Raw genomic sequence first — 64,539 nt, 5'->3', positions numbered from 1 at the left:
TGAAACTCAAGATGTTGAATGTGTGACAGTTCAGAAACAAGAAAAGAATTCTTTAAATAGTCCAACTCAAAAAAATCAGTTTTGTCATTGTTCTTAGCATTAAGTAGGAGCATTCAACCTATACCACACAGGGAAAAAAAAGCTCACCGTCTGCCAGACACATCTCAACCAGTGAATTATTGCTTGTCCTTGTAAAACATTGATGATTATTTTATTATTCTATGAGAAGGTTTGTGAGATACTTGCTAAATCTAAAAGCAATTCAGCAATTTAGAAGTGGGTAAGATAGAGCTACCTACCCACCTTCAATATGTTGAAGGATTATTTGGGCCATTCTGACTTGCATTAGCAAAAGAAGTTACATGAATAGTAAATCTGAAGATTGGGTACAAATTATAAATAAGAGAAAGAAGATAAGAGAAGGGAAGATGAAAAGCATAATTAAGTGCATTCTTTTTTTTTAAAAAAAATTAGGTATTTATTAGAGAGAGAGAGCATGCGTGCACAAGTGGGGGAGGGGACAGAGAGAGAAAGGGACAGAAGATCTGAAGCAAGCTCTGCACAGACAACAGAGAGCTTGGTGTGAGGCTCAAACTCACAAACCATGAGATCAAGACCTGAGCTGAAGGCAGACACTTAACCAACTGAGTCACCTAGGTGCCACATAGTCTTAATTTTTATCTACAATTAACATTATTTGCTTTCATGTAAATGCTCTGGTAAAAACACAGTATCTTCTGAATTAATTTCTATATTTTAGTTACTAAATAAATTTTGGCAAACTATACTACAAGTATAATGATCACAAATAAATATGTAGAGAAATAGCAGTTATATTGCCAAGCATCCTTCTGCAGAAGCATATTGTAGGGGAGCCTGGGTGGCTCAGTTGGTTAAGCGCCGGACTCTTGATCATGGCTCAGATCATGATCTAACGGTTCCTGAGTTCGAGCCCATGTCCAGTTCTGTGCTAACAGTGAAGAGCCTGCCTGGGATTCTCTCTCCTTCTCTCTATGCCCCTCACCTGCTCATGCTCTCTCTCTTTCTCTCTCAAAATAAATAAATAAACTTTTTAAATAAAAGAAGCATATTGTTTACAAATAAAAATGCCATATACATTATTATAAAGATTTACTATTTAAAATTTATCAGTTGACTATGCCCAGCCTTCCAGGAAGCATCTTGCAAGCTGTGCTGGTGGAAACAGACAACAATCAAATATTTAACAGTAAAGTATCTTCTTTACAATAGAAAACATTGACAATAATAAAACAGCATTGTCATCTGAAGACCCCTCTCTATGTAGCAGACATTAGCTGTCCCTTTAATCAAAACACAGTTTGATAAGAGGGAGGCTTTCTGGAGACTACTCCAAGAACAAAAGTACCCTCATGATAGAATGGTTCCCAAAATAAGCTGTCAGGTTTGGCTGCTCTCTGCGGGTGTATCGAATTTCCTGAATGATCTTGCTGTCATTTCACCATGGCAGATGCAAAATGTCAGCAACCAAACAAACTTCCTGCCAGTGGAGTTATTTCTCTGCTGCTGCGGAACTGCTTGTATTTGCCTCTTGATTTAGCTAATGCCATTAAAAGCAAAAAAAATCAAAAACACCGTAAATATCATATGGATTATCTAAGTCCTATCGCTTATGAAAAAAGAAATGGGGGCACCTTGGTGGCTCAGTGGGTTAAGCGTCTGACTTCAGCTCAGGTCATGATCTCACAGTTTGTGGGCTCCAGCCCCATGTTGGGTTCTGTGCTGACAGCTCAGAGCCTGGAGCCTGCTTTGAATTCTGTGTCTCCTTCTGTCTCTGCCCCTCCCCTGCTTGCTGTCTGTCTCTTTCTGTCTCTCAAAAAGAAATAAATGTAAAAAAAAAATTTTTTTTTTTAATGAAGCTAACAATCAGACTCCATTAGTTGATGTTTGGAGATGTAGAGGAGATCAAAATCACAAATGAGACGATAACTCAGGTTATCCTAGGGTGAGAACCTCTCCTTAAATTACTTCCCTGGCTAATTTAAGATTTCAGAAATGAAAATTTTAAAGTTGCCTCATAGCTAAACTCTATCGCCTCAAGATTTTTTTTATGTCTTGCAGAACATAGCTTTGGACATATATTCAAAGGTATCATTGTGATTTCTTTTTATTAGCAGGAGTATCAAATTTTGCTGGCAGGGAAGTCTTTAGAGTCTATTAACCATTTGTTATTTTCAAATATTGAACCACCAGATTACATTAACTTTAATATGATATCCAGTCCAGGAGCGAAGCCAAGTATTTAGTGGTAAACTTGTCACCTTACTGATTGATTTTAAGATCCAAATGTTCAATTGCTCCCAGTAGATACTGATATGCTAGGAGAATAAATACCTTATTGTAATTCTGGAAGATACTTACTGAAAATATAAAGTTAAAAAAAAAAACTCTTCTGAGAGAAAAACTTCACGGTGTTTTGTGCTTTTTTAGCATAGAAAACGCATTAACAGAAAGTATTAATCAACTTGTGTGTTTCAATCGTAGCCCCTGACCGTAACACTGACAGTATACCAGTGAGTATTCACTGGATAAAAATCTGCTCCGTACAGCATGAATAATAAGCCTGGATTTAAGATCATTTTATCTAGCAAACGTTGTGACATTAACTTCACTTCAGACCCCATTAAACAGCAATAGTGTATATAAGGTACTTCACTAAAATTCACTTTTTGAAAATTTGAGTTTATACAACAGAAAAATTAAAGGTTGACTTATTTGCAATTATTGAATGTTTATTCATTTCATTACAAATCTCAACTTTGCTAGGGGAGGTCCGTGTGTCCCTTTAATTATACACAAAGTTTTGTGCACATAAGGATTTGTGCTTTGGGTCGGAAAGAGGACACATAGCTATCATGAGATTTTCAAAAGACTCTATGTTTCAATAAAGTTGAAAGATTCTATTTCTTTTTCTTTAATGTAATGCTCAGGCTTCATTATCAAAATGATTTGTTTTGCAAGAGAGAATATATCCACAAAAGAGGAAAATGCTGCCATAAAATGAGAAATACGTATGTGTCTTAATTATGAAAATGAATGGAATCAGAACTTTAGAAATATCATTAAAGTGTATTCCACGATTTCTATTTTTAAACAATTAAAGGTGCATCAAAATTAGCAATATAAGCAGAGCCATGATTTATTGAGATCTTACACTGTGCCAGACTTAGTTCTTTTTATTATTACTTCATTTTAAGTCTTAAAACTCTGTGGTTGACAATCATTATGATTATTGCCCTTTCACATATGAAGAAACCAAGACTTGCACGAATCTTTTACCCAAGATCTCACAACTAGGAAATAAAGATCCTGCAGCAAACATGTACCTTTCTGGAACTAAAGTCCATACTTTTCACCAAAAATCTATAGTGCATTTCCTCTAGCCCACCACACACTCAAAATAATGTGCACATCGTAGGTCATGAAGTAGATCGAGTACTCAAATTCATCCACTGAATGTTTATAAGAAGGTCTAACTGTCTCAGGATATACTTCAGGAAACTGACAAGATTCTCCTCCCCTCCCATCCGACTGCCTCACATCTTTTCCAGAACAAATATTAGTTAGTCTCCCCTCATACTTAACCTTTTTTTACGTTTACTTTCTGTAGAATGCAAAAAACTTGGTCACTTAATTCAAAGGTTGGTTTCTCCTAAGACTCATGTCATCAGAAAGGATTGTCATTTATGTAAACATCTAGCCAGGCTTATTTTAGTTGTGTGTGTGGTAAGTGAAAATGAAAAAACTTTGCAAGGCTCTTCTGTGCCAGGCATATCTTTAGATGTATCCTAAGGCAATGGAGTGGAGATTCAAATCCTTCCTGCTGCCTATGAGTGGCAGAGTTACAGTTCTGTCACAGCATCTGTGTTTGGACAACTGAGTCATGCTGCTTCTCTTAAAATGTTCTGGAATTTATACACACGTAGCAATAAAAACTGCAAGTGTAATGTAGAGAACAAGATAGTTCACACTTTTTATCTCCATGGATTTCAAAACAACATGGTGACATTATTACTGGTGAGGAAACTGAGGTGTCAATAGATTTAATGAGTTGCTCACAGAGGTGGAAATACTGGGTGAAATGTAAGTGTTCGATTCCAAATTATGTCTTCTGTCTCCATCATCCTGTGTGACATATCTGTTCATTCTGAAAGTCCTCAAAAGAAGAAAGTAGAGGTAAAACCCTGACTTGTCCCTTCTTAGATATTAATGATGCCTCAGGGAAATTCCCAAAAAGCCCATCTTTTACTCTGTAAGTGCTCTATGAATGAGGACCTCAGCCTCTCTTAGTGGATCATTCCCTGTCTTCCTTCTGAGATGTGTATTCTGTTGAGCTTTCCTATGACACCAGTCTTTCCCCTTGTACTTATGGCATATCTGCAAGTAGACTAATCTCTTCATTCTTCCATGGGAAGCATCATAGGTTTTATTTCTTCTGACTTGCCAAGGCTGAGAGCTCTTTTAGCCTTTAACACCGGCTTTTGGACTTCTCTTAATAAAATAAGATGTTAAACCAAAAAAAGATGGTACAAGTTGGTAAGAAGAAGAAGGACTCTGACTTTGGGCAGAAAGGAAGCAACCACTCTGTTTTGTTTATAACACAGTCGGGCACCTGGGTGACTCAGTGGGTTGAGCATCGGACTCTCGATTTGGGCTCAGATCACGATCCCAGAGTCACGGGTTCAAGCCCAGCATCGAGCTGTGCACTGACAGAATACAGCCTGCTTGGGATTCTCTCTCCCTCCCTCTGCCCTTTCCCCCATCATGCTCTCTCTCTCTCTCTCTCTAAAATATTAATTAATTAAAAATAAAATAAAATAAAATAAAATAAAATAAAATAAAATAAAATAAAACAGAATGTATAGTGGTCACTCAGACATGGATTGATTGGGGTTAAAATTATGAATGAGGTTGAGGCACCTGGGTGGCTCAGTAGGTTGAGTGTCTGAGTTCAGCTGAGGTCATGATCTCACAGTTCGTGGGTTCAAGCCCCGTGTGATGCTCTTTGCTGACAGCTCAGAGCCTGGAGCCGGGATTCTGTGTCTCCCTCTCTCTCTTTCTCTGCCTCTCCCCTGCTTGCACTCTGTCTCTGTCTCTGTCTCTCTCTCTCCCCAAAAAAAAAAAAAAAGAATAAACTTAAAAAATCTTTTAAAAATAAATACATAAATAAAAATTGTGAATGAGGTGATATGTTCCCCCTTCATCCCTCTCCCTTCTGAACTCTTCTCTTGGCCCACATCAGTCCACCTGTAGCTCTCACCTTTCAAATTCATGTGTTGTCCCCTTCCTTTGTATGAGAAAAAAATACTTGGCAGATAAAAACTTACACTTGTTTGGTTCACTGCTGAATTTGCCATTTTGTGATTTTCACTTAGTGAATGTGTGAATACAGTCCCTATAAGATGTTATTAAAATTTTCCTCTAACTCTCATAATTAATAGACACTTAACGGAGTAGAAAAAAATAGTTACCCTTCCCCATGACAAAGGAATCCCTTGAAGTGGCATTGTAATGTGGTGAAGGCAGAAGTCAAGGAGTCAAGAGAGGTGGAAACAGTGTGGAAGGGGAGGACAGTCTTTCTCTTTCCCCGCCTAAGTTACAATTTCAAGATCCCTTACCGTGCCTCGTAGACAGAGGGCCAAATGAGACAGCCGTGATAAATTCCTTACATTAATGAAACTCTTTAAGTTTTTAAACACTTTCACACACATTAACATAGAAATGTTGAGGGACAAGTATTGTTATTCTACAGGAGAAAACAGAGATGCCCTCAAAATCTTTGGAGACAGAATGGGTATGCCTTTATACAATCTAGTTGCTCCCACAAACATTTCCCAGAGGAATTATCACCCCAGGATCAAGAAGTAAGATATTTACCTTTTTTATCTTTCACAAAATCTAGACAAGTCTGGACGTATATAAGTACATGTTCAAACCTATATGAATACAAGTACATGCAGATATATTTGGTATAGAATTTCCAATCTTTGTTGTGAAATCAAAGCAGAAGAGAGTCATTAAGAATCCCAGCGACAGCTGAAAAGTAAAATGTTGAGAGGGTATCCAATAAGTCCTGTAACAAAAGTAACGGGCACAAACACAAGATTTGTTGTGAAAAGTAAATAAATCTCAGACCACATTTCCTTTTGGCTATTCTAAAATCTCCGTATTGTTATAATAGTCTATGATAACGTATTTATATAGGAATTTCAAAATAAATATTTGATCTTGATACTGTAAGATACAATATGTTAAAGTCACATTTCTGTGCACCAGAAAGTCCACATTATAAACTTGGGAGATAAAACGTGCCACGGAGGGAAGCTCATTGTGAGACAGTATGATAGAAGGCACGGGTATAGCTGTGGCTGGAATCAAAAGCGTTGGCCAAGCCTCAGGTCGCATCTGAAGATGTATCTGGGAAAAGATCCACTTTCCCGCCTGCGTGGTTGTTGGTAGGAGTCACTTCCTCCAAGGCTGTTGGACCGAGAGCATCAGTTCCTTGCTGGCCTTGGCCAGAGCCTCCTGTTGGTTCCTTGTCACACTGCCTCTCCAGCATGCAGCTGCTTCATCAAAGCAAGCAGCCAAGGGAGGGAGAAACTGCTCACGAGACAGAAGTCACGTTAGCTCATAACCTAATCACAGACGTGACGTCTACTCCCCTTTGCCACACTGTACTGGCAATACAAAGAAGGGAGTCACAAGGCCAGCTCACCCTTAAGGGGAGGGATTTCAGAAAGTTGTGAATACCAGAGGGCTGAGATCAGTGGGAGCCACGCTGCTTACCGTACTAATGCATTTTGGGAATTGTTTAGATAATGACTTAAATATTTATAAGAGGTCAAAAATATACTTTCTGGCAAAAGAATAAGAGATAATGATGTCTAAGAGGCAGCTTTAAATTTTTTTTAAGCTGAACAGAAAAATAAAGATGTTAAAAACACAAGCAAATTAAAACAACATACCATTTTTTTACGTGTCAAGTTGGAAAAGCTTAAATATTGAATTGTTAATACCCATTGTTGGTGAGGATCAGTAGGTACTTTATCATCATTCTGCTTGTGGGTTAACTATTTCTGAGGAAAATGTGGTAATATCAAGTTTGGCATGCTTTTTCATTTATCACCAGTACTTGGACATACTTATTTTACAGAAATAATGAAGACAGAATACAAAGATTTAGGTAGAGGTGGGCCTGGAGGTGGTGGTATTACAATGAAATGCAGACTTCTAGAAAAATGGAGATGATTTATTTTTTTTTTTTATTAAAAATTTTTTTTCAACGTTTATTTATTTTATTTTTGGGACAGAGAGAGACAGAGTATGAACGGGGGAGGGGCAGAGAGAGAGGGAGACACAGAATCGGAAACAGGCTCCAGGCTCTGAGCCATCAGCCCAGAGCCTGACGCGGGGCTCAAACTCACGGACCGCGAGATCGTGACTTGGCTGAAGTCGGACGCTTAACCGACTGCGCCACCCAGGCGCCCCAAAACGGAGATGATTTAAAAGTCCACCAGGAAGGGCTGACTAAATAAAATATGTTATTACAACCACATAAAAAACTATATTACAGCTATTAAAAATAATGGTTCGTATGTACATGTTATAGTCCTAGAACTCTGTCCATGGCATACTTTTAAACAACAGAGACAGTGCAAAAACTCTATATAAAATTATCCGCGAGGAACTGTACCTGTATGTGCTGGTATATTGTTACCCAGGGCTGCAGAGGAAAAAAATCTGAAAGGATATATATCAAAAATATTCACAGTGATTATCTTTGAGTTGTGGGGTTGTGGGTGATATTTATTTTCTTTTTCCTACTCTTCTGTATTTTTCATTTTTTGTATTTTGAGCATATTCACATTTTATAATAATAACAATAAAAGTATTTCCAAAATATTCTTTAATATAATTTCCTCCTATACTCCTATGTGGGAATGTTTTCAGATTTCATCATAATATACATTAACTGAAACATAGCATCATAAGATTTTTTTCAATCTGACTGCATTAGCTGGTTTTATTGATCAATGAATGTATTCCAAGTCTTCTTGGCAAATTATACTCACTTAAAAAAAAAGAAGTCTGGACTTTCATATACACACAAATATCATCAATCAAAAAGGAACTGAATATTAACTGTCAGGTTTCCCCTTAACAAGGCTATTCTGGAAGAACACGTCACTGAGGGAGCAGCACTGAAGACTTTGATTAGTTAAATAAGAAAATAAATCTTTGGTTGTCAAAGCTAATCATTCACTTATTGTTTATTCTTCATACCCTCAACATTTCTGATTATCTACTATGTGCCAGGAATTAAGGTGAGTGCTGGGAATGCAACAGTAAATCAGAAACACACAGTGCCTGTTTTCACAGCCTAATAAAGACAAATCAAAGCATTTCATTGCTGACGATGTTTCAAATATTTTAGTCCAGAATTCCCCAACCCCCAATTCACACACTCGAGAGGCACATTCTTACCCTCCCTTCTTTACCCATATTGTTTGACAGTGACTCTAACATATTTCTCTCTTCCATCCTGTGCCAGGCAGAGTTCTAAGATGGCCCCCACAATCTCCCCACCCCCCGCCCCATTATTATTATCCTGATTGTGTTATGGTGAAAGCGATTTTGCAGAAGTGAAGATTACCAATCACGTGATCTTAAGATAGAGAAATGATAAGGGTGGGCTAACATAGTCACATGAACCCTTTAAAAGGAGAATGTTTTCTCTAGATGGTAACACAAGAGGAAGCCAAAGAGATTCAAACTGTGAGAGGGAGTCCATGTGCAGAAGTCTCTTTCTCCATTGCTGAGACAGAGGGGGCCCACAGGACAGGAACCTGAGAACATTCTCCAGCAGCTGAGAGCAATTCCCAGCCAGAAAGTGGCAACGTCAGTCCTGTAACCTCCAGGAACTGAATTCTGCCAGTAACAAGAATGAGCTTGGAAGAGGACACCCCAAGAGGACACAGTGAGAATTTGGAGAGCTGCCATCTGGATTTCAGCCTTCGGCAGAGAATCCCGCCATGCCATTCTGGACTTCGGGATTTCAGAACCGTGAGATGATGAATGAGTATTTTTAAGCCACTGAGTTTGTGGTAATTTGTTACACAACAATAGAAAACTAATACATACTCTTTTTCTTTTGTATGTCATTTTGGGAGACTAGGTAGCACACTGCAGTATAAATGGAGCTGAATGAAATATATGGGTTTCAAATACCTTCCCTATTGTTCGGGTGGTGAAATTGAGGGCCAGGCTTTCTAGCTATATTGGCCTTTTGCTCTCTTTTTTATTAATTGATTTATTTTTTATTTTGCAACAATCTTAATCAGTCAAAACGATCTTATAGAAAAGTTGGAAGTGTAGAACACAGAATTTTTCCCCCTAATTATTGGGGTGCGTATATTTCTGATATGGTGCTCCATTACCCCCAAAACTTGAGTGCATTTCTTATAAACAAGGGTATTCCCCTCCATACTTAAAAGACGACCATCAAAATCTCAATTCATCTCTTGGGTCCCATTCAATTTTTCTGCAGCATTCAGAAAATATCCTTTATAGCCAAAGGTCCCGTTTGGAGTTCCACATTGTGTTTAGTTATCACCTCTCTTTAGTCTCCTTCAACTTGGAACAATTTCTCATTCTTTTATCATCTTGAAATTTGGAGATTATAGACCAATTATCTTGGAAAATCTTTCTCACTTTAGATTGGTCTGGTTTTTCTTCATGACGGTTGTGCGTTTACACAAGAATCAGAAATGGTATCGTGTTCTTCTGATTGATCGCTAGAAAAAAGCACGTTATTTCAACTTTTATGATTACTAATGATGTTAACTTTGATTCCTTAAGGTAGTATCTGCCAAGTTTCTCCATAATTTTTTTTCCTTTTTTAATTGAGAAATATTTTGTAAGAAGGTCTCAAATTTGAGACTATGTAAATATCATTCTTCACCAAACTTTGAGTTTTTCCATCTATAGTAATTACATCACTATGCGCTTATGGCTTCCTGTTTCATTCAATGTTTTCTAATGTACTATTATCATTATTTTGATATTCAAATTGACAGAAATTTGGTCACATTATTTAAAGTTGGCTTTGCTTCAGTGTAATTTTGACAAGTCCTGTGTATTTGTTGAGCGCATCCTTACTGGTCTCCTCTTGTACTTGTCCTTCCCCAGCCCTGGAATTGGCCATTTTTCCAGGGAGTCCTGGTTTTTGTTAGTAAAGAATGACATTTAAAAAACAAGAGCCACACCATTTTTAGAGTTGTTGCTGCTTCCAATCACATTGTGTTTTAACTTTTCTAAAACACCATGCTCTCTCCTGCCCAAGGCTTTTGTACATGTTATTCCCTCTATCTGGAATACTCATCCTTCCTCTTCATACAGTGAACTCTTCCCATTCATCATCCTTTAGGTCTCAGCTTAAATCTTGTCCTCAAGGACACCTTCCATTAGTGCCCAGATTGGTTAAGGTCTCCTGCTATAGCATCATGTCCCTTTAGAGAAGTTTATAGTGTAGTTACTATTTGATAGCATAGGTTTCCTCCTCACTGGACTAGTAAGCTTTGGAGGACAAAGGCTGTTTTTTTTTAATTCTTTAATGTTTATTTATTTTTGAAGGAGAGAGATAGTGTGAGTGGGGAAGGGGCAGAGAGAGAGGGAGACACAGAATCTGAGGCAGGCTCCGGGCTCTGAGCTGTGAGCACAGAGCCCAACGTGGGGCTCAAAGTCACAAACTGCGAGATCATGACCTGAGCCGAAGTCGGACGTTTAACCCACTGAGCCACCCAGGTGCTCCTGGCTGTTTGGTTTTAATCAACATGGTGTCATTAGTGCCTGGCACAGGGCACAGTACACAGTAGTTATCAACAAATATTTGTGGAAAGAATGGGTGAGGGGCGCCTGGGTGGCGCAGTCGGTTAAGCATCCGACTTCAGCCAGGTCACGATCTCGCGGTCCGTGAGTTCGAGCCCCGCGTCAGGCTCTGGGCTGATGGCTCAGAGCCTGGAGCCTGTTTCCGATTCTGTGTCTCCCTCTCTCTCTCTGCCCCTCCCCCGTTCATGCTCTGTCTCTCTCTGTCCCAAAAAAAATAAATAAACGTTGAAAAAAAAAAAAAAAAAGAATGGGTGAGTGAACAAATGAATGAGCGAGTGAGTGAATGAATGAATGAATGAATGAAGAAACAAATTAATGATAAAGCCATAACTAGGTCCCATTACTTTCCCAATTATTCCACAGTGGATACCTAAAACCTTTAAAGGTAAAGAACTCACTGAAATAGTCCTCAGTAAATCCTCAGACATAAAGGCACAATTTGATTCTTTCTGACAAAACCCTGAAATTTGCACACTGGATCAAATAATTTTCCACATTGTTTCTGAAGTTAGTTCTTGGAATGGATTCAGACAAAAATGGAAAACTCAGAACGCTCTGAAAAGGTCATAGAGTTTGCCACCATTGATTTAATCACTTGGTTTTATTCTCCATTGGATTTATTATATTCTGAGTAACTTTGCTAAGTTGTTAAGAAAACAAAAAGCTGTAGACGAATATTTAATTTGATTGCATAATGCTAAATCTTGCCACCTCCTGGGTCCCTAATTAAATCTTGCTTTTGCACGGCGCCTTGTCCTTGAGTATGGGCTGCTCTGAGAATCTCAGGAAGGGAATTTATGATAGAGGAAATCTAGAAACTTGCTCTGAGACAATGTGGAAGTCTAATAGTACTACCATTGTCTCTACAGGAAGGCCAAACATACAATTGTCCTCTTGGCTTGATGCTTTTATGGTTTTCCTCTGGTTTTAAGTCAGACCTAGACTCAACAAAGACGTACCTAGGGTTTCTGCCTCTCAACAGTAGTAACTCCATCAACTGTGCCTGGGAATTATGTCAGACCTTTGGGCATCCCATGAAACATTTGATTACTGAATTCTGTTGACTCACTAGAAGGAAAGTAGGGTCAGAAGGACAAGGCTAAAATAGCTATAGTTCTTTCAGTCCTGAGAGACACATTAAGAGAGTTTTCAAAAGACTTTTTCTTTTTTTTTTTTTTTTTAATTTTTTTTTTCAACGTTTATTTATTTTTGGGACAGAGAGAGACACAGCATGAACGGGGGAAGGGCAGAGAGAGAGGGAGACACAGAATTGGAAACAGGCTCCAGGCTCTGAGCCATCAGCCCAGAGCCCGACGCGGGGCTCGAACTCACGGACCGCGAGATCGTGACCTGGCTGAAGTCGGACGCTTAACCGACTGCGCCACCCAGGCGCCCCTAAAAGACTTTTTCTGATTTTACATTTTCTGAGATGGGCTTCTGGGATGTTTGGTAATTTCTCTTCCATTCATTTTATATTATGTGGTATTTATTATAAAAACAGAAGCTCAGACCAACTTATACGAAAATGGTCATTCCACTCTTTTTCCTTTTCCCTGACTTGCGCTGTGGTTTTCTCCCATTCTGAGATGTCTGGCAAACGTGAAGATCTCATTGAAAAGAACTACCTGTGGTTCTGTTCAGATCATCTGAGATATGCAGAACACTACCCCATGTGAATTAGGAACCTCCGCCTTTCTAAGATTGCAGTAAAAGAAAGATTGTTGGTCCCATTGAGTCTCCTGTAACTTAATATTTTAATACTTCCCCACCATAGAACCTCACCAGTATTTATCAATTCAAGAAAAATCCCTCTACTTATTAGCTCCCTTCCAGGAGTATATTCTCCTCGTTCACTTAGTCATGTTTCAGATGGTTTGGCACTTACTCATGACCCATTTAATGTGGTTTTAAAAAGGAACTATTATTAGTATATCACATCTCAAAAATAAGTGTGATGGTAGCAATTCATGGATGCAATTTCATTTACTAGAACTCTTTACCTGCACTGAGAAAACCATAATGTGGGCTTTACTAAGCAAACCAAACTATCCGCACCAGGACCCAACTGAGTATTCAAAGAATCAAAGGCAAAGAATCAAAGCAAGCTTACAAAAATCTCCTTTAACGAGAATGCTGTTTGAAAATACATTGTTTGGCTTTGAAGTAAAAAAAAAAAAAAAAAAAGCTGAGCAGCTAGGCTCTAACACTGTCTAAACAGAGATACATTTTAATTGTGGGATCACTTTTGAATTTTCCAAGGGACATGGATTGGCAATTTATGTGCCGTTTCTAGCACAGGGAAAGAGAAGGTCTTCGGGATCCTGTGTACCACGCCTTCGGTAATTGCCCAGAAGAGGTAACTACAGAAGGCCCATTCTTCCCTCTCATACTGTGTTTCATTTGTCAAAATAGGATATCAAATCATTCCTAATATTTAGTAATATTCTCCCAGGTCAGCAGAGCACCACTGTGCAGCAGACCTTAGCAGAGTAGAGCACAGTGCCAAGAACAAACATGCTGGTAATATTCTAGCCTTGTCAAATGACCATCTTTGGCCATGAGGAATGTTTGGTGGGGTTTTGTTAAATCACCCAAAGAATTATTAGCTATCTGCTTTGTCTTTCTAGAGATCCTTTTTGACATCCTACCGAAAGCTATTTAAAGTGAAATTATATCCTCCAAATGGCATCTTTCTGGGAGGACTCTAAAATTCCTACTACCTGGGGTGCCTGGGTGGCTCAGTCGGTTGAGCTTCTGACTTTGGTTCAGGTCACGGTCTCGTGATTCATGCGTTTGAGCCCCCCAACCCCGTCGGGCTCTGTGCTGACAGCTCAGAACCTGGAGCCTGCTTCGGATTCTGTGTGTCCCTCTCTCTCTGCCCCTCTCCCACTCATGTTCTGTCTCTCTCTGTCTCTCAAAAAATAAACAAATGTTAAAAAAATTTTAAATGTCTGCTATCCACCAGGGCAGAGAGGCAAAAGTGATGTTACTAATGGTAGGTTTATATGTTTCTGGCAGAAATGTTTACTTGCCTCAGCTTGTCAATAGTTGAGCAGTTTCTCTGACCTCCCGCTTGGAGTCATATGATAGCCAGGGAACATCACCTCCCTTGGAGGCTGCGGATGCTTACCTTCCAAGTGCTAATATTAAAATGAAGCTCTTAATTCAGATGACAGTGAGTGAGCCAGGGGATTTCTGAGAATCATTTCTTCTCGTCTAGTATCTCAGAGGCACTTATCTTTAAAAAGTATAAATCATTGTGCTATGTCTTTCAACACAAATCCAGGTGTCTTCGTGGCCACAGGTGAAAATGCAAATACATATTTAAAATCAAAATAAAAAATATTCATATATTTTTAAAGTTCCATTGCCCTTTTGAGCACGTTCACAAAATGTTTTTTTAACTGTTATTTAAAATGATTTTTTAAAAAGTGTTTACACTCGGGGCGCCTGGGTGGCGCAGTCGGTTAAGCGTCCGACTTCAGCCAGGTCACGATCTCGCGGTCCGTGAGTTCGAGCCCCGCGTCAGGCTCTGGGCTGACGGCTCGGAGCCTGGAGCCTGTTTCCGATTCTGTGTCTCCCTCTCTCTCTGCCCCTCCCCCGTTCATGCTCTGTCTCTCTCTGTCCCAAAAATAAATAAAAAGGTTGGAAAAAAAAAAATTAAAAAGTGTTTACACAAATAGAACCAGTGAGAGAGTCTCTCAGATGCCTGAAAATATTCTTTTTTTTTTTTTTTTTTTCAACGTTTATTTATTTTTGGGACAGAGAGAGACAGAGCATGAACGGGGGAGGGGCAGAGAGAGAGGGAGACACAGAATCGGAAACAGGCTCCAGGCTCTGAGCCATCAGCCCAGAGCCCGACGCGGGGCTCGAACTCACGGGCCGCGAGATCGTGACCTGGCTGAAGTCGGACGCTTAACCGACTGCGCCACCCAGGCGCCCCAAAATATTCTTAATTTGATTCTAGTCCTTTCTTACATAGAAAATTAAGTCATTCTATAGAATTAGAAACTCAACTTTGTAAGTTCTATGAGAACAGAGACCACTATAACCTCAATACCTAGCAAGTAGTAAGTAATTAGTAATCATTTGCTAGATGCATAAATAGAGTATTGACAAAATCTTATTAGTAAGATACAAATAATTATAGATTAATAGTATAAGTCATTTTTAAAGTTTTTTTAAGTTTATTTTGAGAAAGAGAGAGGGAAAACACAGGCCGGGGAGGAGAAGAGAGAAGGAGAGACAGAATCTCAAGCAGGCTCTGTGTCATCAGCACAGAGCTGATGTGAGGCTTGAACTCATGAACAGTGAGATCATGACCTGAGGTAAGATCTAAGTTGGATGCCTTACTAACTATGCCACCCAGGTGCCTCTAATATAATTCTTTTTATAATTGAACATAATTTTGATTTACCCAGTGGTATTTTTAGTGAATTTATCTTTATCTGAAAGAAAGACGTTCTGGAAAATTATTATGGTTGGTATCAGCAATGTATCTAATTATTCCTTAGCACAAGTCTCCGTATGAATGCTGTAGTGGCCTTTCTTTACTTTTTAAAATATATTTTCATACCTATATCTCATAAAGAGAACTTGCAAATGTCAAGGACAGCAGACTCTGAAAACAGTGTGAACATGCTGAACATGCTGAAAAAGAGTAGTAGTAAACACAGAAGCCAACCAGACTGTTTACCTGGCAATTTTGAAAGCTTGTCACATCTGTGATCATCATTTTGTTATAAGTCATGTGGTCAAAATTTAGAAAATTAGCAATATTCATTTCTGTTTTTCAGAAGCCTGTTATGTCTCCAGGAAACAGAAATCAAACTGTTGTCAAAACTTAGGAAAAAATTTCAAACAGTGCTTAGGCTTCCATGTTTCTTTTTAAACCATTGTAGAACATTGAATCAGTATTTAGCACCAACTCTGTACCAGCACCATGCTAAACCCTTCACAGTGTAGGGCATGATCACTACATTCGTGTAACATATTTCTTGTAGGAGAAAAAATACAATGTTTAAAAAAAAATCCCTGAAAACCAATCGAGTAAATTTCAAGACCTAATTGCCTTTATTCAGTGATTCATGAGTTGGGCAGCATCTCTGTCTAACCAGAAGGAGCTCCGAGGAGCTACACAAAATGGAAGACTTTTCTAGGCAGAGGGAGGTGGAACAAGGAATTATTAATGAAGAATAGATTATTTCATGCAAGGTCGCCTTCCTTTGGGGGACTGAAGGGGTCTATCTGGTGGATTACTTCACTATCGCTGACCAGGAAGTTCCAGACCTACTGGTTAAGATTACATTCCTTGGGGCACCTGGGTGGCGCAGTCGGTTAGGCTTCCGACTTCAGCCAGGTCACGATCTCGCGGTCCGTGAGTTCGAGCCCCGCGTCGGGCTCTGGGCTGATGGCTCAGAGCCTGGAGCCTGTTTCCGATTCTGTGTCTCCCTCTCTCTGCCCCTCCCCCGTTCGTGCTCTGTCTCTCTCTGTCCCAAAAATAAATAAACGTTGAAAAAAAAAATTTTTTTTTTAAAAAGATTACATTCCTTGGGCTAATACCAAAAAGACAATGGATAAAGAATATGTGATATGTGTGTATGTATGTATATATATACATACATATACATATATATACATACATACACACATATACATACATATATACATACACATATATACACACATATATATACATACATACACACATATATATACATACATACACACATACATACATACATACATGCAATGAAATATTACTCAGTCATTAAAAAAAATGAGATCTGGTGACAACATGGATGGACCTAGGAGGTATGTGCTGGATGAAATAAGTCAGACAAAGAAAGGTAAATACAATATCATTTTACTTACATGTGGAATCTGAAAAGCAAAACAAATGAACAAACAAAAAGCAAACAGACTGTTAAACACAGTGAATAAACTGGTTATTGCCAGAGGAGAGATGGATGGGGGAATGGGCAATGTATTAGTGGGGATTAAGAGGTATAGACTTCCAGTTATAAAATAATTAAGTCATGGAGATGAGAGGTACAGCCTAGGGAAGATAGTCAATAATGTAGTAAAACGTTGTATGCTGACAGGTGGTGATTACATTTAACATGGTGAGCGTTGAATAACGTATAGAACTGTCGAATCGGTATGTTGCACACCTGAAACTAATATAACATTTCGTTAATTATACTTCGATAAAGAAAAGATTAAATTCCTGGCGGAAATTAGGTTAGGTGTTAAGTCTTGGTTTGGAGATGTGGGATTAGCACAAGTGACCCCATTTCAGGACTCTTGGCTCTTTTTTAACACTAACAGTTATGAAACAAATAATAAATAACTCAAAATAGAAGGAACTACGTCTTAGTTAGAAAAGAAAGATGCATGGGAAAGATGTCATAAGGTGCTTAAAGCTGACCTTATGTCTTATAGATAAGATCCAGAAAAATGAAGGGAGGTTGTGAGCATGTGCAGTCTGTGGACAACAGGGACCTGTCAACAGAGGGGAATGTACATTGAATGAATAAAACCAGAATACTGGCCCAAGGAGAACGTGGTGCTTTATCAGAGGAGTGTATGACACAGGAGAATCCTTTTTAGGGCAACCTACAAGTTACTGTCAGCAGAAGTATGATAGAAGGCAGGATTTCTATTAGAGGCCAAGTCAAACCTGAACAGCGTTCCCTTTTCAGGGGGATAATTTGAGATATCAATTTATTCTTTCTTCCTGTACCCCTTCCATGATGGATCTTGAGAGATGAGCCTGCCATTTATCTAGGATCTGATGGGGCTGGAGAGCAGATTCCAAAATCACGGCTCCTAAATTCAAAACCATTGATGCAAGTGTAAAGTATGACCAGAAAGATTTGAAAGGAAAAGCAATCTGGTGAAGTACATCCATGCTCCTCTCCTATCCCCAGACCAGAAAACCATCCGAGCTGTGCAGGAAAGGGAACAAATGTGGAAGAGAATCAAGAACCTATAGACTTTTGTCTGTCTTGGTGCCTGACCCTGACCCTCCCTGTCACTCTCCCCACACCCAAAGCTGGGGAAGGGTACAATGGAAATGTCATTTAAATTTTGGTTTCTGATGACAAAAGGTAACCTCTCTTGCATCCTAGGTGAGGTTCAATGAAAGAGCAACATACATGGAGAAGTCCCTGGCACCATAATGATGGAAGAGAATATCTCCCTGGTCCAGTTTGATTTCCCAGAATTAGTCATCAAGTCAGTGTTCTGCCTGAGAACAGAGTTTGCAGATAATAGAGCAGAGATGGGTAAGAGACAGTGTAGGGGACAGAGTGAGAGCCTCTGAGCATCCCTTAATCTTGAATCTCAAGATTGGTGGGGGTAAGAACTAGGCCAAGAGAAAACAGAGCAAAAGAAGCCTAGAGATTGGGCCAACAATAATATAGCGTGACAACCAAAGACCATGGAAACATCAAAAACTTCTAAATGGACAAACCCTGGGCAGAGGCTGATGAACAAATGACCACACTCCAACTGTGAAATCGTATGTTCTGGCGGGTGCTAAAACATGAGGTGTGCCTGAAAATCAAAGCAAATTAGTTACAGCTCAAAGGACATCTGCATAGGATCAAAACACATCAAAACTGAGAAGGATCTGGCTTCCTTCCCAACAATATTGCATGACTTTTGAGCTAGTTTCTTTATCAACCTACCTTAATCCTCCAACTTAGACTCAAATCCAGGGAGAAAAGAAGGGAGAAAAGCCAAAGAGAAAGCTTTATGCAGAACGTGTTTGGATTATAATTAATATAATGTGCTAGCATTGCCAGAGAAATCACCGTATTTTCACTGACTTTACCTAGAATAAATTACGACTATGTTTGTGCATTTGAGCAGATGAAGATGTGAAGCCTCAAAGTCAGAAAATGTATTCCATTGTGATTATAGAAAATTGTGTTATATATTTGAACTCCATTCCATGCCCTTGAAATGCAAGCTTGCTAAATTCATCTTCAGGGTCTTTCAATTGCTGTTGACTTTGCTCTCCCCTTTGGCTTTCCCCACCCACTCATCCTTCAGAGGATCAGGGTTCAGAATTATTTGACCCAAAAAATCAATAGTGCTGCTGTTGAGAAACGATGATGTAATGAAATCCTCTTCATTTCCTAAGTGATAAAATGAACATATTAGTTCTACTTCTATCTGTGAGGCAGAGAAAACAGAAATCGTTTTGTTGGATTCTTCCAAGGATCTGCAATGTTTGAGTGGAACCCCGAAACTTCCAAGGCTCACCAACCTATAATTTTTGCCCTTAAACCACAGAATGCTGACCATTATCCTGAAAATTCTTTTGGTTTTTTTCCTTTCATCTGCCTTGTAACTCAGTGTCTTCATAGGACACCTGTGGCCGAAACCCACTGTGCTTAGATGCGGCCTGACATCATCCTCACTGTTATCATGATATAAACAGAAGCTGCCATTCACTGAATGCTTACTCTTTGTCTTGCTTTTGATATACATTTCTTCATTTAATTTCCACAATAACTCTATGAGACAGGTTTTACTACTCTAAACCAAGGATCAGAATTAATAATTAATATTCCAAAGCTCACCTCACTGGTGAGGGGCAGAGCCAGAAACTATCTGATAAAAACTGTTCTAATGACTCTTCTATACTCCACTATTTCCTGCCTACCATTTTTTCATTAATTATTATAATTAACACATCATGTACCACACTCTCACAGTTGGCTACACTGGATGCTTCATATTGCTCTAGCCCCTGTGATATGACCCCAATTTTGAATCAGACCTATCTGGAAATGCCTTTGGTTTTGCACACTCACCAGATTGGAGATGAGTGTATCCTTGCATGTCAGCACAAACCTCGACTACACACACCCCAGTTTACACATTCCTGTAACAGTTGAACTTACAGAGCCCCATTTTCTGCCTCTGTCTCCCATCGACACTCCACACAAGTTTTTATCTTCCCTTGCCCCTGGAAAACACAATCCTTAGCCTGAATTTGTGGCCCAGGTACCCATTCTTTGTTTTACTTTATCTAATTTTGTGTGAGATGGTGCTATCAACATTCTACTGGCATAACAGCATTCCAGTATCCAAACCTACAGAGACAAGACATTTTTTGTTATACCATTCCTGCTTATTTGGATATATCATACTATATATTTCTTGGTCTGCTGTTTAATAATTATGAACTTAAGTGGTCTACAAATGAATAATTTATCCCAAATTTTATGCATATTGAATTGGCATCTAAATGATAATAATGAGAAAGACATTTCTATCTGTGTATCTTTACATATCTATCTAGAAAAAAAAATGAGCAAAGTCAACATAGATACTTGGTACCCAGTATCGACCGTATTTTCATGACCACGATTAGTTTAATTTGGTGGTCCAAAATTTGGAATGGTTAAGATTGGCTGTGATACATTCTACCTATTACCTTGTTCTTCAGACAATTCCTCCACTACTGACCACTTCCTGCCCTACTCTCTTAAGTCCTGTGTCTTCTCGTGTAAATACTCCTTGGACAATATACCAATATGCTAATATACTTTTACCCAGCCTTTTCATATTACTATACTATTAAATAATCTACATATTTTGTTCAAATTTTGCCAGGTTTCTCTTAATGTCCACTTTCTGAGCTAGAATCCAACCTAGGATCCCATGTTGTATTTAGTTGTCACATCTCTTTTGTTGCCTTCAATCTGGGATGGTTTCTCAGGCTTTCTTTGTCTTTCATGACCTTGACTCTTTTGAAGAGCATTGGCTCATTGTTTTGTAAAATTTCTCTCAATTTGGATTTGTTGGATGTTTCTTCATGATTAAATTCAGTTGTACATTTTTGGCAAAAATACCGAAGACATGATACTGTGACCTTGGTCTAGAGATGAAGCCAAGAGTGTCATTGCAAAATCTTTTAAGACCTCAGGAAGATCAAAGCTAGTGCCTCAGAGTAATAGAAAAGGCACTTTGAGATTAAAAGATGTACAAAAAGGATAGAAACAGTGTAAAAGTACAAAGAAGAAGTTGGATCCCCCCAAATGTCAGAAAATAGGCTGAGAAAGCTACTCACTGGCAAATACATGAGATCTTTCATGAAAAAGGAAGGATGACTCAGCAAGCAGAACCAAAAGCCCTGTTATGGACTCAATTGTGTCCCCCAAAATTCATACATTGAAGTCCTAATCCTCAATGGGACTATACTTGGATATGGGGCCTCTAAGGAGATAATCACAGTTAAATGAGATGATAAAAGTAGAGCCCTGATTAGATAGGCCCAGCATCTTTCTCGGAAGAGGCACATGCATTAAGAGAGGAAAGGCCATGTGAGGACACAGTGAGAAGATGGCCATCTGCAAATCAGGATGAAATATCTCTCATCAGACACCAACAGTGCTGCTGCTTGATATTCAACTTCTGGCCCCTAATTGTGAAAAAATAAATTTCTGTTGTTTAAGCCACCCTGCCCATGGTATAGTTATGGCAGCCTGAGCTGACTAATACAAGACCAGATAGCAGAGCCAAAAGCCGTGGAGAATGATTGCTGGACCCAATCACAGAATTTCCAACATCCTGTCAGTTAGAATTCAGAATCGCCGTGCACCAAAGTCTCCTTTGTGGCTACCATTTTTCTCCTTTTCGGACCACAAATGTTTATAATGGTTATCCTATACCTATTCCACCATTATGCGTTAAGTGTATCAGTAGCAGATAACACGGACCTTTAGTTTCACAGGTCTGTATGTGAAAGAAACTGCACACAGGGTGCTCTTTAAGAAGCTATATCTGAGAAGCCTCATCTACACCTGGATTTGATTTAGATGATGAGACTTTAGACTTTGAGCTGCCACAGTAATGGAATGAGACTTTGAGGAGCGTCCAAGGGGGTGAATGCATTTGGAATGTGGAAGGAATGTGAATTACTGGGGCCTAAAATGCAGGCTGTAATAGGCAGCCTCTCTTACGGCCCCCATTGATCCTTAGTTCCACATATTTTCACCTTGTGTAATCCTCTCCCTTGTGGGCTGGACTTAGGGATGTGCCTCTAACAAATAGAACATAGCAGAAGCAATGGTATGTCATCTGAAACTGGGTTACAAAAAGACTATAGCCTCTGTCTTAAGTTTGCTCTTCATTCACTCTCTAAAGAAACCCACTACCGGGGCGCCTGGGTGGCTCAGTTGGTTAAGCGGCCGACTTCGGCTCAGGTCATGATTTCATGGTCTGTGAGTTCGAGCCCCGCGTCGGGCTCTGTGCTGACAGCTCAGAGCCTGGAGCCTGTTTCGGATTCTGTGTCTCCCTCTCTCTGACTCTCCCCCATTCATGCTCTGTCTCTCTCTGTCTCAAAAATAAACGTTAAAAAAAAATTAAAAAAGAAAGAAAGCAAGCCACTACCATGTTGTGGAGCTACACAATAGAGAGAACCATGTGGGCAAAGAACTGATCTCTCTGGCCAACAGCCAGTGAGGATCTGGCATCTTCCAGGAGCTGCATTAATGAGTTGGGAAGCAGATACTCACCTAGTCAGGCCTTGAGATAATTTAAGCCCCCGTCAATAACTTGATTGCAGCCCTCTGAAAGACCTTGGTCCAGAGACACCCAGGTGGGCTGTGCCCAGATTCCTTTCCCGTGAGACTTTAGGATAATAAATATTTATTGTTTTTAGCCACTAAATGTTGTTCGGATTTGTTGTGCACTGAAAGATAACTAACACATTTGTTATCGCTGCACCTCCCCATCTTAAAATATCTCTAGGGTGCCTTTAAGTTTGTCTTTCATCCAGCATTTGCCTTTATCCTCTGATTTTTAGTCTACTAATCTTAGATTGACTTATGTTAATTATATTTAATTATATACAGTATCATTATTAATTATATACTATTATTTATATATTATAGTATGTATTAGCTAATTTTACATAAATTAAATATGTGTATATATGGTAGAACAAAATTAGTTATTATCGAGTATTTTAAACATATGGAAAAGTAGAGTGAAAAGTACAGTGGACCACCCTGTACTTGTCAGCCACCTTCAATGGTCATGTTCAATATTGACCCAACACAACCATACTGACATAACGATTCATCCTCACCATTGTTTCATCTCTTCCTCTACCCATTCCTCTCCCCCACATTATTTTCAAACCCAGACATATCATTTCTTCTGTAATATTTCCCATGTGTATTGCTCTTTAGAAAAACATTTTAAGTTTATGAGTTAACCACACACATCATATCACGGGGTGTTTTGATGACAAAGACAAAGTCTCCAGAGCAGAGCTTCGCACGGCCACTTTTGGTAATATTCTTCCACTTGAAGATACAGATAAACTATTCTACAGTACTGAATTTGGGGGTTACACACCGGTAAGCTGAAGAGAGAAGGGAACCCAAAAACATGATGGTAGAATGCAGCCAAAGTCAAATATATAACCAGTGAAAATCAGCTGCGGTGGGAATGATCCAGTTTAAGAACAAGCTTGTCTAACATGGAAGGTTGGATTCCATCAAATATGCTACATATTTTACATAACTCTCCTTTAACCTCCCTCCCTCCCAGCCGGCCTGCCGGCCTGCCTCCCTCCCTGCCTGCCTGCCTGCCTCCCTGCTTGCCGGCCTCCCTGCCGTCCTGCCTCACCTCCCTCCCTGCCTCTACATCCAACTGAAACATGAAGTCTGTGAGGTGGGAGCTGTAGCCATCTGGTTCTTCCTATATCCCGATCACAGACCATAGAACGATCTTTGCCATAGATTAGTGTTTTCAATAAAACTTCTGTTCGATGGCTATCGATAAAGGAAATTGTCAACTTTTAACGGCTGTGGACCCCGCTCAGGGGTCTTCCGGCCTTCCGGAAAACCTATTAGGCCTTCCAGAAAACCTATTACACACATAGCCTAGGTCCAGAGGTATTTTTCTAGTGGAGAGATTCAGAGAGTGCAAAGCAGAGTGAAGTAGTGAGAAAGGCCTGACAGCAAGTGAAAGACTGAGAAGAGATTGAGAATTCAACAGCGCAGGAACCAGAAGTCAGAAGTCCTCAGGAAAAAAACTAAGTAACGTCACTCACCAATCTACCCCAACAAAAATCAATGTCACTGTTGGAAAACATGCTACGTTTCCAACCATATGCAAGGAGTCCATGAACTTTTTGCCTAAATATTAAGGCAAAAGTGACTCTAGAAATCCAGAGTACGTGTGATTCCTTCAAGAGGTGAATTTCTTGGTTACACACCCAGGCACAAAGACTCAGATACAGATGTACCTCCTTTTGATGGAATCAGGAACAATTAGTATTACTTATTACTTTTATAACATCTATAAATTCATAATGTGTTTTAGAAAAGAGGAGAGACTCAATCTTGCCACCTGGTTCTCATGTTAGTGAACTCCCAGATATGATAGTGCCCAAAAAGAATTGCCCAGTTGAGCACATCCACAGAATACAAACGCGGCTGTTCCTTCACGGATTGCTCATGGAGGGTTGTTAAAGATACAGTAACAGAACCAGAATATCATTCTCGACTGACATGAAATAAGATAGCTTTTAAATCCCAGTCTGTGTATTACAGTGGTTTTCAGTTCGCAGTGAAGCAATATCTTTTTACCAGTTGTAAAACTCCTGTGGCAAATCAAATCCAATTTACTATGTCTCAAATTTTTAAAAAATAAAAGCAGAAATGTTGGTCCCTCTGTTTTACACAATCAAGACAGCAGAAGATACTGTGAATTTTATGTAGGAATTCCTTGTCCTGGTCACAGAAAGTAGCTTTTTTTAGTAACAGCATCCATGATTCACAACTCTACTTCAACCCATAAAACTGGAAATTTTCATCTCAGTCCCCTAACTCACTGTACTGAAGGAATATTTTATTTTTCGTGGATTTTATTGCCAAACACAGAGGGATGATATTACAGAGCAATTTTCTTTCTATTGCTCATAGAAATGGTGAACCAAAAAAATGTGTACAAGTGAAGAGTCACGTATGATGTCAATCAAAAAACAATCAATTTTACCATATAAAGAGGTTTTTTTAAAATAAAAATATCTTCTTAGTGTAAGAATTGGCCTATTCTTGATTTCTGAAAGAAAGGTGGTTTTGCTGGATATTATTTCTCTCTCATATCCTCTCATTTTTATGGGTTATCCGCTGCAGATTGAAAGATGATAAATTGTCGTCTCCCAGAGACCCATCACGTTCAAATTTATCAGAAACATTTTAATGTTTAATGGTTAATGTTTAATTACTAAGATTTTAAAATACTTGTGTAAGACAAGTATTATTTGGAGTTAAATCTATGTGTTTATACATATTCTCCTATGCACCCGTAAGCACGTATGTATGTAGCAATGTGTGTGTATACTGAGAGTGAGGGAGGGAGGGACAAAAGGAGAAGGAAAGCGAGGGATAAAGACTAGCAAACACCATACCGTCCTCATTCCCTTCTCCGAGCTTCCATTCATCTTTATCTTGCTCTTCTTGACTGTTGTATCCGTCCATCTCTTTTCCTAATCCAGCTTCTCTCTATCATTGAAGATCCTCTGTGAGTCTTTCCTAGCCCACACTGGCCCTCTGCCTTCTCCCTTCGTCCTTCCAGTATACAGCTTAATACACCACGTGACTGGCCGTTTAACTACACACTTTTATTGCTGTCTTCTCCACGTGTCATTTTGTCTCCCCAACTAGATTATAGATGACTCAAGGGCAAGGACTCTGGATGATCAATTTGCATTACAACATTCTGTCTTGTGTGCTGTATCATAGATGCCAAATAAATGTGCATCGATAAAATGAAATAACAAAATTTCCATTTAGCTTGTAAATTTGGTTAAGAAATTACAATCCGTTCTTAAAGTGGGGCCTAAACTTTTTAGACTGTTTCTTTGCGTTCCAGACATCCATGCCCTCTGGTTGAAATATAATATAACTTAGTGGTTAAAGCCACACTGTCTTTGGGGTTTTTTTTTTAGTTTTTATTTTAATTTCTATTAGTTAATATACAGTGTTCACAAATGTCATTGAATTCCAGCTCTCCGACTTACTAATTGTGTGACCTGAACAATTGACATAAGTGTCCTCTGCCTATAAACTATGGACAATGATAGCATCTAACTCACAGAATCCTGGGATATTTAAACAAATTAATTCATAATCAGCATATAATATACCTAGTAAACAGAAAACACTCTACAAATGCTGACTATTTTGCTATGGTTGAATAACAATCATAGGTTATGTTCCTAAGCTGGCAGTTTGCACAAAACGTTGGCTGTTGTTAGTTTTGGTTATTGTTGATGGGGGAAAAAAAACAACAATGTCATTTTAGCCTCAATTTCTAGAAGATGGATCATCTAGTTACGAAGATGTAGGGAGGCGAGGTCTGAATGAAATCATAGGAGGTTTATGCCAAATGCAAGTTGAGAATGATCAAGGTTAGCCTCTGCCACAAGCATAAAATGTAATCTTTCCCCAGTCTTAGACTTTTTTTTAAATTTTGTCATTTTCTGACCTAAGAGAGTTTAAACCACATGAGTATGGCAAAGTTGATTTCAGGAGAAACCTTAATATCATCACTTGGTGTTTGGAGGATTAATATGCCCAACGGCCCAAGAAAGCATGTTGTTAAGCTGACAGACAGGTGGTTTTTTTGGAGAGGGGGATAAAAAATATATATGCGTAATTTATAAATCTGCTATTTGCCATGTCCCATAGACATCTCTCTACTTCTTGAGAACTTCGTTAAGGGGGAACCTGGGTGGCTCAGTCGGTTGAGCATCTGACTTCGGCTCAGGTCACGATCTCACGGTTCGTGAGTTCAAGCCCCGCGTCGGGCTCTGGGCTGATGGCTCAGAGCCTGGAGCCTGCTTCCGATTCTGTGTCTCCCTCTCTCTCTGCCCCTCCCCCGTTCATGCTCTGTCTCTCTCTGTCCCAAAAATAAATAAACATTAAAAAAAAAGAACTTCGTTAAGAAGAAAGGCATTTAGGGTAAGTTGTAAGTGGGTCCCTTGGCCATATTATCATTTAATAACACCCTATCACACTGTGATCCCTGAGATTTATTTCACAAGGCTTTTGTGAAAACCAAGTAAGAGAATTTTCTAAAACCCTTGGCACAGTATTTGGCACATAGGAGAGGAGGCAAGTAATATGAGTTACCTTGTATTATTCTATTACTCTACTTAGAAAATGAAAGCTCAGAAAAACAGTAGTTTCTCTAAAGCCAGTCATGGCAGACTGAAACTCAAACTTAACACATGCATTTCGTACTACCTCTTTCTTATTGTGCTTCCATTTCTCTTATGTCCTGGGTGCCTTCTGAATCCTGGGTAGACTTCAGCTCAATATCCCTCACCCTGCTGCAGCCAGACCTGCCTCTCCTTCCAGGCCTCTCTGCCTGTGACCCTTCCTCATTTATCAGACTGCCTTCCTCCTGGTCCTCTCCAACTGCAGCCTTTCTCAAGCCTCTCTCCTCTCCCTGTGCTTGGTAAGCTCACTGAATACCACCTTTCAGTTGTCACCCCCTTAGAACCAGTTCCCAAGTCTCTCTGTCTATTCTGGGTTCTGTCTTCCATGCAAATTGTAACCCTTCCATTAGAATTGCAGGCTACATATTTAACAGCTCTTTCACTGGCACCTGTAAGTCAAAATGATGGAATCCTTACTTGCACATCCTCTACATCCATTCTCTTTCCCCAACCACATACATCCTCTAAGATTTCCAGTTGTAATAAAGGAGCCACTCTTCTTCCTTGAGACTCAAACCCCCATATATTCCCTTCCCTTTTTCCAGACTCCAGTCCATATATGATTTGTTGTTGTTCTAGCATTGCAGTGACCACTATGGTAGCCACTGGCCACATGTGACTGTTGAGTCCTTGACATGCGGCTAGTTTGAGGATGCCTGGTGGTTCAGTCAGTTAAGTGTCTGACTTGGTTTTGGTTCAGGTCATGATCTCACAGGTTCCTGGGTTCAAGCCCTACAACTGGGCTTAGCACAGAGCCTGCCTGGGATTCTCTGTCTCTCCCTCTCTCTCTCTGCCCCTCTCCTGCTTGTGCTCTCTCTCTCTCTCTCAAATAAATAAACTCAAAAAAAAAAAAAAAGAAAGAAAGAAAGAAATGTGGCTAGCTTGAATTGTGATGACGTATATGTGCTAAGTGCACATCGGATTTCACACTTAGTGTGGTAAACAAGAATGCACAATATCCCATCAACACTTTTTTGTATTGATCACATGTTGCGATGACAATATTTTAGATATTTTGACTTACATAAAATATATTATTAAAATTAATTTCTCTTATTTTTTTGTGTTTTGTTTTAATGTGGCCACCAGAAAATTTAAGTTATATGTATGGATTGCTTTATATTTCTATTGGACAGCATTGTTCTAGATCATTCTAGTCTTCTTTCTCAACATTTCTCGAATGTCTTTCATTCCAGTCTTACTATTACATCTGGCTAAAGCTTCCTGAAACTTTTCTCTACCTGCAGTGTCCCTCCTCCACTGTCCCTCATCCGTGCTGCATTCTGTCTCCAAATCACTTTTCCTAATGAAAGGTTCAAATCAAACCATTTCCTTTTATGACAGTTACTTCTCTCTTCCTATCAATCCAAACTGTTAGAGCATTATAGCCCCCCAGCTCCTTGCTCTTTCACAAGTGAGCTGTGATGCTTTGGGATAGTAGGTAATGCAGGACAAAATGAAGGTCTGTTTACCTGGAAGAATCTTTCCCCCAACACTTTTATTTTGAGGTTGTGGGAGTCAAATAGCATCTCTGTAGGAGCTGGTCACTTTAACCTGATCCAACCTGTTTCAAAGAAAATTACCTTCGCAAATATTTCACAAACTGAAATAATACCCTCTTTCGTGAGTTCCTAAAGCCCCCAACATGTTGACAAAACTAGCACCTTGTGTAAAAACAGGGTAGAAAAAAATAACAGGGTAGTAGGTAGGGTTTCTGATGCTGTTCAAGGATCTCAGCTCCTCCTTTGAAATGTCAAGATTGATCATATTGTGTCTTCAAGGTCCCAAGTGGCGGAACAGGTTCCTCTCTGAGAAGGGCAAGAAATAACCAAACTTTTCTAAAGCAACTAGTTGGAGCAGCTGGAAGGGAAGAGTGACAATACCTCATGCAGATGTCAAGCTGGGCTGCTTGTTTTCTGAGTGTCAAACAATGGGTGGAGGAGACTCCATAGTTTTTGCTCCTGCCAACTAAAATCTAATCCTGTTTTAATAGGGGATGTCATTATTATCGTTAATATCATTCAAGGTAATCTTCTCAGTTTGCTATTCAAGACCAAAGCCTATTATTCCTTTCAACGTGAACCCACACACACCAGCTCATCCATATTAGTGCTCATTCCAGACCATCGTACTAATCCCATGCCTTTTCTTTTTTTTTAATTTTTTTATATGTAATTTATTGTCAAATTGGTTTCCACACAACACCCAGTGCTCATCTCAACAGGTTCCCTCCTCCATGTCCAACACCCACTTTCCCCCTCCCCCCCCATCAACCCTCAGTTTGTTCTCAGTATTTAAGTCTCTTATGGTCTGCCTCCTTCCCTCTCTGTAACTTTTTCCCCACCCCCTTCCCTTCCCCCTGATCTTCTGGTAAGTTTCTCAGGATCCACATAAGAGTGAAAACATATGGTATCTGTCTTTCTCTGTATGACTTATTTCACTTAGCATCACACTCTCCAGTTCCATCCACGTTGCTACAAAGGGCCATATTTCATTCTTTCTCATTGCCACGTAGTATTCCATTGTGTATATAAACCACAACTTCTTTATCCATTCGTCAGTTGATGGACATTTAGGCTCTTTCCATAATTTGGCTATTGTTGAAAGTGCTGCTATCAACATTGGGGTACAAAGGCCCCTATGCATCTGCACTCCTGTACCCTTAGGTAAATTCCTAGCAGTGCTATTGCTGGGTCATCGGGTAGATCTAGGTTTAATTTTTTGAGGAATTTCCACACTGTTTTCCAGAGCAGCTGCACCAGTTTACATTCCCACCAACAGTGCAAGAGGGTTCCCGTTTCTCCACATCCTCTCCAGCCTCTAGCCCAATCCTTTATTTTACAAATGAAGAGACAGAGGTCCTGGAGCTCAGGAAGTGAGTTTCTGAGAGCGGTCAGAACTCAGATCTGTCACTTTGCAGACATGTGCGTCTTACATTACGTCATTCATTCTTCTTTCTTCTGATTTTGCATACTGAAGTTTCACCTATTCTTCAAGATCTAAGACAAATGGCACCTCCTTCATTATGACCAACCAGCCGAGACCCATCCTTCTTTGCCCATACTCAGTCTGTAGCCTCCTGGATATTGTGATCCTTAGCTTCCTCTTAGATTTTACACATATCAAAGCCCATGATGCCGACACAATATATGCCCGGTAAAATGCCTTCCACATAGGAAACTCTCCATGCATTTTTATCAAATAAATGTCTAAACAAAGGAAAATGACATAGCAACTTGGAGTCTTGGCTATTATGCTGATAATGAGAAAATAGATGCATGAAAATGTAAAAAGTAGAAACCATAATGCCATGAATTTTGATCTCCTTGAACAAAAAAAGCTCCACATACATTTTAAAGTTTGTTACTGATTAAAAATAATAATAATAATTGCATCCCTCCAGCGTAAGCCTTTCCTTTCATTAGAATAAGCAGAAGGGAATTAGTGAATTATGGCAGAGACCATGCTATAAGAGGTTTAAAGATTAAGTTTGAAAATCCATGTGTCTCTTTAAAATATGAAGAGTTCCAGCTCAGCTGAGTGCTGAAAGGCTGCCAGCCAAAAAGATCTAGTCAAGTTAAATGGAAAAAGAGTTGGTTAGTTTTTGCCAGTGGATGTTTAAATGTAAGATAATCTGTCACCCCAGTTCTTCTGTCCTGGTTATGTTTATTAAGTAAATGTTTATTATACTAAATTCCATTACAAACTGGGGCTGGGGAGTGACTTTTAAAAAGCAAAAATTTAATATAAGATGGGATTAGCTTAAAAGGGACAAAAACATCAATATATTTCTATTTTTAAATATGTCCTTTACATAGGGCTCAAAAGATGGTTAGAAAGTAAAACTTATCCCTAATGAAAATTAACCCCAGGGAAGATCCCCACACACAAAAAATAAACCCACAAAAATTGCTCAGAGAGGGCCTAGTAGTAATTTTTTTTTTTAATGGGAGAGGGTGGATAGAAAGAAAGGAAAAGGCAGTAACAGGCCTTCCATGTTTTTGACCTTAAGAGTCAGAGAGTAGAAGCTTATCACAGGGATAAGAAGGCACTTGGGCACTTAACTAAATTTGCGTCCATGCTATTTGACAAGTACTTATTGAATCCTTGTTGTATCTAACTCAATGTGCTGGCTAGGAAATATAAGGTAAATAAAGATGATAACAGTAATTCCTATCCTTAAATTAATCAGAGCTTTCAGGCAGTGTGGATACTATTTATAAATCAGATGATCTGAATATCAACGCTTTCTCCATTTATACACTTTAGCACTGGTTCCTTCGGGAAGAAGGGGTCTGGTTTACCCGGATAACTTTTTGTCACCATTTACCTGATTTAATTCAATTTCCTAGAACTTAGGACTCTTCATTTGGCCTAAATCCAAAGATTTTCTTTAAATCCACCTGAAAGACGTTTCCAGAAGTGGAGCATTGGGTGGTTGTGGGACGTGAACACCTCATTCAAGACATTTACATGTATCAGTAACATTTGCTCATACATCGTATTTTACAGAATTCTATGAAATGCTTTAAAATTATATCCATTGAGGGGCGCCTGGGTGGCGCAGTCGGTTAAGCGTCCGACTTCAGCCAGGTCACAATCTCGCGGTCCGTGAGTTCAAGCCCCGCGTCGGGCTCTGGGCGGATGGCTCAGAGCCTGGAGCCTGTTTCCGATTCTGTGTCTCCCTCTCTCTCTGCCCCTCCCCCGTTCATGCTCTCTCTCTCTGTCCCAAAAATAAATAAACGTTGAAAAAAAAAATTTTTAAATTATATCCATTGAAAAACAGAGTGATTTGTTTCCAGAAGGTAAATTAAAACACAGGTCGAATTCAGGAGGCACCTTGGGCAAAATTTTATCAAAATGTTAGCTTCTGCAAAAATTATGAAGTGGTAAGTAGTCAGAATCTGAACCGTTTTCTGCTTCCCACCTACAATGTATACTCCTTAACAGTAAGTGCTCTGTCATTATCTCGGTAAACCTAACGAGGTCCTAGTACAGTGCCTGATACCCACTAGGCACCAGTGATTTATGTGGATAAATGAATGAATAGATTCATGAAAAATGTGATGTTGCAGCATGTGGAAGCCTTTGCTTCTTCAATTTAAATTCCCCAGAAAGGTGAAGGAAGGTAAGAGAATGACCCAGCAATGCAGAACAACCCAAGAAAACAGGCAGGTGTTTCCCAGGGCACAAGAAAAAGATTACATTCTGAGAAAATTCGCCTGTGGGTGGTGATGGTGGTTACAGCTGACCGTAGAAGCTACTCCGCTCAGCTTCCCCATGGTATCCTATAGCATGTTCCAGTTGTAGCTTTCTTCCCAGAGGTGTTTGCCCCGTAGAAACCTCACTACAAAAAACCATGGCCAATAACCTGATATCCTGGAAAACGGTCCAATGTACTGAGTGGAGCTATCCAATTTTAAAGAGTCAGCCAGAGTTACTGCCAAGAATTCCTTTGCAAAAGTTAGAGGACATATCATTCTCATATTCTTCCCGCGTTGGTGAGATATTTAAATAAACACAGTTTCATTCCTGGGTATTCTTTGAAACTTCAGTTACAGATCACTCATAGGAACAGTGTGACCTCCGAGAAAGCTCCGTCTTGGAACTCTATGGGGAGAGTAGTCACAAGATTAATGTTTTCCCTATTTAAAACTGATTTACAACTAAAAATAACTGCAACAGGCTTTACTTATCTTAGAAGGGGAGGCAGGCTAGCAAGGGGCAGGGATTATCCTGCTAGAAAACATCCATGATCAATTCTCCAGTGTTTCAGTATCAAATACGTTATTCAGGGACTACAAAGGAGCATTTGTCACCTGTGCAGTATTTCTTGTTTAGTTTTCATTTTTTTAAATTTTTTAATGTTTATTTATTTTTTTTTTAATGTTTATTTTTGAGACAGAGAGAGATAGAGCATGAATGAGGGGAAGGTCAGAGAGAGAGGGAGACACAGAATCAGAAGCAGGCTCCAGGTTCTGAGCTGTCAGCACAGAGCCCGACCTGGGGCCCGAACTCACAAACTGCGAGATCACGACCTGAGCTGACGTCGGACGCTTAACCGATTGAGCCACCCCCGTGCCCCTTTAATGTTTATTTTTGAGAGACAGAGAGAGAGGGAGAGAGAGAGAGAGAGAGAGAGAGAGAGAGAGAGAGAGAGAATGAGTGGGGGAGGGGCAGAGAGAGACACACACACACACAGAATCTGAAGCAGGTTCCAGGCTCTGAGCTGTCAGGACAGAGCCAGACATAGGGCTTGAACTCACAAACCACGAGATCATGACCTGAGCTGAAGTTGGCCGCTTAACTGTCTAAGCCACTCAGGCGCCCCAGTATTTCTTGTTTTAGCAATAAAATGTGTGCTTAATTGATTCCTTTTTGGAACACAAACAGAACTTCATTATTTTTAAACATTCATATTTTGATATTTAATATTTTGGCAAGATTATAAGCACTCCAAGAGAATCTTTGATTTATCTGCTAACTCGTACAACCTATTACTGTCTTTCCATTTTATGAGGGACTGTGAAGGAATTCAGTTGACTTTACCAAGGTCACCAGCAAAACAATGCTTAGAAACCTGAGAGAGAATCCTTTCTGCTTCCAAAGATTTTGCAAGTTGGCTCCTGTAAAGAAAAAAATTTTTCTGATGAAAGAGTGCCTCTGGGGAATGAAAAAGAGAAGCCTTGTCTCTCAATGCCCAGAGGTTTATGTTAGTTCCAAAGTTAAAGCGTTTACGTTAGGTGCAGAGCTGAAAGTAATCTTCACTTTAAATGGACATATTCCTCATTGCATCCCGAACTTGGAAGAACATATGAATCACAAAAGCACAATTAAAAAAAATTTTCCCTTGGGGCGCCTGGGTGGCGCAGTCGGTTAAGCGTCCGACTTCAGCCAGGTCACGATCTCGCGGCCCGTGAGTTCGAGCCCCGCGTCGGGCTCTGGGCTGATGGCTCAGAGCCTGGAGCCTGCTTCCGATTCTGTGTCTCCCTCTCTCTCTGCCCCTCCCCCGTTCATGCTCTGTCTCTCTCTGTCCCAAAAATAAATAAACGTTGAAAAAAAAAATTTTTTTTTAAATTTTCCCTTAATGGCCTAATTTTTAGTGGCAGAGTTTTGTGTATGAGGCACGTATTTAAATGACGTAGTATCACAGTGAGACATGCATGTAAAAGACCTCTCCTGCACTGTATAATCACGAAGCCAACGTTTGTTGAAAGCTTGCTAGTCAAGGACTATTCTCATCTTCTCGTTTAATACTTATAAAAACAAAACTGCGGGAGGGGAGATGGTCGTGATATCATGCCCATTGTACAGATGAGCAAATGAGGTATAAGAAAGTTAACTCGTTTTCCCAAGATCACAAAATTAATGAGGGTTCGGAGGCGAAATGTCAACAGGCTGAGTATTCCAAACAAAACAAAACTCACTATATTAAGAAAACCTCAAAGCCCTGTCAAAGGATACTTTCTAGCCCATAAAACCTCTTTTCCAGGTGGTTTCCTAAAAATAACAATATTAACAATAAAAACCTCAGCAGAATGTTGATTCAGCTTAGTATTTCTAGAAAACCTTATTTCTATTTCTGGAGTTTTTCCTATTTTTAGAATTTTCACCACTGGTTTGACTAGTACTATTTTGTAGGTAGGGGAGCATTCAGGGAAAACTGGATTCAAATTTTCACTCTGCCTCCCACTGGCCTTGTGACCTGGGGCATATTCTCTGAGTCCTTCAAGTCCCTTTCATATTGGTGTTCAATAAGTGGTTTCCAAATTTCTAGCTATAAATTGTTTTTAAGATTCTTTTTTTTTTTAATGTTCATATATTTTTGAGAGAGAGTGAGAGAGACAGAGGATGAGTGGGAAGGGGCAGAGAGGGAGGCAGACACAGAATCTGAAGCAGGCTCCAGGCTCCCACCTGTCAGCCCAGAGCCCGATGCAGGGCTTGAAGTTATGAACTGCAAGATCATGACCTGACCCGAAGTCAGACACTCAACTGCTGAGCCACCCAGGCGCCCCTGGCTGTAATTTTTTTTTTTTTTAAAGAAGTAAAAGGGTATTTGGAGATTAAGAAGTCCAAACATCCCAGTTTACAAGGAAAGAAAGTGAGGCCCAGAGGAATTAAGTGACTTTGAAAAGCTTCCCAGCTAGCTCCTTGTGGAACCAGTAAGGAACCCGAGCTGCCAGAATACCAGGCGTGTGTGCTTTCACTATTCCGTGCTTTATCCTCTGGATTAACGTATGACTGATGATCTCTGCCACCCAGAGAAGTTTTCCTCAGCCAGCAATTGCATGATTATCTTCACGTAAAACCAGAGCGACAGTGCTGGGCAGAGCAGTGAGGATAGCTAAGTCTTTTCACTGCCTGTGAGTTTTAAGCTCTCGAGAATGTGGATCGAGTCCCTTGTTGACATCGATGTGGCTCCCACCTGCCAGTTGGGATTGGCCTAGCATTTCAGTGAGCTCTGAAAGTTCCCCAAATACCAGTTTGGGGGTTTCCCTGTCTTCTCAGGCTTTGCTGCACACTTCAATGAGTGCTCGTGCTCCATGCTTACCCGTGGTGAGCATCTCCATGGAGCTTCTGTGGGAAACAGTTGCTTATAATTACTGCTGCCAAATGATGCCTTAAACGCATTGAGACCTCGGTGGCATGGCCCAGGGCTCTCTCCTCGGCTCTGATATGTTCAGAGTTTTCTCATTAACGTGGATAAATATATAGACGGCTTGCTCAGCCAACTTATGGATAACATAAATTATCTTTATCTTATGGATAAAGATGGTGAGCACCATGAATATGTTAATGAGGGAATCAAGTTATAAAAAGCCCACAGTGATAGTCCAAATGGAATACAGTGAAATCAAAAAAGAGAAAAATTTAAATCCCTCGACTCAGATGCAAAATTTAGAAATTGTACAAGAATGGGGTGGGACCTTATGTTTGACGTCACCTTGGCATACGTAAATTTTTACCTTGGCATAGGTCAGGATGCTCCAGAGTTTAGGTTGACTGTGAATTTGATATGAGTCAACAGCGATGTGGCTGCCAAAAAGAGCATTTCATCTTGGTCTGTCTTACAACATGTGGCTTTCAGAACAAAATAAATGACACTTTGTTTTCACTCATTTTCGTCAAACCACGTATGGACTGTTATCTTCCTTGCTGTGCAGCAGAGACATGGTCAAACTGAAGAGTATCCAAAATGTTTGATAAGACCAAGAGATGATTCAAAAGACCTGATGGTATGAAAACTAGTTAAAGGAACTGGATTTTTTTTTTTTTCATACTGGGGGAATAATGATACGTCAAGAGCTATGAAGGAGCTGAGATTTTACCATACTTGCAAGCTGATAAGTTAGCCTGATACAGTTTCATGGATGCTGATAGAAGCCTTAAGACTCAGAGACACAGGACACTTCATTATAGCAATCGCAGGACCCAGCTTATCAGCATTTTCTTGTGCCAGTTCCTCCAACTCCAATCCCACAGGGCAACACCAAAAGAACCAGGAAGTGCCTGCAGATGGTGGGTTGCACTATAGGAAAGGAACCCTGATTAGGAAATCCCAATCTTTTACCATAGTCTGCAAGCAAACCCGTCCAATGATTTTCCTGTGGGATGGGAGATACTGTCTCTCATCACCCAGCTTTGAAAAGAACAAAAAGCTATCAGTGCCTCCGCTGGAAAGATGGGCACAAAGAGAAGCGATTCGTCCACTGTTTTCAACAATAACATTTTGTCATGTTAAAAAAAAACATGACACTTCTAGAAATCTGTCACTTCCAAGGAAAAAAACCATGTCCAATTGGTGACAGTTACCAAAAGCCACATTTATGGTGGATAGGGAAATATTTTTATAAAAAACACAACAAGAAACAAGAAGCAAGGCAAGCCAAAAATGCAAAGGACTTCTCAAGAAGTTAGATGTGGTCAGGCAGAAGCCAGGCGGCCATTTGTAGTGACTGTGAAGGACTATTAATATTCATATACCAGAGAAGTGTTGAATTTAATGTTACATTAAGCTTCTTCTGACACTCCATTTATCAGAAAACAGAGGGAAAGAAAGAAGTGAAGTAACTAGGAAAAAATGCATGACAAAAAAGGATAAAGGGTACTTTCAAACTTGAAATACTTCATTGTATATCTTCTAAAGCTCAATCTGGGCCCCAAGAGGATCCAGACATCTCTTTGATAAGCCAGAGATAGGGCTGTATCCAAAGCCTTTATGAACATTATGTTGTAATCTCCCTCGTCTGCTCCTTCGGCTAAGAAAAACAGCTCAAAAGTCTATTTGGAAATAAAGATCTCTGAAGCTTTGCCCTAGATTGATTATCCTTGTTTTGAGAAACAGAATCTTTTCTAAGGAATCCTTTATAATCTACCTGGATGCTTCTGGTTGTCCAGACACTTAAAGTGAAGTCTGGGAATACTTCAAAAGAAAATACATTATCCATAGGGTGTTTGTTTGTTTGTTTGTTTGTTTGTTTGTTGTAAAGAAATGAAATATTTGTTTCCCGCCTCTAGAGAGAAAAAGGGGGGAGAGAAAAGGAGAGTGAGATTATTTAAGAATCACCATCATGACAGTTAGCAAATGGATGTGTTTTTACTTTGTGGATTTATCACCTGCCCGTTCTGTTTGAATTCCTTCTCGCACCACTTATGTAAGGTGATATACAGCTGTAGCCAGCGGGTAGCGATGACGGAGTATGTGATTTGACCTGTTTGCTTCTCTCTTTCTTTACGTGGAAAGTGAGGTGTTGAAATAGACAGCAGCCGTGTTTCTTTCCAGCTTTTCAGACTCCAAAGAATCCAGGAAGAGCCATTTTCTTAAAAGCTGGCATAAATTTGGAGCTCTTAGGGATGGTAATAGGGCTTGGGAAAAAAATGAGGGCGGAAATCACCTTTGAAAGATGGTTTAAAGAGAATCTCTCCTACCCTAAAGCATAGTAACATCAGTCAGGATATGGGGAAAGGCCATGGAATGGAGGGGTAGAGTAGGGTCCTGTGTTGCTTTGTGACAAGACCTGGGTGTGGTTTATGGCAGGAAACTGGAAACAAAATTTCCATTCTTTGCTAAATTAGCCTGGAATGCTATTCTAAAAACTGACCTTGAAAAAGACCACAGACTGGCTGAAGTGTTGGACCCTGGCTCCTTAGGCCAGAGCACATTGTAGGCTGGGGAGGCCTCGCTTCTGAAGAGATAGACTTCTGTCTGGAAATAATTTGTTGAGTCTTTTTTTTTTTTTTTTTAATTTTTTTTTTTTTCAACGTTTATTTATTTTTGGGACAGAGAGAGACAGAGCATGAACGGGGGAGGGGCAGAGAGAGAGGGAGACACAGAATCGGAAACAGGCTCCAGGCTCTGAGCCATCAGCCCAGAGCCTGACGCGGGGCTCGAACTCATGGACCGCGAGATCGTGACCTGGCTGAAGTCGGACGCTCAACCGACTGCGCCACCCAGGCGCCCCTTGTTGAGTCTTTTAACAAACAAGAGATACAGGGACGCCTGGGTGGTTCATTCGGTTGGGCATCTGACTTCAGCTCAGGTCATGATCTTGCGGTTTGTGAGTTCAAGCCCCACGTTGGGTTCTGTGCTGGCAGCCCGGAGTCTGGAGCCTGCTTCGGATCCTGTGTCTCCCTCTCTCTCTGCCCCTCCCCCACTTGCACTCTGTCTCCATCTCTCAAAAATAAATAAACATGAGAAAAAAAAACCAAGAGATACAGAGTTTACCGTGTCCTTCTTTTATACCTCACAGCAAGCATATGACTCTTTCCGGCATGGATTAGTTTGATCCCAGATAACAGCTACACATTTACTGATTTGAGCACTTTGGAGATAAGGGCTCTACTCTACAACTTTGAGATTCCTCAACAATTGAGACTCCCCCTCCCATTCCTGTGCATAATTTGTCTCACAAGACACACACTTCAAATATCACAAATCAGATCTCAGAATTTATTCAGGGTTTGGGGACTAAAATATCTTTGAAAATAATTATGTCTCAATATGTTTTACATGTCAGGTTTGAAAATTGACAGCTTAACTATCCTTTTCTTTTAATGACTTATGGTGGACAAATAAAATTTCACATCTCACCAAATTCACCAATACATTTACAATATGAAAGCTTCAGGTTTTCAATAAAACACTGTGCAATGAAGCCAATAAAAAAGGAACTTAAATGCCTATTTTTTCCTACATACATAAGCATCTGTTCCAACTTCTGCCTCCTAAAACTGTTGCTTATTTTGTTTCAGCTTTAACCCTTAAAAATAGTGAAAGAATGATCTGGATTGGAATGTTCATTACTTTAACAGCAGGAGTCAAGTTAATCTGCTTCACACCCCATGTTAGACTTACTTTACTCGGTGCTTAAGATATTTAAAAAAGGTCTCTTGGAGGGAGCACTTTTGATCTAGAACTTGGGGTCTCCTGGGGGCATTAACCAGGCAGAGCTTAGACTGACAATGAGTTTGCCACATCTTTCTGAATCCAGACGTAGCTCTCCTCTAGAGTGACCTTGGGAAAGTAATGTGTTCATCCTGGGATGCGGATATACAAGGTAGAGGGCAGCTGCACTTGTTATAAATATCTTGTAAGGTAGGCAAAATGCTGCACTGTGACTCCGGAAGCCAGAAAGCTGGGAAAGAGAGGGCTTATGTGACCTTTCGAGAATACACTGTTCACCCCAAGGAGCTGTGAGTAATTAAAACAGAGAGTTAGCACTTCTCACGGAAGGGGTCGATTTACTCTGAATAGCCCGAACCTTGTGATCACTTGCTAGGATACTCTTGCTCTCACCAAAAGAGGGGAGGAGCAGGGGAGACCCAGTGAGGGCACGATGAACAAGGAACAGTAATCTGAGAAGGGGAAACAAAAGTGGAGTGAGCAATGAAGGGAAGAAGGGAAGAAAAGCAGGCTTCTGGAGGCCCCGTGGCACTTACTGGCAATCCCGGGCTCAGAGCCGCAGAGGCCAGGTGGCTATTTCGGTCTGTTCCCATTATAGAAGCCCATCCCGATGCTGCCCTGAGGAAGGGTGCGGAAACTCGAAATGACAGCCACTCTTCATGTCATTTTCTTTCTCACCAATCTGCACTGACTCCCACACTGCATTTTGCTTTTAAGGACGCCCTGCTGTTCCGGTCCACCTTTATCCTTTCTACACAAGTTCCGGCAACCCCCCAACCACCTTCCACCTTCCCCAGCCAGTCTGCCCTCCTGGCTACAAGCTCCACACCAGCTCTCTTCCTTTACTCTATTGTTTTCCCTCCTCTCCTCCTTCGCATATGCCCAAAACATCTCCATCCTGTTAGGTCAAGATATAATCTATTTCATCACAATCACTCCCATTGCGTAAAGCTTTACAGCCAACATTGAAACATGGACCATCACACTTGAGTCCCAGTAGGATATTTCCCTCATTATCTTGACCCACATCCATCTGTCCCATGTTCTGTTTCTTGAAGTATTTTTTCACTGAACCAGTTCTATAGTACCAAACTTTAGGGATGGAAGGCTGTAGTCATCTACATTTTCAACAAGCTCCCCACCCCCCCCCCCCCGGAAAAACTGGAGTTAAGAGTAACCTAAGGAGGCAGAATTTTGACTATGAATATTTACTTTATATTTCTCCATGATGTTTACACATTTTTTTTATCATGATCATGTACAACTTTTATAAGAACAATTCATGTGGGGGGCATATATATTTTTTAAAGTCCCAGATGAATTTGATAGTGTGGGAACCATAGGTCCATAGCAGTCATTTGAATGAGAATTCAGACACATGCCTTCTTTCATTTCTTACGTTTCCACCAAGACTGACAGGTACTCAAGAGCAAGAAATTGCCCTATACTTTTCCTGTTTCTTCAGTGCTAGAAATGCCAGGCTCAAAGCAGGCGCTTAAATAAATACTTGAAGGAGTGTTTTTTTTTTAATATTTATTTATTGTTGACAGAGAGACAGAGAGACAGAGCGTAAGCAGGGGAGAGGCAGAGAGAGAGAGAGAGAGGGAGACACAAAATCCAAAGGAGGCTCCAGGCTCTGAGCTGTCAGCACAGAGCCTGATGCAGGGCTCAAACCCACGAACCACGAGATCACGACCTGGGTTGAAGTCAAATGCTCAACTGACTAAGCCATCCAGGTGTCCTGCTACTTGAATGGGTTTAAATAGACTCCCACTAAACTGGAAAGAATCAGCTAGGGACATAGGTGACATGGGTACATTTGAATTAAAAAAAACAACATTATAATTAGTGAGTTAAAGAAATATGCATTCGTAAAACAGAAAAAATATTCAGGTGACATAGTAGACCCTGGGATGACTACAGATTGGCATCAGCATTCTACTTTAGGTCTAACAGCAAAGGATCTTTGGAGGCATCAGTAAACTACCAGCATGTAGGTATCACAGGGTGGTTCTCTCTTTTGAATCGGACTCATTCTTGAAGTGGTGTGTTCAATTATAAAATCTACAGCTAAAGACGAAATTTAAGTAGTTGGAGAGAGTTAAGAATCAAAAGTTGCTGGTGGGGATGTACAATGATGTAGCCCCTCTGGGAAACAGTCTCAGATTCTTCAAAAAGTCAAACATAGAGTTAGCATTTGACCCAGCAAATCCATTCCTAGGAATATACTCAAGAGACCTGAAAACATGGGCTTGAAAACATATAAAGACTTTATACAGTTGTTCACAGCAGCATTCTCCAGACTGGCCAATGGATAACCACAACAGAGGCTGGACCGACAAAACAAGGTATAGCCAAACAATGGAATATTATTTGGCCATGCAAAGGAACGCTACAACATGAACCTGCCTTGAACACATGCTAAGTGAGAGAAGCCACACACCAAAGGCCACATATTCTATAATTCTGTTTGTATAAAATGTCCAGAATTGGCAAACCCATAGAGATATAAAGTGGATTCAAGATTGCCACGGGCTGGGTGGAAAGGGATGGGAAGTCACTGCTAGTGGGTGTAGAATTCCAGAGTTAGACAGTGGTAATGGTCACACAACTCTGGGAAGGATCTAAAAGCCTCTGAATTGTACGCTTTAAAAGTGTAAATTTTATGGCCTGTGAATTATATTTCAATAAAGCTGTTATTTTTTTTATTTATTTTTTTAATTCAAGAGGGGTGCCTGGCTAGCTCATTTGGAAAAGCTGAGTCTTGATATTAGATTGTGAGTTCAAGCCCCACGTTGGGTGTAGGAATTATTTTTAAAAAATTAATTAACAAATATTTTTAAGTCAAAGACAACATGGGGAGGGGGGAAATCTGCACAGCAGGTCCTCCAAAGAATGTTAAAAAAAAGGGGGGGGAGACAATAAAGCATTTTTTTAAGGGCTGCCTTTTCAGGCATGGTTGGCCTTTTTAACTCTAAAAAAAAATAGGATGGCTAGCTGAGGAGAAAATTAGAAGACATAGATTATAAATACAGCTTCAGGAGTTTCATTTAGGTACAAGGTTTTCCTACAATAGAAGGTGGAATAAGAGGTTTTCTCATCTCTCTTTTTTGGGGTCTTAAATAGTGCTTAGTACAGGTTGTACGCAGGCAGGACGATCTGTGGGAGCCCTTTCTGAAATGCGAGAGGGTTGAACTCGATGACCTTGCAGCTTTTTCTGTCTCTCGGGACACTATCTGTCCTCCGCATTCTGTATCACACGTGGCCACCAGTGCATTCGTCTCGGTGAAATAGGAGAGGAGATGCTACCGTTTCTTGCAAAGTTTTATTTGGCTTCCCTATTCAGTCATAAACACACATTCCTCTTAAGACTGTGAAAGTCTTCTCTTCTAGACAAGTAACTTCTTGCTTACAAACACGACTCGTAGCTGCCCTTGCAACCCAGAATTTCAGTCATGTGGGTGAAAAAAGTAAATTCGCATTATGTATCGACCCCTCCACACAGGTTATTAATACAGATACCTAGAGTGTACTTGGCCTGGTGAAGCGTTTTCAAACCTCCGCAAGTCTTTGATTTCAGTTGTATTTGAGAAATAAAATGAGCTCATCCTCACTCATCTTTTCTAGGATGGAACTGTTTGCGCTGAACTGTTTGCGCTGTTTGCTCCCCAAAGCTGCCTGCTTTGTAGGAGAGAATGGGGACATCCTTCGGTCCACTCAGCACAGTCTTCCTTACTCTCTGCCAGGGACCCGATTCCCACGATGGTAAAGCAAACTGAGAGACACCTTCAGAGCAAAGAAGTCTCTTTGTGGCCCCGTGACCAGATTCATTTCAGAGCCATTATGTTCTTTATTCTCTGGTTGAGGGGGGAGAGTGCTTCATTTTATGGCAAAGTTTATGTCAGTGCTGGTGCTCTTGCTTTCACCACCACACGTATTCAGAAGTATTCATTTGTTGATTAAACAGAGAAATTCACACCTTCCTATTTTTGGCGAGTGTTAGAAACCTTCATCCCCCATATCCTCAAATGTTTTGTAACCCAACGGCATGGTTAATAAAGGAGGGATTGTGGACCTACGACCGGGTGTTGTTGAAACTTGGTGTGTTTAGAATATTGGCTAAAGAGAAATCCTTGCCAAATCATGATGCACTTCACCTCCTCTGGAGCACCCCCTCTGCTAAGCAAGGGCATGGTCAAACTGCCCCTTCTCCAGCCCTTCAAGTCCATCAGCCCAAGTCGAGGTTGGCATGCTCCGATACGGGTCCAGAAGAATCCGGAAGCACCTGACAATGAGGATGCCCAAGAAAATGAACAACAAAATCACAAAAACAAATGTGGTCTTCTGTTCCAGAGACATGCTAGAATCTGATGATGCGTTCTCAAGGGGCACTAGGGGTGAAGGGACGGGCTGTCCTCCATCCATCGTCCAGGGAAGCTAGATCACAGGATCTCCCAGTTTCCTTTTCTTCCATCATCAGTCTACTGAGGTCATGGTGGCTACTGCACCTTGGACAGGCTGATTTATCTGCAAGAAGAAAGAAAGGGAAAGGAGAGGGAATAAACTACCAACGAGCAACTTTATTTCTGCGCTCACAGTCATGTTTTGCAGAGAGAAGAAGGAATCTCTAAACTTTTTCACCCAAGATGCTAAATTCTGTGTAATTACGGGAAAGAATATTTTACTCTTGCATGAAATTACCAGATTGTCCTCAGAGCAGCCACCTGGAGCCAGGAGGGATGGGCGGGGAAGACAACCAGAGTACAGAAGATGAGAAACGCGCAAGGTAATGTTGACCTCGGGGTGTGCTGCCAACTTGACATCCAAAGCCAGGGTCCCCTGCCAAGTCTCTTCCAGACTCCCTCCAATAATATGACTTTCACATCATTCTTATAATGATACCATTGATGGAACACCAGCTATGTGCCAAGACTCTAGCTAGACACAACATAGGTTAGCCACTCTACTACAAGCTCCGTGAAAGCCAAGACCTCTAGAGCCTCAGTGGGAGGAAACTGAGGCTGGAAAAGGTGCTTAATACAGAAACTCCCGGGGAGTATCGAGTTCTGGGCTCCAGCCTCTGGCCTCCATTCTACTACTAAATGAGTGTGGGACCTTATAGTCACTAGGCTGTAAAAACGGAATCAGAAATGCCTGTGTATCTCATGGTGCTATAATGAGGATGAATGTCTGTGAAAACACTTCGGAAAGTATACAAAGAAGAAAGACAAACAAAACCAAGAGTCGCTTCACTTAAGAACTGCCTATGGGAGCCAGGTTGCTTCTTTCCTTTCTGTTGCCTCTGTCAAGGGAGAGAGGAGGCATCTCAGACTCCCAGACTATCAAGCTCCCGCTGCTTGTCTTTTTTCTTCAGAAAACATAGACCAGGTTCAATACTTGACCCTGAGAAGCACCTCGAGAACTGAGCTAGGGAAAAGGGATTGATTGGCTGTATTTTTTTAAAAAAGCTTTACAGTAGCTTCCTACTGTGTAAGACCACTTGAAAAGGAGGAAGACAAGGGAAAAGATAAGTTATCGCTATTTCCATTTTACCGGTGGATAAATTAAGATATATGAATATTACTGTTTGTCTTTAAAGGCAAGTTGGAGGGCACGCCTGGGTGGCTCAGTCGGTTAAGCATCTGGCTTCGGCTCAGGTCACGATCCCACGGTTGATGGGTTTGAGTCCCGCATCGGGCTCTGTGCTGACAGCCCGAGCCTGGAGTCTGCTTCAGATTCCGTGTCTCCCTCTCTCTCTGCCCCTTCCCCCGCTTATGCTCTCTCTGTCTCTCTCTCAAAAGTAAGTAAACATTAAACATTGTTTGAAAATTAAAAAAATAAAGGCAAGTTGGAGGATCCACAATGGCCATAAAAACTTCGGCTATTTTGAACTGAATCTATGTATGAGTCTGTTATAAGAAAAATTACACGGCACAGTCGTCAGCTATAGGAATTAACATGGAATCAAAATAAATGATATTCAATTAGAAGAAGCAACCAAATGAAAATAGAAATGGTGACCTAAAGCTCTAATACAATATTTCTATAGTTATAATTGTTGCATTAGTAATCATAATAACAGTTTGCCTGTATGATGACACTTCAAAGTTTATAAAATCACGGTTTAAGGCACAATTTATAAAGAGATTTACAACCAGTGTCTGGGAGGAAGGACTTACCAGTTAGGAGGAAAAAAAAATTTTGCAGCTCTATGACTAGATATTTTTAAGGCTGGAGTCGTTGCGGTAGATTTGTTTATCATTCATTTTTATTTTGAAGTAAGATTATGATAAAATTTGACTATATTTCTTAAAAATAAGCTCCGTGGGGATATAGAGGATGTTGATGGATCGGGTTTGGTTTGGTGCGCTTGTTTTTAGGCACCCTCCCGACATCGGGAGTTAATTCTCAGCAGATAATTGGGTGAGGGGAGGGGGCAGGAAAGGGTGGCCAGAACCTCCTCTGCAGCATCCTTAGTGTTTCCAGTAATGGGCCATCTGCACTCCCAGGAAATATCCAAACTAGACTTATTCATACCAAGTATAAAATCCACCAAGGGCGGAGCACCTGGGTGGCTCCGTCGGTTGAGGGTCCGAATCTTGATTTCGGCTCAGCTCATGATCCCAGGGTCGTGGAATTGAGCCCCACAACAGGCTCCGTGCTGGGCGTGGAGCCTGCTTAAAATTCTCTCTCTCTTTTCCTCTGCCCCTCCCCTGGTTGTGCTCTCTAACAAATAAAAATTAAAAATTAAAAATAAATTACCAAGGGCTGGGTCAAAAGAAAGTCACATGCTGATAGAGGGAGAGGCGCCTAAGCTACCTCTCTGTGTCCTATGGAGGACCCCTCACTCTGACCCTGCCCACTCCACTGACCTCCTGGAATCCCACTCTATGTCCATTTTCCCTCCAGCCCGAATGAGGTCAGAGCCGTTTTCTTTGTCTGTTCTTAACACGGCTGAGGTAGGTATGACTTTTCTGGAAGTTCTTTACGAAACATTATGTAAGCCAGAAAGGAAATACAGGAGAAGTGAAGGCCATTAACTGTGTATACACACAACATAAAGATTTCTGGATCTGTGAAGTTCATTGAACATGGTGAAGAACTAGACATAGAACCATTTGAGCCTGTGACGGCTCCCTTGACACAAGCTGGGGGGCTAATATAGCAATACCTTGGTCAGCCTTTCCCTTCTCACCTCCGGTGTCCGCTTGATGCCCGGGAGCTGTCTTCCCCAGCCTTGTCCTTCACACAAGGCAAAATGCCAACTTCTTTTCTCCCAGCTCATACTTCCTAGGCTTCCTCCAGAACTCAGATTTTCGAGCTGGTCCACCGTTCACTTGGGGGCTGCAGTGATGGGTAATCATTCCAAGAAGCCCCAGCAAGTTACCTAGTCATCCTGATTCACATTATCAGCTACGTTTCCCTTTTCCGTCTCCCTGTCAATGAGTCTGGAGCCTGGCTTCTTCCCAGGGAAGTCAACTCTTAGAATGATCTAAAAATCAGTTTTAATTTGCAGTGTTACCACCCTCTGCTGATTAAAGGCAGATGCTGTGATATGGTTAACCCTCTCTACAGCCTCATCACATGCTTTTTACAAGCCTGCCAAAATATAAATATATATTCTCCAACCCCTTCGTCACCAACCCCTTGCTGACAAACCAAACTGATGAGAAAACGGAGATGAAAGTATTTCGAAAACTCCACAGCCCTTTATAAACTGCAAGCCTCTCCCCTCCCACCATACTGTGATAACCCACTTCCTATTAAAATAACTTCATTTGGTCAAATCGTCAAAGCCTCCCATTAAATTGCAATATTTTACCAAGGAGAATGACACGTGAACACGTTAACAGGAATTTGTCTAGGAAAACTGCTTTTATTTGAAGGAGGGGAAGTGTGGTAGACAGAAAGGAGAGTGAAGTGTCTTTCCGGAAGTGAGGGGCCATCGGGGTTGGGGGCAGCAGACATGAGGTTCTGTGGGCAGATGCCCCAGGAAGAAAGTCCTGGAGAGGGTGGGGGATGATGGGTATAGATGAGAAGATCCGGAGATAGTTCATCAGGGTATATGGGGGATACATAGATCCAGGAAGAAAAGCCAGCTCTTGCCCAAGCTTTGCCTGGGACTGATTGAAATCCCTGGACGAGCCTGCTTGATTTTAAACCCGCAATCAGCTAATCAATAATTTACAAATTTGGAAAGCTCAACAGCACATCCAAGTTAAAGGAAGCAGCAGACAGAGAAAGATGCAGAAAAAGAAAGAAATGTAATCACTTGACTGCCCCAGTAAAAAAAATAATCAGAGACATCAAGATCTTTTAAAACGTCTACCTTAGAGTGAAATGTCCCTTGTTGGCAAAAAACGATCCTTAGAAAATGTTCACGGGTGCTTTTACCTGAATAATGAAATCTTCCTCTGAGGTGAATAGAGAAATCTGGGCAAGTAAATTATTTGAAAGGATTCTGACACAAGCATCCTAAGTGCTAACAAAAACAAAAGGCGGTTGTTTTAAGTACAAGAAGGACCACGGTACTCACGGCGGTGCTTTAATCCTAGCTGGCATCCCCGTCCACGGCACACCCCTGTCTCCCCTTTGCAGGTCTATTTGCGTGTACTCAGGACACAGCAAAGTCTAATTTTCATACCGGACCAAGGAAGGCTTAATTAAAAGAAGCGCTTCTCAAAAATCATATACCACATTCCTTTTCTTAAGTCAAACCCCCGGACTCTGCGATGGTCACAAAGTGTAAAACCCCCGCATTACTTACGACGCCCCAAGTGAGCAGCTCATCTTAGCCATCACCATTGGCACTAATAGCCACTCGCCTTACTTATAATAATTTGCAAAGAGGCCTGTCTTTCTTTCCTCATGCTTCTGACACACTGCGTCAAATTCATCTCTCTCAGCTCAGAACCCAACCCTTCTTCCCTCGGAAAACCTTTGGGCTCCGATGTCCAAGGACCCTGACTGCCCATTAACCCCCTTACAGACAGACCTGATACCCCTGTTTTCTCGACTGCAAGATTTAGGTCATCTTCTGCCAATGGAAGGTTTGTAAGGCATTAATTTATTTTCCTAATAAGTTTCCAGAAGAACAAACCTCAAATTGCATTTGGTCCGGAGTCAAATGACCAAGAGGCAAAAACTTACGTGTGACTGAGTGTGCAGACACCTGAGGAGGCCGTTCTCACTTGGTTTGCTCTGCAGCTCTACCTAACACAGGCTGTTCTTTGAACTCCTCCAGGTTTCCCACCTCTGAGCTTTTAGTCATGATGCTCTCTGCCTGATGCCCTCCTCCTCACTCTCTTCGCGCCTGTGGGTTTCGCTCCCTCCCTCAGGGTTCACACCAAATACCCCTCCCTGGTGGGGCCTGCGTCTCTCTCCCTTCACCAGAGCGGCCAGGGTGCCTCCTGCTCTGTTCCCTGGAGCCTCGCACCTGCGTCCTGGGGCAGCACCTCGCACAGGGCAAGTCTCCGCGGTGTTCAACTCTGTCTCCTTAGGAAACAGCAAGCTCCTTGAGGAATCCCTTGCTGCTCCGGGGTCACTGCCTTTTTAAACAGAGTTTCAATCAAATCTCTGGCCCCTACCATCCAAGGAACTGAACTCAAACTTGGAGGTACCAGCTGATAGAAAGAAGGGGTGAAAAAGCACATGTCATCCAGCCCGACTGGGATGTCAGACCTTCATGTTTGCAATCAGTCTGATTTCTAAGAATACAGACAGGTAGTCTGGGTCACTGTGACTCTTCATCAGTCTTGGATTTCATGATTGGAAAAGCAGTTATTTGGCTTTTTACCTTTTCCTTGGTTTCAGTGCTGATGGGTAGGGTCCCATCAAACAGAGAAATTAGCACGTGCCTTTCTGTTTCAGGGCTCAAGCCTTTCTTAGTTAATTGGCCTTATGGGTGGGGAAGAGCTGCCATTTAAAATATCCTGAATCCAGATGTCCTACCTGGAAACTGTAAATGTCAACATGACCCTCCCTCAAGCTCGGCTCATTTGGACATTTCATTGCACGAGCATCGCATGATACCATTTAACAGTAAGGAAAATTATTTTATCTGGAGAAAATAGACCTTAAAGCAATGATATATTTCTTTTCTTATTTTTAAAGTGACAGCCACAGAATTAGTTCAGCGCATCGGACACATCGCTCTGTGGAGCATTTGATCCCACCATTTCACTTTTGTGGGGATCCATTCCCATACCCCCTCTCCTGCAACCGGTCGCAATGATAATAGCTACAATGGATGCATGTCATGTGGAGTCCTGCCCGGTTCATAGTGGGCGTTCAATAAATATGTGATGATGAATAGCATTTTCTCCGTGTGCCGTTTTTTTGTGCAAAATGAGGTTTATCTCTAAATTGTATTATGCAAACAAGCACACCAGGGAGCGGAGATTATAAGTAAACTGGCCCAAATCATAAAAATCAGTTACCGGAGGAGAAGCATCTCCCCAAGGATGCTGACTCACAAGTTTCTCTCCAGCATGTCAGAATGAGTAGAAAGTCGGTCGTCCCCCCGCTGCTAATGGTATGCAGGGTGCAGGCAAGCCATAGTGTCTGTATTTTTAAGTACCTCTAAACCACGTAAGCACCGCACCTCATTTTTAAAACTTCCAAGCCAGAAACCTGGTTATGTGAGTCGACATGTTTTCCAAAAGTAGATGTAAAAAACAGTGTGTCTGTGGAACAAGAACACTCCCAGGTTTGTATAGTTTACGTTCACATTTAACGGACAGGACACTCTGTGCTACAAAGACATCCTGTGTACCTTATTTATATTTATCTGGCAGACTAGCGAGACCAATTTGTAGACTGTAACAGGAAGGGAATTGACTGGGTAGGCAAGATTGAATTTGCAATGACCAGCAGAGACAAACTTCCTCAAAGTGCTGCATTATTCTGCAACAGTTCTGAAACTGACTGTTGAAATGTTAGCATGCCTTTGGGTGATTAACGGTGGTACACATCCTGAGACTCAGGCTAAATAGAATCACCTCTACTTTTTTGAGCTAAACAAAACCTCAGCTGCATTGCTGTTTGCATAACTGGAGTGTCTGGAGATACACTCCACCCTCTGTCCCAACCCACCCACCCTGGATGTGTAAACATCCCCATCAGCCCTGTTATATATCTCCCCCTACAACTAACTGTGAGCCCTCCACAAAAGCCACCTCATCACCTAAGTAATCAAATCACTACATAAACAAAAGCTATTACCTATGAATCTTGTGGAAATTCTGTGTAGGAACGCAGTGAACAATAATTTGCATTCCAGGATATACACACAGGGATGCAAAATATTTCCTATAAATTCAGAGAACTCATGGCCCTCTTGGTGATCAGCCCAGAAATAAATTCAGGTAAAGATTTCCTGGCTCTTTCTAGGTACTTCATGTATGTTAACCAACATACACTCCCCTTCCTTTTTTTTTTTTTTTTTTTTTTGGCTCACATAAATGTATGGCAACCTCCATATTTTTCTTTTCTGAATACAGACTTCTTGATCCAGTACAATAGCACTGATGTTTCAGAATTCACAGGATGGCTAAGGACAGATATTATTTTACATACTGAACAAACAGACCCAAGGCTACTAAAAAGCCCTAAAACAGTGACTTTAAATACATGTGAATGTGGTCAGCTACAAATGTCAACAGGCAGTTTTGGAACTGTCGCCAGCCCTCACTGCTGCAATGAGAGGTCTGTTCCCTCTGACTGTCACTGCAAAGTCAGCCTGCAGATGTCTGCTTGGGTTTGGGAGTGGACCCTGTTGTTCTGGCTCACCAGCTCTGGGTCAGCACAAGAGCTTTCTCTTCAGCCTGAGCCCTAACCTCAGCTTTACTTCTTCCCTGTCTTCATTTTCCTCCTAACATCTGCTAGAAGAGTTTTGAAGGGACTGCAGGGCAAGGCTGCAGCCTTGCTGAGAAAAATCCCACATGAGTGCCCAGTCAGTACGTGGGGATACCAAAAGGCACCAGTAGCAAACTGGAACTTGTAACCTCATACAATACACCTTACTGTCATACCCAGTTTTCTTTCTCTTTCCTTGTGTGTTTCCTAATGCAAAAGGGTGCTTGCTGATACCTCAGAAGGTTGGAGCTGCACAGGGCTCACCACGCAGGGGCACCAGGGATGGTCAGCGTCATCATTATGAGTTGTTGAGTTGTGATTCTTTGTGAACAAATTAAAACATCCCTGTTACATTTTGGGAGGTTGGACGCTTTAGGTGAATGGAAAAAAAAATACTATAATGGACAAATAGCTTTCGAGAATAATTTACTGCAGCTTAGCAAAGAAAAAAGCCTATTTTACTACTCTTTTATCCAGTATCAGTAGCATAAACTTAAGCATGCTTTAAAAATAAAGGCACCATTACATTTCACCCCCCTCGTATTAACTTTACCCGGCAACTGTTTAATTAGACTTTATCTGACATCTAGATCTAAATTCAGAACTTGGATCCAAAAGCATCTATGTGATCATTGCTCATGCATGAATCGTAAAGTTAGAGAAAAGCATTAATTAGCCCATCAAAGACACAGTGTTGGTCAAGTACCTGGGTCTGGCTGAACAAACACTTGATCCATTTCCTGGTGGAACAGTTACAGGTAGTTACAAGCCTCTTTAGTTCCCATTCTTCCCGATCAAGCTGTGTTGAAGCAGTAGACAGTGGTAGCTGCTAGCAGCTGATGGCACACCCCAGATCTAAAGCTGTTGTTTCAGGCTTAGAAACTTCCCATTAAAACCCCCGAGTTAAAGGAGCATCGCCTTTCTGTGTGAGGCATCATTAGCGGCCAATACGGCTGCTTCTTTGTGGCGAGCCATGATTTCAGTTCTGCCTCAGCAACTCTTCAGAGGATTCTGCTTCAGTGAGTAGAGGCAGTATCCTAGCAGTGTGTCTGAAATCATCTTCAAGAAAGCATTAACATTCAAAAGGAGTACGGGGGGGGGGGGGGAACATCACAGGGCATTCCCATACCTTTTCAAAATCAAAGCCATAAATCTACCAGTATTCTGTTCTTCTGTATCGATTGTTGACACGGTTCCTCTTTGGGGATGTCAATTAGCACCTTGCAGCGACCAGCCTCCATATTGATTACGGTTTATGACCTTCGGGCCAACTTAATTAAGAGGAAAACTTCTAAGGAAGGGCATCAACATAGTATTTGGGAAATGAAGGAAAGGCTGTTTTTCCTGAAGAAAACAAAACTGACCTTTCAGAAAAGTAGTAATGATAGGAGGCAAAAAGGAAAGAACAATTTAAAAAATCATATTTTTACCACCTGTTTGTAAATTTGCTAGGCTCTAGTTTTCCAGGTCCCGTGTATCATTGGCCAGCCTGCGTAATTGTGACCTTGGCCCATACCCCACCCCACACAGGCTGTCAGAGACTGCTGATGAATAGAGCTTTGGTGAGAGCAAGTTATTCTAATTCTACAGATTCTAGTTACATGGCACAATACTTAAATTATTTTCCTTGGATAGAATGCCTAAATAAATTTGGAAAATATTTTAGGATAAAATTCATCTTTAAAAAAAAAATTGCTTCTCTGGAAAGAATTCAACACAATCCCTAAGATGGAACATCCTTGTTTTTTGGCAACTCACCACTTTCTTTGTTGAAGTGGAAACACAGTTAGCAACAACACCCACCCACCAAATGATGGGGTGCATGGTATTTAAAGCTCACTCTGACTGTGCCTGTCAGCTTTGCTGTCTCTTTGGCTCTTGCAAGAAGCCGGCCATTACCCGGTAGCTGTAGGGGACTGGAACAGAGCTCATTTTCTAAGAAGAAAATTTCCATCTGCTAGCAACAGACAACAATCCTGGATAGACCTCAGACCCAGGAAAATGTCATTGCCAAATGTTATGATCTAATGTCAGAATCAAACGCTTGCCATTAGAAGCTAAGCCCACCAGAATATGAGGGTTCTCTACACATATGTTTTCAAGATTTTTAACTGAATCTCCTTCTATTTAGTTTTTCTGACTGTTTTACACACACACACACACACACACACACACACACACACACAGAGCAATGGGACAAATGAAATCTGACAAAGCACTATCATTCAATACTAACTGGTATCCTCTGTGCTTTTCAGCCGTCGGCGCTGGTAGATGGAGGGACCTGTCTCGGTAATGCCCACAGAGTGTGGCTCAGGGAACATTCTGACCCCACCCTTACTTATCATTCCATGGGCTGAGAAAGCGCTCTAGTTAGAAATGAGCCTGAGTTACTGTGAGCTCACCCTGCCCATGAGGCCTCCTCAGATATTGTTTTCCTCTACAGACTCATAGAGGTGGTAGAGAACATGAGAGGCCGGGGCTGCCCTTCAGCTCCCCTGCAGGCTGAAACCATCCCAGAGAGATGAGTGCCTGGCCTATTTTTAACACTCTCCAGAGAATTAGATTCCATACCCTGCTCTCACAACCTCTGTTTAAACTAACGTCTCCGTTGCTTACTTAGTCTAAATGGGATGGCATATTTCCTTTTCATGATATCCTAGCAGCAGAAAGTCAGTCATTATCCACCATACAATTCTGTGAGAGCGCTCTTCCCCCAAGGAAGCTGAGCTTGGTCCACCAAAGAACATTTGGGGAAGGTCCCACAGCGAAGGTTGGCTGTTTCTTTTATAAGATCATTGTAATTGAAATTATAAGACTGAGCCCTCCCCCCATGCAGCTACACTTTGTGGCTCGTGGTGACTTCTGAAACAGTCAATAAGGATTCATGAAAAGTCGAGTTCTTTGAACGTTTCATAGTAGGTCCTGTTTCTTGATTCTTTAGTACTCTTTTTACCTCTTCTCGGAATTCTTCTTCAAATTGCTGCTTTCCAGCTTTAGACCGGGAACCTAGAATGCTACACAGAGCTGTATAAAGCTCAGACTAATATGGATTTGTATTGAATAGAATGATTTCAAGCTGTGCTTCTCTTATATATTCTGATCCCAGGGTTACTTCTCAGTGTTAATTCAGTCTTTCTTTTTAACCACGTAACATCATGAGTCAATATTATTAGAAATCTACTTTTTAAAAATATTTATTTTTTGAGAGACAGAGAGCGTGCATGTGAGTGGGGGAGGGACAGAGAGAGAGGGAGAGAGAGAGAATTCCAAGCACGCGGTGCACTGTCAGTGCCGAGCCCAACATGGGGTTCCAGCTCATGAACTGTGAGATCATGACCTGAGCCGAAACCAAGAGTCAGATGCTTCACCGGCTGAGCCACCCAGACACCCCTAGATATCTATTTTAAGAACTTTGTCTACATTGTAATTTCAAGTGTCACCTTGAATATTCTTTAGATTACAACTCTTCCCTCAATGTTCCATGTCGCACTTTTTCATAAGGTAACAGACAATGACTATTAAAAAACAAAGAAAAAATGCTCCGTGAGCCATCACAGCTTTATGCCAACACAAAGCTGTTGTTATTAACATGACCATTGTTGCGTTTCTTTCTGACTGCCTGATTCCCAAAACTGAATGGATTCTTGGTTTGATCTTCAAACTGATCTTCCACATAGAAACACGTCTCTCTTTTCATGTTCACCACTAGGTTCTTTGTAACAATCTGTTTCTTCCTTTGTGTACATCTTCCTTTCATGTAGTCCAGAAGCATTCGCTCAGTTCATTCATGAAGCGTCAGATGTGTTCTGTGTTGGGTGTTGAAAGAAGGAAAAATAGGGGAAGTCAGTCCGTGCGTGAGTTTATTCAAGGTTGTCACTGCACAACTCTCAGAGGCTCCCTGGTGAGGAGCTGGAGGAGGTCCACATCCAGCAGTGGTGGCCACACTCCCACACAGACCAGCCCACCTTCACTGCCTCCTGCTCCCGCACACCCTCTTCACTCCTCAGCCAGCAGACCGCTGAATTATGTCCTCACTCTTCTACAGGACTTGATTTCACAAGGTCGTCTGTGGCTTCTCATTGTCTCAGACAAACAAACAAAAAAAGTTCTTGCATTTATCGTCTTCGCTCCCCTTGGGGCAACACTGAACATAGCTGTCCGCTCTCTTCAGAAAAGTTCTAATAAAAGGACACGCAGAGTGAGGCAGAGCAGCAGTGCTGATATCTCATTTCAGCCCTCTTCCCTCCTGGTCTACCCACCCCTCTGCCCTGATGCCCCCTTGGCGCCTCTCCTTCCTTCATCTCTCATCTTCCCTTAGAGGCTAAAGCCAAGTTTAACTCAGGAAACCACCAACCAATATGAAATTAAGGGTGGAAAAGCAGGCAGGCTAGGATGCGTGTTAATGGCTCCACCACTTTGAACTCATAAAAAGAAAAAAGTGAAAGTCATTTTATTTCTTATTTTTATATTTATCTCTTCTTAGTTTAAAAAAAGTAAATCAATATACCATGTCATATAAAGTTGGGTTTTTTTGAATTAAGATAAGCTCTATTTCTAATAGTCCTCTGATTTGCCAGGTCTAAGTATAAGTTTATTTATCCACTCAGCTATCTTCATGGGTCGGTGAACATTCAAAGCACAAGGGACGGGAGGGAAGGTTTAATAATATTCACACCAAGCCTATAAATTAGGATCTATATTCAAGCATTATTAAAAGCAAGCAGGTGAAAGTCCAGCCACAAATTGGCAGCCTCCTGGTTTGATCTTTTCTTGTATGCATCTCTACCCATCACAACTGTGATATGTTGAATGCTCAATTAGTAGCTGATGAATCTGGAACAGAGTAGTATTTGAAATGAAACGAGGAACAATCAATGCTGCAACTCAGTGGAAATGTATTTGCAAGAAACAAAACACTGACAGAATGTAATACATGTGAAGACTTCAGACTGCCCTGTAAAATGAACAAGTTCACTCATTTTTCTCTTTATAAGTAAAAAAAGGGGGGGGGATGTGCCTGGGTGGTCAGTCCATCGAGCATCCGACTTCAGCTCAGGTCATGATCTCACAGTTCGTGGGTTCAACCCCCATGTTGGACTCTGTGCTGATAGCTCGGAGCCTGGAGCCTGCCTCAGATTCTGTGTCTCCCTCTCTCTCTGCCCCTCCCCCGCTCACACTCTGTCTCTCTCTCTCTCTCTCAAAAATAAATAAACATTAAAAAAAAAGTATCAACGAAGGAAATGCATCTTGAAAACACTGATGTCCAACCCTGTTCTATTTAGAGACAATATTTGCAAACTTTCAGATATTAATTTTAATTACAGCATGAAAGTATGAGAACGTCAGTATGGATTATTCACTCTTCGAAAGAAATTCATACTGAGGAGTTAACAGCCTGGTGGATAAATTTATTCTTTTTAAATGACTTGTACAATAATAACAGTTTTCTTAATGACTTTGAAATACTTAATGCCTTTAAAATGTCATATAAAGTGCCAATTAGAGTTTTATACAAACCACCCCTCTAAATTTTTATGCTCTTATTTTGGCATTATTCTTTCTGTTCAACAGCTGTACATTAGAAGGGAACTCTACTGCATGGAAAGTTGGAGGACCGAGCAAATTACAACATTGAGATGATTTAGAAAATAAAATAGAATAGGCCTGAGAATTACTTACCTGTTAGCCTGACTTTTATACCTGACCAAATTCTGGAACTAAAAATCTTGCCACTGAAAATCAATTTGAAAATCCCCAGAGGAGAAAAATAATCATACGAGGCCATTTAAAAATGCGGGTTAAAAAAATTTATGAAAAACAAATCCCAGTCTCTGATATTTCAGCTTGTGGAAACGATGGAAAGGAGGCTAAAGAAATGGCCATAAACAGAAGTTATGATACACAGTCGCTGGATGCAAATTTCAGCTGCCTCCGTGGGTGATGTCACCAATTGCTGCTTGAAAAATCACTTAACTTTACAAGTATTTCAATATTTCATTGAGATCAATCAAAAGTTCTGGTCATGTAGCGTATTATTTTAAAAGGCAGGCATTAAGAATACATCTTTCTTTTCCAATCCTATGTTTCAAACTTTGGTAAGCAGCCTACCATCTATAATTTTGCCTGTAAATAATATCTATTTTATATTTATATATATTAAGTGTGTGAATATTATCTGTCATCTGTATTTCTATTATATGTGATATTAGATTATCTCATGAGCTTGTTAAGCATGCAGATTTGAGGAGCCCAGGCCCACGTTTTTCTTTTTTTACTTTTTATAGACCCACATTTTTTTAATTCATTAAGGCCAAGAATCTGTAGTTTGAATAAGAAACCTATATGACTAATGAGATGGGGAATATGAAGTCTACCCTTGGAAAATGATAAAGTTAATTGGTTTTTTTCCCTCCTTGACTGGCCAAATTAGGCATTTTATTTTACTATTATTTTGTAATTGAAATATAGTTGGCATGCAATGTAACATTAGTTTCAGGTGGGTAACATAGTGATTCCACAGTTCCATCTATACGTTTTGCTGTGTTCACCACAAGATTAAGCATTTTAACTTCTTGAGGGAAGAGCTTAAGCTTAACTCTGGGGGTATCCCAGATTCTTTGATTAAACCTCATGGACCCATCACTAGAAATATGCATGTACTGTAGCCTGCTTAGAGAACTTCTGCCTGAAATTTCCTTTCAAAATATGTGCATCTTCTCTTTCTTCCTCCTCATCTTATGTGCAATAAAGTGGTAGTGAACAGTGACCACAATAAAGGCTGGTAGTGATGAAGACAGCAGAGTGGAACTAGAGGCAGAAAGGAGTTTGGTCTATTTCTATTTCGGGGACAGGAAATGAACCAAGGAGGGCTGACTGGTGAAGCGAGCTCAGAAAACATGCAGAGGGGGCTTCAGCTGGAACTGACATGGGGGAGGGGGGGACCTTTCCAGCAGTGGGGACTAAGCTCAGGAAGGAGAAACGGGGCTACAAACAGGAAGAAGTGCAAGGTCTGGGGACAAGCGAGTGACGCCCCTGTCTTTTGTGGTTGCACACTATCCAGTGGGCCCGGGAACCCTGATGTAATTATCAGGAGAGGCAGTGGTGAAGATTGAGCCAAATTGTCACTTAGGACAGCAGGGTAGGAAAAGAGAATGTCAGCATTGATAAAATAGGAAAGCGTGAGGTCAATTTGTTAATGAGAAAATAACCAGAAAACCTGAAAAGAGCAACTGTTAAAATTTTGTTCTGTCTGAGATGAGACCTGAGAGGGGAGGGTAGCACCCGGGAGGGCTACTTTTCATTATAAGCCTTTCTAAGCAATTTGATTGTTTAACCATGTGCATATTGTTTAACTATGTGCCATTTCACTTTGCAAAAACTGTAAGAGTAATATGGGCAAGCCATTAAAAAAGAAATAAAATGCTTGCTTGAAACCCAGGCAAGGAGTCTCTTTATAATGGCATTTTAGGGTCCAGCAACAAATGAGTGGATAATTCTTTGGGGATGGGGGCTTCTTTGAACCCCTGAATCTCCCCCACCCAGGATTACAGTCCTTTCTGCTTATAAGTAAAACTAGTCCTTCTAGGCACTCTTCAAACATCTTGGGTGCCCTTAAAACGTGATTTCTTGTAATCACATGCAATGCAATAAAAGCTAAACTATGGCCCTGATTTCCCCGTATCATTCAGACATCATCTAATTTTTATACGTGCTATTTAGCTAGCTAGCTAGCTAACTTGCGTTCAATTATTTGTTCATTAATTTATGTGTATATATTTATACCCCATTAAATTTCAGAAACGTGTGAAGAAAGTTGTGAAGTAGATTATACATCATTAGTGGTAGCAAAATACCACTTTTATTATGTATTCAGTGAATTTTCCCATGGCCAATCTAAAAAAAGGCTAGATGTACTTGTTTTCAAATTTTGAAAAATAAAATCTTTTCAGAATGGTGTCTTGGCTGAAGCACTAGACACCATGTTTAAAAATTAAAAAAAAAAACCTTGTTTTTTTTATAAACTTGACTTTTTAGGAAATATATATATATATATATATATATATATATATATATATATATATAAAACAAATGCAACCACATAGCCATCAATAAGTTCAGTGCATATTACTAATGCCAAGCTGAAAATGTTGCATGGGTAATTAACAGAGATTGAATATTAATTCAGGAAACATTCTCAAAGAGCTTGTGAAAAAGGCAACTCTTCACTTGAAATGCTGGAGAACAGCACCTTTAAAGTGCCCTGAGGCAGAACAGACTGTCACTAAGTCTCACTTTCTTTTGCTTTCATCCTCATGAGAATGCCCTTCAGCATCACTATTAGGAAGGGTCCTTGCTCTTGTGCTCAACATTTTTCTTAATTCAAAAATGGATATGGAGTCAATTGAGAAAAATGAACATTTAGCATTGCCAATAGCCATGCAATTGGTATTGCATATCATGAATATGGTTAGGGGCTTGGGTTAAATGCCGACACGATATTCAATGGACTATGGATTACTAATGTATAAGCCCAGAAAAGCTGTGTTTGCAGATGAGAAAAGGATGAAGAAAAATCTCTATCACTCCCGGCACATGCCCACATTTCTAGGCCAAGTCAGGATGGCAGAATGGGCCGTTCATCAGGAACAGTCACCCCTTCTCTGGTCCTGCCTTCGAAAATTAGCCTCTATGATTTCAGATGAGCTCTTGCTGGCTCTGGAGCTCTGTCTTGATTTCCATCTGAGGATGGAGTCCAAGCCTTGTCTATCTACCTGATTACAGTTCCTTACATCTTTTTTCCCCCCAAAACCTTTCTCATTCTGTAGTCCCATCGCTCCAGAACCACAACTTTTCCTCAGGCATCTGTTTACCTAAAATAACAGATTACCCTTCTCCCATCACGTATTGTCCATTCAAAAGCTACCTGGTTTAGGAGACTAAATATGACAAAGACAAACAATGTAACTTATTTTTGCAACTCCAATCCACAACCACTCTTTTGATAGCTTCTTAATGTCTAACACCACAAAAGCAACAGTAACATAATAATTAGAATAACAATACAATTGCAATAATAAAATTCAGCAATCTTATACCTTCAGTCTCCCTAGACTTTAAACTCTTACGATGGCAAGAATTGTACCCTTTTACTTGTTTTATCAAGTGAAAGTAGGGTGTGTTCGTGTGTGTGTGTGTGTGTGTGCGTGCACGTGTGTGTGTGAATTTGTTCTCACTTTCTGATTAAACCAGAAGATACTTGAGAATAAAGGAGGCTGAGTCTTCTCTTAATTTATTTATTAATTTATTTTGACTGACTATGATATTAGCAGAAGTAACAACTTTACCCACAGACTACATTCTCTATTACACATTGTCCTAAATAAACATTATAGTTGTATTTTTTTCTTACTTGTTTTCTCTTGCAGCATCATTGCCATACTTTGCCAGCCATATTAAAATAAGTCTAACCAAGCATAACCATTAATCACTAGCTTGCAACCAGTAATCTGCATTTGTATCTGTCAAGATGGGCTAGATAATGCTGCAATTAAAAAATGAATGCATTTTCAGTGGCAGAAAATAGGAAAATTTATTTTTTTACTACATGTCCATTAAGGGTTACCTGAGGATTCTGTTCCAGTGTGATCATTTTCCTCATTCCAAGACCCAGACAGAGAGGAGACAGCCTCTACCAGCCATGGAGGTCATGGGAAAAGAGAGCACAGCAAATCATGTGTTGGCTCTTAAGGCTCTACAAGGTGGCTTAAATTACATGGGCAAAGTAAATCTCGTGGCCATGTCTGAATTTCATAGGCTAAGAAGTATAACTCTTCCCTAGGAAGGAACATGGGCCACTGTCAAACAATGTCATAGTCTACCACTATGTTTAACTAGCATTTTACCCTTTACATAATGACTTCCCATAGATGGTGCACCCATGATAACCTTTGTCTAGCATCCCCTGTCATCTCAGCATCCTTGGGCTTCATCCTGGACCAATATTAGCTCCCATCCGGTCATTACTCCAGTTTGCCTTGACCTTGGTTGGATCTTCTGCTTCAACCTCCTTGTCTTCCCTTTGCTCCCAGTCTCAGATTGGATTTTCATGCCTGGGTTCGTTTGGTTTCTCTAGCCTCTCATCTCCTGGGTTCTCTTTCAGATTATGTCTCATCTCCTCTCTAGCTTGGCACAATAACACAGTCCATCTAGCATGCTGCCCTTCCAGCGCAGTTCCAAGAATCTTTGGCTCTTGCGTAGAGGGCAAAGTCACAGCCTGACATTTCTAGATCCGCTCCCATACCCGGACACCGTCCCTAATGGGTCAAGTGTCACAACCAGTACCTCACAGGGGCCATACCCTCCCAAGATACTTAATATCATTATTCCAATTTTATAGCTACAAAGACAAGGTTTGTGGAGATGAAGTGATTTGCTCAAGAACACAAAGATTGCATTTAAAGTATTTTTGCCTACCTCTCTTTTGTAGCACCTCAGATAAATAGACACGGTGTCTCAGAATAACTCAAACTCTGATAGGGTACTCTGGAAAAACATTCATATCTTAGTGGGCAGAGAAAGGGGATGTGGACACTACAAGAGACTGCATCAGATCTGGAGTTTGAGCGCTGACCCTCTGGTCTGCAGAAATGTCTTATGCCAGTAGAAGTCAGGAGAGAGCATGGTGTGGGGGAGACTGGGAGGCAGGTGGAGGGCAGGGAGCCGGATCTCCGCGATAAGGCAACCAACCCTTTCTCAGGTTTGAGATCCTTAGAGGAAAGTCATTTAGGTACTCCCTTTTCATATTTTTGACCTACCTGCAGTGTCTCAAAAACAACCTTCTTATTAATCAGATTGCTTTTGTCTTCCTTGTTCTCTTTTATTGTTTCCTTTTGTTTTTTTTTTTTCCTAACTGCCCACCCCTCTCAAATCCTTGCAACCACCTTGAACTTGGCCACGCCCTCTCTTGGATGCACGTAGAATCAGAATTCGAAAATAGCAGCCACATTTCTAGTAAGGTGGAAGTATCAGTTGAGACTGCTAGAGAGACCATAAGGCGTAAACATTGTGTAATGGTTTTGCTTCCTCTCTGTCCTCGGAGGAGAACAGAAACCCGATACCGTCCTGCGTGCAGACAGAAAAAGCTCCTCAGAGCTATCAAAATGAACAAAATAAAACAAAACACCCTCACCTGATGTTGGTGTTCTTGACAGGGACTGGCCCACTCAGCTTCCTGTGTAGATTTAAGAGCTTTTAGGTTAATATGGGCCTTAAAGAGGCCACTGTGTGGTAAGACCACTAACCCAACTAGTGGACAGCTGAGTTCCCTTGGTCCTTGGCTACCTGTCCCCACCTCTCACACTGAGACACTTGAATTTGCTCTTGAGTTAAAATATTGTACCATAGGTGGCTCCCCTCAGCATAGCAATGGGTCAGGGGTTGGTTGAGGGAATAGATTGTCTAACCCATAAGTCCACAAAGATATTGTAACTTGAGGGGCACCTGGGTGGCTCAGTCAGTTAAGCATCCAACTTCGGCTCAGGTCGTGATCTTCCGGTTCGTGGGTTAGAGCCCCACGTCGGGTTCTGTGCTGACAGCTCAGAGCCTGGAGGCTGCTTCGGATTCTGTGTCTCCCTCTCTCCCTCTCTGCCCCTCCCCTGCTCACAATCTGTCTCTCTCAAAAACAAATAAATATTAAAACAAATTTAAATATATTATAACTTGATTTAAAGAAGAAATTTCCATCAATGTTTTTGATGTTCGTGTTTAATAGTATAAAACCATTTCTCACAACTGTACTCTAATTAGCTTGGCACCAAAAGAGAGCTCCACACTCCATCTCTGTGATGTTTTACTGCAGGGGGTATCAATAAATAAAGCAATCAGAGCTTTGCTAGCTTAAGAATACTGAGTTCCTTTATTTCAGGGAGAATTTTTTGAGTCTCTGGCTGTATATTATGACAAGAATGCAAACAAGCTGCAGTTTGGAGGGAATCTTATGCAACCGTGGACACAATAACTCATTCAGAGCAGTGTAATCGACCACTGAGAAAAGACGATGGAACGTCGTGGGAAGACTCGTGGGTCCTTTGGGTTGGGACGTGTGGGAGGTGAAGCAGTGCCTGGAAGTTTGAAACTTGTATTCTGGGGCACCTGGGTGGCTCAGTCAGTTAATCATCCGACTTTGGCTCAAGTCATGGTCTTGTGGTTTGCGACTTTGAGTTCCGCATCAGGCTCTCTGCTTTCAGCCCAGAGCCCACTTCAGATCTTCTGACTCCCTCTCCTTCTGCCCACCCCCACTCATTCTCTCTGTCTCTCTCAAAATAAATAAGTAAGCTTTAAAAAAAAAAAAAAAAAAGGAACTTGTATGCTTACAGTGGCTGTGGGACAGTTATCCTAAGCAAGATAGCCCTTGGGTCCTGCTTTCCTCAGCTGCTAAATGAAAGAGTTTATATAACTAGACCTAAAATGTTGATTCTATGCCTATCATATGCACACAAGAAAAGTATCACCACTCTCTTCCCATGCTTGGGTGAGCCTTCCAGAGCACATACCACCTTCATCAGGATAACTGGAAGGAGCACAAAGCCCATCAAGAACTCCACTCTTCCAGAGTAGAATGGTTACACCAACATTTCAGGAAGAAAATTAGAAGGTAATTTTCAACTGAAGGATGAGAGCAATTTCTTGAGGGTTCTTGGACGTATTTCAGGGGGCTGAAGTATTGCCTTACAGACTGCTTCTCTCAAAGAAAGAAGAAATGGGGGTAACTCTACTATTTGCCTCGAGACTTCACCTCCACAGGCAGAGGTCAACTGTTGAAATCTGAGGAGTGAAGGCTCTGAAGCATGGCAGGAGGTGGTGAGCCGTCTTTCCCTGCTGCAAGAACTTCTACCCAAATCTAACATGTATGCTTGCCACCCTCTGGGGGGCAGAAGAGACGATCCAGTAGGACTGAAGTACAGTTATAATTCCCGTACACAGTCCTGCCTCTCACACTGAAAACATCCAATATCCGGAAGTATTTTCCACAATCCATTTGAGTATCAAAATAGTTCAGTGTTGCCTGTAAACCAATCATACGGAATTATAG

At 40.9% G+C, this 64,539-nt stretch overlaps 1 protein-coding gene across 4 annotated transcripts; it reads right to left on the bottom strand.

Annotated features, from left to right (window-relative positions):
• Positions 1-41,432: 41,432 nt before the first annotated feature.
• Positions 41,433-52,803, bottom strand: CTXN3 (cortexin 3). Of its 4 annotated transcripts, none has more exons than XM_045487610.1 (2): positions 52,576-52,803; positions 41,433-44,117 (listed from the first exon to the last, which is right to left on the bottom strand). In XM_045487610.1, the coding sequence occupies exon 2, from the start codon at positions 44,013-44,015 to the stop codon at positions 43,770-43,772; it is 246 nt and encodes an 81-aa protein (XP_045343566.1). In that variant the 5' UTR covers positions 44,016-44,117; positions 52,576-52,803; the 3' UTR covers positions 41,433-43,769. The 4 variants fall into 4 exon arrangements, with proteins under 4 accessions (XP_045343566.1, XP_045343539.1, XP_045343547.1 ...); XM_045487583.1 differs by lacking the exon at positions 52,576-52,803 and adding an exon at positions 52,153-52,511; XM_045487591.1 differs by lacking the exon at positions 52,576-52,803 and adding an exon at positions 48,741-49,260.
• Positions 52,804-64,539: the final 11,736 nt, after the last annotated feature.

The sequence above is a fragment of the Leopardus geoffroyi genome, chromosome A1 (assembly GCF_018350155.1).
Source record: "Leopardus geoffroyi isolate Oge1 chromosome A1, O.geoffroyi_Oge1_pat1.0, whole genome shotgun sequence".
In the NCBI taxonomy this organism is placed as follows: domain Eukaryota; kingdom Metazoa; phylum Chordata; class Mammalia; order Carnivora; family Felidae; genus Leopardus; species Leopardus geoffroyi.
This window is presented reverse-complemented; position numbering and strand designations above follow the sequence as displayed.

Bases quoted from the DNA above. Each gene is read 5' to 3' on its own strand.
- CTXN3 (XM_045487610.1), bottom strand. From the start codon at position 44,015: ATGGATGGAGGACAGCCCGTCCCTTCACCCCTAGTGCCCCTTGAGAAC.